Source organism: Saccopteryx bilineata, chromosome 5, assembly GCF_036850765.1.
Source record: "Saccopteryx bilineata isolate mSacBil1 chromosome 5, mSacBil1_pri_phased_curated, whole genome shotgun sequence".
In the NCBI taxonomy this organism is placed as follows: Eukaryota; Metazoa; Chordata; class Mammalia; order Chiroptera; family Emballonuridae; genus Saccopteryx; species Saccopteryx bilineata.
The window spans coordinates 186022172-186094260 of NC_089494.1; the positions used below are offsets into that span (position 1 = coordinate 186022172).

The 72089-nt window shown below is 34.7% G+C and overlaps 1 protein-coding gene across 1 annotated transcript; it reads right to left on the minus strand.

Annotated features, from left to right (window-relative positions):
- Positions 1-36086: 36086 nt before the first annotated feature.
- On the minus strand, positions 36087-37253 carry PDHA2 (pyruvate dehydrogenase E1 subunit alpha 2). Its single transcript, XM_066280751.1, has one exon. It carries the CDS (start codon positions 37251-37253, stop codon positions 36087-36089), a length of 1167 nt encoding a protein of 388 aa, XP_066136848.1.
- Between the last annotated feature and the right edge of the window lie 34836 nt (positions 37254-72089).

The window sequence follows — 72089 nt, forward strand, 5'->3', positions numbered from 1 at the left end:
GAAAGTGAAAATAACACACAAATATCTGTTTTTTAAAACATTTTAGAGAAAACACAATATAATGGTTATGGCAAAATATTTCTGCATAGGCTGAACTGGTTCAGACTACTTAAAATAATAGTTCGTTGAAGTTTTTAGCGATGACACAGTCCTTCTGATACCTCTTATTGGAAGTGTAAGTCTCTATTTCACTAAGTGTCAGCAAACCTTGCTTAAAATCAACATAATCAGTTCAAATTTCTTTTGTTTCTGATTCAGGAGATATCAATATATATTTTTCTGAAAGTCTTTGAATAATGAATATTACGATAGAAGTTATTTCTGTGAAGCCATACTGAATGATTTCTTCGGTAACAGCTGATTATCCACTGACTTAGACAAGCGTCTCCTTGTTACCATACCACTTAGTTCACTTCACTAATCAATTATTCATTCTACAAATATATACTTATTGAACATTTACTTGATTCCAAATGTTATTTTGATGCTGGAAATATAAAAAGTACAAGTTCCATCCTTTATATAATTATTGTATTGGTCATCATCAGAGGTTTGTAAATATGAGTTTGGTAATTAGTCTGAGGAGTTTTTAGCAAGTGAACTTGACTCGAAGGAACCGCTGAGCTAATGCCAGCCTGGAGGAGTTTTTAAAAGTTACTATTTCAAGGCTTTCTCTTCCTTCTTTGTCAAATGCCAAAGTTATTTTTGCTCATTTATAGAGGCACATTTCTTAACAACTCCTCTATTTAAAGTAACCAAAAGCTGCCTGACCAGGCAGTGGTGCAGTGGATAGAGCATGAGACTGGGATGCGTAGGACCCAGGTCTGAGACCCCGAGGTGATCAGATTGAGTGCTGGCTCATCTGGTTTGAGCAATAAAGCTCACCAGGTTGGACCCAAGGTCACTGGCTTGAGCAAGGGGTTACTCAGTCTGCTGAAGGCCCACGATCAAGGCACATATGTGAAAGCAATCAATGAACAACTAAGGTGTCGCAACGAAGAACTAATGATTGATGCTTCTCATCTCTCTCTGTGTTCCTGTCTGTTTGTCCCTATCTACCCCTCTCTCTGACTCTCTCTCTCTCTGTCTCTGTAAAGAAAATAAAAAATAAAAATAAATAAGTAAATAAAGTAACCAAAAGCTTTTGAACAGTGATATATAAAATGCAAAGAAACAAATCTGGGGGTTAGAAGAATGAGAAAACCTTAATATATTTTTTTAAAAACCACTATATTATATACTTTTTGACAGCTCAACAGCTTAATGAAAATGTACCTATGCTCAGAGACAATCTTACATATCAAATTACTTAACTCTGTTTTAGACAATTTGTAAATTAATAATAACATGTTACGTCTTTATGTCATTACAAAAAGTAAGAAGAATAAGATATGTATATTTATCAGCAATAATTATTAGAGCAAAGATTAACTGTTATAAATAATAATTAGTCAAGTTGATAATTAATAAATACATTATACCTACCACACCATTAAAAGACAATTACATTACTCATTGCTACCTCTCATCTGAATCATCTAGGAAATTACAATTGTAAATGATAATATATATTGAGGACTTTGCCTAATTAGTTGAAGATATCTTCTCAGGCCATGATTAATCTATTGATTTTATAAAAAAAATTGTAGTGTAAATAAAGAATGTAATGTATATTTATTGCAGTGAATTTGCTACAGTAAAATTGAACCACTTTATCTTATGTTAGGAAATGTATATTAATATACATTTTTAAGTTTAAAGACATAGCTCCTATTCTATGTGGAGCTCATAATTGCAAAGACTGGAAAGAAAATATTTCTATAGAACTCAATTCTTTTTCCACAAAATCAAATATACAAATAACATTTGAAAGATAAGGACATTGAAAAAATCAATATTAATTAAATATAAATATAAATCATATAACTCAAATAATAAAATTTTATAAAATATGTGAAAATAAATCATAAAAATAATAAATTATGTAATAATACTTATATCTTTTACATCTTCACAAAATACATATTTTACTAGCAAAAGGGAGAGACAAATCTTAATAAAATTAAAAATGAAAAGAGCACAATAAATATAAATTCTATTTGAAAATACAGATATCAAGAATATAAGCAATGAACAGCAAAAGAAAAGCTAACAGAGATGAGAAAATAAATGAGATTAGAGGGTACCTTTTAATATATATATAATATAACTTTTGCTGGGTAGCTCAGTTGGTTAGAGGATTGACCCGATACGCCAAGGTTGCAGGTTTGATTCCTCATCAGGGCATGTACAACAATCAAACAATGAATGCATAAATAAGTGGAACAACAAAGCAATCTCTCTCTATTTTTCTCTCTCTTTTACCTTTCCTCTCTCTCTAAAGTCAATAACTAACAGTTAAATAAATTAAAATCAATAAAAATTTTAAAATATGTTCAATAAAAAATTTAAAATGTAATTTTTTTATTATTGTTCAGTGAGAGGAGGAGAATAAGAGACAGACTCCCGCATGCACCCCAACTGGAATACCAGGAAAGCCCACTGGGCCAATGCTCTGCCCATCTGAGGTGTTGCTGCGTTACTCAGCAAATGAGCTCTTCTTATCACCTGAGGTAGAAGTCATGGAGCCACCCTCATTGTCCATGGCCAACTCGCCCCAATCGAGCTATGGCTGCAGGAGGAGAAGAGAGAGAGAGAGAGAGAGACACAGACAGACAGACAGAACAGTGAGAGGGGGAGGGGTGGAGAAGCAGATGGACATTTTTCCTGTGTGCCCTGACCAGGAATCGAACTGGGGACATCCACATGTCAAACCAATGCTCTACCCTGAGTCAACCTGCCAGGGCCAAAATATGTAATATAAATAGACTCCTGGAATATTGGAATGAAGATTTCTGTGACCTAGCTTTCACACAGAAATTATGAAAATATGGGCAAATAAATAAAATCAACCATTTCAGAACTGTGGAAATGAACCAAAACAACAGAACAAGCTGAATGTTTATCCAAGGGAAGCTGCTAAACCTCTTTAAGGCAGCATAGTCTGTGACATTCTTTACTTGGGACTAATCCTAACTATGTTGCCTCCCCAGAGCAGTAATGTAGAAACCAAAAGCCTGCAGCTTTGCAGTCACTATTGAGGGATGAGTTTGGACCTCTTTTGAAGGGTCCTTAGAAGCACAATTCCCACAGCACAAACAATATTTTGTCTGAAATTACAGCTCTCTGGAAAATCTCTATCCCCAATGTGCTATGGCTATTGATTTGAGTGGGAATTCAGATTGTTGAAAAGAGAAGCCCTAGTGCATTATCAAAACAATAGCAATGTGCTGGCAACATCACAGATTCCTGAGGCTGAGTTTCAGTCGGAACAAACAAGAGCCTACAGAGGAGTGGAGGGGGAAAGATAACACTGGGGAACAATTTTTTTTTTCATTTTCTATTGCATGAGGTTTTAGAACTGTTCCTGTATATTTCTGCATCACTGATTCCAAATCAGAAATCCATTTTTTGGTGTATGCTCTAGTTTTTATGCAATTTTAATTTCTTTTTGTTACAGTTAATGTCATGCATTGGTTTTTAAATTGGAGTTAAAGGGCAACTACTCTTTTTTTTTTTTTTTTTTTTTTTTTTACAGAGGCAGAGATAGACAGGGACAGACAGACAGGAATGGAGAGAGATGAGAAGCATCAATCATCAGTTTCTCGTTGCGCATTGCGACTTCTTAGTTGTTCATTGATTGCTTTCTCACATGTGCCTTGACCGCGGGTCTTCAGCAGACCGAGTAACCCCCTGCTGGAGCCAGGGACCTTGGGTCTAAGCTGGTGAACTCTTTGCTCAAGCCAGATGAGCCCGCACTCAAACTGGCGACCTCGGGGTCTCGAACCTGGGTCCTTCCGCATCCCAGTCCGACGCTCTATCCACTGCGCCACCGCCTGGTCAGGCAGGGCAACTACTCTTGGATTGAACATAACCACAAGGCAATTAGTGTTTACAAATATAACTTTTACACAATTGTAGTTGTTTTTAAATGTAAAATATTATTATCTGATAAAAACACCCTCTTATTTTGTTTAAAGATTGAATCATGGCTTCTTCGAGTAGGCATAAATGTAAGAATAGTCCTGACACCTTTTGTTATATATGTGGCTGTTACACATTTCAACGTCAAAGGCGCAATATTTCATCATTTGTGACATGTGCATATATTGCCTATTTTCAAGTTACCCTAGGCATTCAAGACAAAAATTGGGCTCTTCATATAGTGTCATAATTGTGAGGAAATGCTTCATGACTGGACAAAAGGAAAATGCAAAGGAATGCTTTTTGGTATTTCCATGGTTTGGCGTGAACAAAAGGACCACAGCAGGTACTATTATTTCTGTTTGATCCATACAAAGGGCATCAGCAAGAAAAAACAGCATATGATTTCATATCCTAATATTCCCTCAGCAATACAACCTATCCCACACTCTGAGACACTCCCGGTTCCAGTTTTCAATGTTTTATTTCTTCTAAGGACAAAGAAAGTAACATGGTGATCAAGTGTATTTTGATAAGATGCATGAGGAAATGGTTGTAGAATCTGAAGGGTCTTCTTCTGATGCCAAGCAGTCATTAACCCCTCAGCAGTTTAGCCAACCTAAATTGAATGACTTAGCAAGAGATTTGGGCCTATCAAAGAAAGCAGCTGAGTTATTAGCCTCCAGGCTTCAAGAAAAGAATGTACTTCCCCGGTCAGCTAAAGTATTCCATTTCAGGAAGCGTGAACAAATTTTTGTGGACGTTTTTTTCAAAAGACAAACACTTTGTTTACTGTCATGATATCAGTAGACTTCTCAGCCAGCTAGGTGTTACCACTTACAGTCCAACAGAATGGCAACTATTTCTTGACAGCTCTAAACAGAGTCTGAAATGTGTTCTCCTACACAACAGTAATGTTTATGCAGCAGTCCCAATTGGTTATTCAACTCATCTACGAGAAGATTATAATGACATAAAAATTGTCCTTGACTTTCTGAAGTATGAGGAGCATAACTGGATCATTTGTGTGGATCTTAAAATGGTAAATTTCCTGGTAGGACAACAGAAAGATTTCAAGAATCCTTGTTTTCTGTATTTGTGGGACAGCTGAGCTTGGGAGAAACACTGGACACAGAAGGAGTGGCCTAAACATGAAGCTCTGGAAATAGGGATGCAAAATATTGTGAATGAACCTGTAGTTAATTGAGACAGAATCATTCCCGCCCCCCTCCCACTTCACATCAAACTTGGCTTAATGAAGCAATTTGTTCAAGCTTTGAATAGAAAACATGAATGCTTTCAACATATTATTACTGCTTTTCCTGCCTTGCCTTTAGTGAAGATAAAAGCAGGTTTATTCAATGGACCTCAAATTTGAACCCTCTTACATGACAAAGTATTTGCCAGGAAGATGAATAAAGAGGAGAAAGCAGCACGGCAGTCTTTGTGGCAGTTACAAAGAACTTCCTTGGCAACAAAAAAGCAGAAAACTATGAACTTCTGGTTCAAAGGATGCTGTTGGCTTTCCATGACATTGGATGTAACATGAGCTTTAAGATTCATTTCCTGAACAGTCACCTTGAAAAGTTTCCCAAAAAATCTTGGAGCTGTTAGTGATGAGCAGACTACTGCTGCAGCATCAGACAAGATTGTCCTCAACAAGTACACAAACGCAAGAGCTACACATGCAAATTTTTGCCTGAATAGAATTTAAATAAGTTTTGTGCAAATTTTATGATTAAAATAAGTGTTTTAATATGTTCTATTTTGAAATTGTAGACAAATTCTGATGCAATCATATCATTTAGTGTATTAGTGTATTTAATGTGTTATATAAATTATTATATTTTCACAAAGATGATGCTCAAGAGGACATTTTACTTCATTATGTTAAACTAAATGTTGAAAATTTTACAATAACATGAAAACCTAAAATCTTGAATTGCAAAAAAAACTGTAGCTTTCAGAGAAAAACTTATGTCAGATTTGAAATCAGCACACTCAAATTAGGTAAGAACAAGTGTTTTTATTGATGCAACAAAAATTTTGTTCCCCAGTGTAATTTAAAAAAATATTTTGGAGGAAGAGATGACCACAGAGCACTTTAAAATGTTCTACCATATTCTTGGGAACCTGAAAAGCTGTGCCCCAGCCAAGGAAAGACCCAAGAAAGGAAAAGGAAGGAGTCATTCACATCTGACTATTAAAACTCCGTAGAAGCAAGTGAAAGCTAAAAATGTCTTATAAACTGCTTGAAGTTTGGATGTACTTTCTCACACACACAGATCCCTTTGTAAAAAGTGGAAAGTATACAAGAATTTTATTTAAGAAAATTTTCTGATGAACCATTGCTGACCAAAAATTATACTGATCTAGAGGTGACCTCCTAGGAAGTCAAACTTAAAAATAAAAGCTAGGATATGTATATATTCTCAGTAAATATTCAGGTATTATATTTAAAAAAAAATTCTGATAGACTATTGCTGACCAAAATTTATTCTGAGCTAAGGGTGACCTTCTAGACAGCCAAACATAAAAATAAAGGCTAGAATATATATGTATATATAATATATATTATATATATATTCTCAGAATATGTATATCTTCTTACAGCACTAGGTACAACAAATCTTGTATGTGGCAGGGTGGGTAAGTGGGGGATCTGATACCAGATTGATCATATGTCTAAAGCACTCAATAAATGTAAAGAGAATGATATCTCAAAGTACAAAAAATTTCAAAAAGGATATAAAAATTATTGTTAAAAAGACATCTTGGATTTGAAAAAACCAACTGAAACAAAAATTTCACAGGTGTCTCAATAAGAGATTCAAGTGAACAAAATAAAAAACCAATAAACCTGAAGAGAGGTCAATAAAGATAATCCAGTTTCAGGAGAAAAATAGAACTTAGAATAAAGAAAATGAACAAAGCTTTAGAGACTTGTGGGATACAATCAAGTGTACCAAAATATACAAAATCAAAGCTCCAGAGGAGAGCAAAGAAAGGAATAAAAAAAAATATTTGAAAAAAGGCTGAAAACTTCTAAATTTTATGGTAACAATTTATATGTCCAAGAAGATAAAGTCAGAGAACTACGTTAGACAAAGCATAGTCAAATGATGAACGTCAAATACACACACAAAAAAAATTGAAAACAGCAAGAGGAAAACAACTTTCTGAATAAGATTCTCATTAAGAATAATAAATGGCTTCGCATGAGAAGTTATGAAGGCAAAATCAGCAGGATAATATCTACAGTGTTGAAAATTGACCAAGAATTCTTTATCTAGTTAAACTCTCCACATTCCAAGATTCTGTTAATATGCCTGTAATATATAAATATCTGATGTGTATAAATAACAATGCAAAGAAAGGAATAAACAAAAGTATATTGAAACAAAGATTGGTATACTTTTGAAATTAAGTTAGTGTTAATTAACTTAACCCAAACCAAAGTTTTAAATTAAGATGTTAATTGTGAACCCCTTAAGGAAAGCACTGAGAAAAACAACTATAAATATATAGTAAAATGAACAATAAAGAATAGAAATGTTATACTAGGAAATATCTGCTTAATACAAGGAAGACATTATTGAGGAAAAGAGGTATTTAAAAAAGACATAAGACATGTAAAATACAAATAGCAAAATCTCAGACATAAATGTTACTTTATCAATAATTTCATTAAATATAAATTGCTCAAGTACTCCCTCCCCTCAAAAGACATAGATTGGCAGAATAAAAAAAAAAAAATACATGATCCAAATAAAGCAGCCTTGAAAAGACATACTTTAGATTCAGACACACAAATAGATTGAAACTAAAAGAGTTAAAAAATATATGACATACATAGAGTAAACTAAACCTGGACTAGATATACTATTATATAAGCTACAAATGAACCTTAAGATAAAAATTCCTATTACACATAATGAATGACATTTTATAACAGTAACAATGATCAAATCATCAGGAAGATATTATAGTTGTAAGTACATATGCACCTAACAACAGAGTCCCAAAATATATGAAGCAAAAAATTGTCAAATTGACGGAGGTGGTAAATATTAAACACTATAGTCGGGTACCATATAATGACATTTTAGTCAATAACAGACCACATATACAATAGTGGTCTCATAAGATTCTAAAGAAGCTGTATTTGTAAGAAACTTCTTATAAAAATTCAGAATGATTTTGTTTGTTTCCGACAAGCAATAAATACCCTCTCACAACACCTCAAGTTTGGTTGCACAGACTGATTACAATCAGTCATCCACTGCCTTATTTCAATCCAGAAGGGCCTGTTCACCTAATGCTATGTAATCAAAGGGTGCTACAGTCCTCCCAAATCTAGATAATGGTCTTCAGAGCACATTATTGTTGTGATTTCTTTGTTGAGGACCTAAGATTCTATACAAGAACACAGTTCTACAGGAACTACTTTAACAAGAATTAAATTCCACTGCCACTTTAGTTAAAAGTTTTCTCTGCCAGTGTGGAGCTAGCCTGTCCCTGTACTTTGGAATATTTTCAGGTTCTAATGATGTAAAACATAAGCAAATATTATTTCTTTCATCAACTCAATGCAAGAGTGAACCATTTGTTTCAGATAGGGTCAATGGAATCAAAACCAAATATCCAAAATCAGACTATTGAGTCCTCAGTCTTATATCCTCTCCTGGTTAAACACCATCTTTGTTTATCAATACTACAAAATTCCTTAGTTCTTTAATATGATGAATGCTTCAACATGTAAAAGACCAAATCACATTGCCATGACAACTCTCAATGTTCCTATTTTGATTTTTATTCCTACTGATCCTCAGGCCACCCTTCACTCTTTCTTGATGTTTCCTGTTGTGGTGATGTACCCATTACCCATCCAGTCTCTCCTCAATATTTTCTTTTATTCCTGCCCACAACCCTGTTCATGGAGCAGTACTGACAGTTCAAATGTTTGTTTCTGATTCTGTTGAAAGAAGCAGGGGTAGGGCTTTTGGGACAGTGTTATAAAGTTATAGTAGTATACACTAATGTCTTAGGCCTTAGCATTTACTTACCACTGGTTTACCAGAATAAGTCCTGTTCTTGCGTGCTCCATTCTTGTTAAGTGTCCTATATAGATGTTCTATTTTTATCTCTTATACTGTGTTTTACTGTAACTCTGTAACTTTTTTAATGTTTATATGTTTGGAGTCACAAATATTTGTTATTATGGAACAATTGCCTACATAGTAAGTACAGTAACATGCTATGCAGGTTTGTAGCCTAGGAGCAATAGGCTTTACCATATAACCTAAGTGTGTAGTAAGCTAAATTATCTGGGTTTGTGTAAGTGCACTTAATGATGTTTGCACAATGAAATTGCCCACTGATGCATTTTTTTAGAATGTATCCTAGTCATTAAGCTATGCAGAGTTAGAGACCAATAACTTACTTTCAAGCATGGATAGAACTGGCCAGAAGGTAAACAAAAAAATATGAAACTGGACAACACTATAAGCAAACAAAGCCTAAAATACATCTATCTATAGAACAGTTTATCTAACAATTATATAATGCACATTTTTCTCAACCACTCATAGAACGTTCTCCAGAATAGATCAAATGCTAGGTCATAAAACCAATCTCAATAATTTAAAAGTTTGAAATCATACTAAGAATGTTCTGTAACCAAACTGGAAAAAAATTAGATATTCAAATTAAAAAATGAGAAAGATTAACCAACATGTGAAGATCAAATAATATAACATGAAAAAAAGGAAAAGTAACAGTGAGTCAAAGAAAAAAATCACAAGAAAAATTAGAAAATACTTTGAGATGAATGTAAACAAAAACAAAACTAACCAAAATGTATGGAATGCAATTAATTGAGGAAATTGTTAGCTATAGATGTTAATTATATAAAAGAAAAAAGATCTTAGATCAATTTTCTAACCTTCCCCTTCAAGGAAATAGAACATATGTGTAAACTGAGCCAAAAACAAACACAGAGTGAGAAATAACAAAGATTAGAGCAGAAATTAATGAACATCAACAGAAAAAATCAATTAAACTAATATTTAATTCTAGAAAAGATCCACAAAATTTATAAATATTTAGTTATTTTTTAACAAAAAAAAGGAGAGAAAACTGAAATTGCTGATAATTAGAAATGGAATAAAGAACATGGTTATCAGCCTTGCCGAGATTGCTAGAGGAGGGAATGTAGGGAGTAAAGGAGGGTAAAGGGGGTAAATGGTGATGGAAGAAGACTTGACTTGGGGTGGGGAACACACAGTACAGTGTACAGATGATGTGCTGTGGAACTGTGCACCTGAAACCTGTACAATTTTGTTAACCAGTGTCACTCCAATAAATTAAATAAAAAATCCCAGCACTGATTGAAAAAACATGTGTGCACACATATACACACTTTTGTAAATGATAAGTTTTCCTGATAGTCAATATATGTATTAATAAAGATCATTTTGGCCCTGGCCGGTTGGCTCAGTGATAGAGTGTCAGCCTGGTGTGCAGAAGTCCCAGGTTCGATTCCCGGCCAGGGCACACAGGAGAGGTGCCCATCTGCTTCTCCACCCCTCCCCCTCTCCTTCCTCTCTGTCTCTCACTTCCCCTCCCACAGCCGAGGCTCCATTGGAGCAAAAGATGGCCCGGGCACTGGGGATGGCTCCTTGGCCTCTGCCCCAGGCGCTAGAGTGGCTCTGGTCACGACAGAGCGACGCCCGGGATGGGCAGAGCATCACCCCCTGGTCGACGTACCGGGTGGATCCGGGTCGGGCGCATGCGAGAGTCTGTCTGACTGCCTCCCCGTTTCCAGCTTCAGAAAAATAAAAAAATAAAAATAAATAAAAATAAAAAGATCATTTTGATGAAAAATAGTATTATAAATAAATACTATACATAATTGTATGTTAAAAAATTAGATAACTTTGATGAAGTGGACAAGTTCTCAGGAAGACACAAATTGATGAAACTGACTCAAGAATCTAAATAGATAAATTTAAAAAGAGATTAAATTAGAAACTTTTGAAATCCACTAAGAAAAGCTCTGACTCATCAGTGCTTCCTTAATGATTTCTACCAAATGTTTAAAAAGGTAGTATAAATCATTCACAAACTTGTCCAAAAAAAAAATAGATAAGGGAATACTTCTTCATGTGATCAGTACTGCTCCAATACAAAAGCAAAGACAATATAAGAAATAAAAACATATATCCACATAAAAACAAGTACATGAATGGTCCAAACAACATTATTCAAAATGGTAAAAATAGGAACAACATATCAATTGAGGAATGAATAAAATTATGGTATATCCACATGATAGAATACTGCTCAGGGGCCTGGCCAGTTGGCTCAGTGGTAGAGCATCTGCCCAGAGTGTGGATGTCCTGGGTTTGATTCCAGTCAGGGCACACAGGAGAAGCGACCATCTGTGTGGTGGTCTCCAACGCTCCCCTCCTCCTTCTTTTTTCTCTCCCTCTTCCCTTCTCACAGCCATGGCTCAATTGCTTCTAGGGCATCAGCCCAGGGCTCTGAGGATGGCTCTGTGGAGCCTCTGCCTCAGGCATTAAAAATAACCCAGCTGGGAGCAAGGCTCCAGATGAACAAATCATCAGCCCTTGAAGGGGGTTGTTGGGTGGATCCCAGTCAAGGAGCATATGGGAGTCTGTCTCTCTATTTCTCCTCCTCTCAATTTGAACAGAAAAACAAGAAGAAAAAGAATATTATTCAGCAATAAAAAGAAATAAATTACTGCCTTAGGCTATTCACGAATATACCTTGAAAATATTATCCTATTTTTTTTTAAATTCAGTAAAAAAAGATAACATACATATTATATGATTAAATGTATATAAAATACCCAAAAATAGGCAAAGCTACAGATAGAGATTGAAGTACAATACTTGTGGTCTGGAGTTGGGTGTTGGAGGAGAGGATGAAAATGGGAATGACAGTAATAAGTGGAGTTTTCATCTTTTTATTTTGTATAAAGAAAATGTACTACAATTAAATTATACTGTTTGCACAACTCTGTGAATATACAGAAAATCAGTGAACCATACACTTTAAATTGTTTACTTTTATGGAATATAAGTAATATTTCAGTAATACTGTCTAAAGAAATCAACAATCAATCTTCTAAAACAAGAAGAAAAATGTTATATGAAATCTCAGAGGAATAATTTTAATATTGATTGTGCTTTTTAATTGAATAAATAAGTAATGAATAGTGTGCTATAAATACTGTTTCAGCATGAAAATTCATATGGTTTTCCATTAGTTCAATTCATCAAATTTTGTCACGTAAAGTATTTAAAAGGACATACAAAAATTCAGAAAGTATGCCATTAAGAGAGAGATGATGACAATAACAACCAGACATAAGAAAAAAATGTATTTGGTGTTTGATATTCAGTATTTTTTGAGAAGAATTTCATGCAAGAAACCTGATTGGTTTTGTGTATTGCTTGTTGCCAAAATGCTGAGTGGTGAGGTTTTTCATAATTATGGCTTTTTCTTTTTAGAAATAAATAGATCAAAATTCCATTTTTCATCATCCTTGTCATGGGAGGTAGCCCTCTGACAATTTGATTGAGTTCAAAACCATAAAGGACAAAGTGGAAAAAATCTGAAAAATAAAGCCTTTTTTTTTTTTTTTAGCTCCTGAGAATCATTTTCTATCTAGTTCAGTACTGGGTCTCTATGAAATTGTGATAAGCCACCAGTGATTCGTTCAGAATGGGCAGGCATTGGCCATAGTATGCATAGATGTTTTCAGTTCAATTTCATTTCCTTTGTTGCATTAGAATACTGCATATACAGCCTTATGATAAATCCCTTTAGCTTTTTTAAAATTTCCAGAAGAGTTTTCAAAGAACAAAGAACAACAAGGTCAAACCTCACAATGAGAGACATATGTAGGACAAATAGGAGGACAGGTAGATATCTGAATTTGAAATCAGCTGATTTGTATCCCATTTGCATCATTTACTCTTTTTCCTCACTCTTGCATCAACTTTAGAACTAGGCTCTGTAAGTTTTTCTTCATATAAAAGATTAAAATAACAAATTTATTTAATTTTTTTGTCTTAAATTACCCTAAATCCTTTTTCCAACCTCTTACTGTCAATGAACACCTAGGATTCATTCATCATGTTATTTAATACATTATGAAAATAACTGGGTTACAGAAATCAATTCTCTGTGTAGATCATTTTAGTGATAGTAACAGAGCAAGATAAAACATGCTTCTAATCCACAGTGCAACCACACACAAAAGAGAAATTTGTTAATGGTCACCAAAAGTGCCCTGACCTATAAATGATGATGAAAATGATAATAGCTAACATTTATGGGGCATTTCTGTACATCCTGTCTTACCATAAGCTCTTTATAAGTATGAGTTAATCTTTTAGTAACTTTTGAATATAGAATGACACATAAATCAAGTCCTGAGGCATACAGGGTTTCAATAAATTGTTCAGGTTGCTCAGTATGTTACAAAGCCAGGATTCTCATTGGAGCAGCTGGACTCAAGAGCATAAGTTCTTTACCACTCATTCTATCTAGTTCTGCATAATCACATCAGATGTGTCTATTTTTTAAAAGATATCAGTTGCAAATAGCTAAAGATCATTTTATGCCATTTGCATTTGCATGGAATAGTTACAAAATGTCATATATATACTTTCAATATTGATAGTAAGTTACATTCTTAAATAAATGTAAGTCATTTTATATATATGAAGTAGTTCCAGAGTGACATATATTTAAAGTTATTTGCAATTAAAAACAAATCAGATTTGGGTAACTTAGTTACTTAGTAGAAACAAATGAATAAATAAACTATTGTTGTTAAATCACTTAAAAGAGAATAAGAAATTTGATTTTTATCTATGCCTCTCTAGACTTCAGTCTCCTCATCTATAATGAAAGAGCTGGAAATACTCTTTGGAGTATTGATTCTAGTATTTACTTCTGTATTTTGTTTGCTTTTAGGATTTATTTCAATATCTTATATTCATATCCTCTGCCTATTTGTCTAAGAGGTTGTTTTTTTCTTAACACATTTACCAGAACACTTAATATATTAAAAATAGAATTAATTACCTGTGGTATGTGTTGAATATATTTATTTCTCATATTACTATTTTTTATGATTTATATTTTTTTGTTTTCTCTTTTATTTCTTATTAAATTTATTGGGGTGACATTGATTACCAGGTTTACATAGGTTTCAATTGTATACCTCCATTATACATAATCTGCATACTGCATTGTGTGCCCACCACACCAAGTCAAATTATCTTCCATCACCATATATTTGGCCCCCTTTAGCCTTTATTCCCCCCATGCCTTTCCTCTGGTAACCACCATACTTTTGTCTGTGTGTATGAGTTTTAGTTACACACCAGTATACCATATATGAGCAAAATCATATGGTTCTTAGCTTTTTCTGACATTTTACTTAGCACAATATTCTCAAGGTTCACCCATGCTATCTCAAATGGCAGTATTTTATCTTTTGATGAGTAGTATTCTATAGTATATATGTACCACATTTTCTTTATTTTGTGTATGAGAGGTTGCCATTTAGAAAATTAAATAATTTCATATAGTCATACATGATTTATTTTCTTTAACTCTTCTGATTTTTGACAAATGTTTCAAACAAAATATAAAAATAACTTACTCAGGCCTGATGAGGCGGTGGCTTAGTGGATAGAGCATTGGACTGGGACACAGAGGACCCAGGTTCAAAAACCTGAGGTCACTGGTTTGAGCGCAGGCTCATTCAGCTGAGCACAGGCTCGCTAGCTTGAGTGTGGGGTCACTGGCTTGAGCATGGGATCATAGACATGATCCTGTGGTCCCTGGCTTGAGCCCAAAGGTCGCTGGCTTGAAACCCAAGGTCACTGGCTTGAGCAAGGAGTCATTCACTTTGCTATAACCCCCTGGTCAAGGCATATATGAGAAGCAATCAATGAACAACTAAGACACCTCAACAAAGAATTGACGCTTCTCATCTCTCTCCCTTTTTTTTTTTTTTCCTGAAGCTGGAAACGGGGAGAGACAGTCAGACAGACTCCCGCATGCGCCCGACCAGGATCCACCCGGCACACCCACCAGCGGGCGATGCTCTGCCCACCAGGGGGCGATGCTCTGCCCCTCCGGGGTGTCGCTCTGTTGCGACCAGAGCCACTCTAGCGCCTGAGGCAGAGGCCAAGGAGCCATCCCCAGAGCCCGGGCCATCTTTGCTCCAATGGAGCCTCGGCTGCGGGAGGGGAAGAGAGAGATGGAGGGGAAGAGAGAAACAGAGAGGAAGGAGAGGGGGAGGGGCAGAGAAGCAGATGGGTGCTTCTCCTGTGTGCCCTGGCCGGGAATCGAACCCGGGACTTCTGCACGCCAGGCCAACGCTCTACCACTGAGCCAACTGGCCAGGGCCTCTCCCTTCCTGTCTCTCCATCCCTATCTCTCTGTCTCTGACTCTCTCTATGTCTCTGTCAAAAAAAACCTAGTCTTTTCTTCTACTTTATGAGTTGGAATTTTTTTAAAATTGATTTTTTTCCACTAAGGATTTTTGATACAAAATATAAATTAATTATAAATCGACCTTTCCTTCAAAGAGCTAGTCCATTATCCCAATATCTCTTAATAAAGTTTCTACTTCTCTCCTGATTACCTATTAAGAAAATTCAATATTAATTGTAAGTTACATTCTTAAATAAATGTAAGTCATTTTATAAACTCTTCATTTTATCTTATGGAACTGTCCATCTGTATCTGCACCAGTATCAGATTGACCAATAAATGTTATGTAAAGATCCTGAAATTCATTTATAGTAAAAGGAAGATAGAAATAAGATGAAAATGAGTTTTTCTTTATCTATAAGATAGACAAACATTCATACTTTTAATAATATTAATATTGGTCAAAATGTCAAAAGTAATCATACCAAAGATTTTGATGAAAATAAACATTGGATAATCAGGCAGCATTTATAGTTTATGTGTATGTATATACTCTTTAACCTTAAACATTAATTCTCAATGTGTAATTGGGGGTCTCCAAGATCTTTCAGAGGACTTGTAATGCCAAAGTGCTTTCATCATAATACTTAGACACCGTGTTAACATTTGCATTGATGATTTAAAAGCAATGATGGGTAAAACTGCTGTCACTTTAGTGGAAATAAAGGCACTCACAACAAATTATACCAGTAGTCATTTCTCTTCATTATGCACACATAGTTTTACATACGCAGAGACACACACACACATTTTCACTCATAATATCCTGATGAAACACTAAAAATTATTTTACTCTTGTATAAGTGACAATATTTTGTATAATGAAATGTGTAGCACACATTAAGCATGTCTATTGCCTACTGAAATATGATGGTTCTTTTGAAGGAAAAGCTCTTGTATTAATCAACCTACCCCTTATTTCATGAAATTATTTTTACTAGAGACAATAATGAGAGGCAAAAACAATGGTTATTCAGACCTGAATACTGGGGGTAGGATGCTTTTTAAAAAATGAACAAAGTGAGTCTGCCATGTCAAAAAAAAAAACAAAAACTGACACTACTTGTTGCCAATGATAAAATATGAGCTTCAAGCAAAAATTAGAATTTTGGAAAATTATGTCCAGCACCAAGAAATTGACAGCTTTCCAAAATTTGAAGACCTTTTTATAATGATATTAACAAGTGTGATTTTAAGTTCATAGTCTATAATAAAATATGTCAGATTTGGAAAACCTTAAGCAAGCTGATATTTTCAAATGATCCATGCATGGGTAAAAGGGCTATTCAAAATTCAAGCACATCATAGATTTTAATGTAACAACATAAATACTTAATTTAGTTTCAAATTCCACATTGAATGTTTAAAAACTTTTGGGTGTAAAAAGTGAAGGGATTAAGCAAAAAGAAGAAGAAGAAAAAAGAATGAGAAACAGCAGCGAAGAGTATTGGTAGTATTTTTTTTAGTGATTAAATTTCACTGCTTAATGTCTTGTTTTGATATAGCATCAAAAAATATTTACAGTTTCTTGTAAAGGCTACTAAAATATCTTTTCCAACTTCTTCTCTGTGTGAAGTCAAATTACTTTCATCCACTTCATCAACATTACCATACATTGAGTGATGAAGCAGAGGTCAGAATTCATCTGTCTTCATTAAATCAGATATTGAATAGACTTATCATCTGTAAAATCTGAAATCCTCGTACTTACACTGCAAGTTTGTGATTAAGTAAAATAAAATATATAATATATATATATACATATTAGAATATATAAATATATATTGTACTTGGCAAATGACTGGCACCCAGTAAATACAGGCTTGCCTTTCAGTTTCATGCCTAAAATGTAATCTAGTGGATTGACTAAAGTATATTTCATCCAATACTGGAAATAGTAAAGCATTAAGGTTAAGTGTATGGATGCTGGTGTTGTGAAAGCTATATTCTACATTTTCCCATCCATGTGGCCTTAAGCACATTATTAATATAAGACCCATTTTTTCCACTTGTAAAATATGCAGAGTAGTTATGTATACCTCACAGAGATTTGAAGAAATGAAATACTATAATAATTTATCTTCTTTGTACATTGCATAGCTTAAAGTGAATGCTCAATAAATGTTGGTTATTACCAAAAAAATATTAAAATAATGCCACTTTTCTCAGTATTTTTTTCTTAGTATATTTATTTCTCAGTTCTAGGAGATAGTTATTTTAATAAAAATGTTATGGTATTAGATTTGGTATTATTTAAATAAATTAATCAATAAATATCTTGAAATTTTCTCAGCTTTAATTTTTAAAGCGGGAAATCTTGATAGACATACCTTACATTTTAAAAAGCTCTTTGCTCTCAGTAAGTTTAAAAAAGCAAAGGAGTCTTAAGACTAAAAGCTCTGAGAATCTGACTTTGAAAACCCACTAATAGGAAATCATTTTGGATAATTTTACAAAATGACTAGTGAACAAGTAACCACTAGATATTTCACATTCTTTCCATTTCTCAATTAAAGTTTTTATTGAGGTTACTGTAATTTTACTCTGCAGTTCTACATTAATTCTGGGGAAAGATATCTTGTCTTTTGTTTCATAGCTCCTTACAATTAGAAGACGGTTTAACAGGGGTAGTGAGAATATTATACTTGCATTTTACCAAAGGAGAAACAAGGGGCAGAAGCTTCCACTTATCTCCCAGAATCTGTTCTCACCTTCTCAATAATTAACCCCATGAATTTAAGGTGGACAAATGGGCTATCAAAAAAAAAAAGTAGCATTTTCTGAGTTGTTTGTTTGTTTGCAGCAAGATCTGACCAGTGATATATAAGCAAGATGGTAACACAAAATTTTGTGGCAACTGGAATGTGGATGTGATATCTAGAACTGGAACAAAGGAACAGATGTCTTGCAAAACAAGATGGAAACCACATGTTAAAGATGATAGAGCACAGGAGCTTGGGTTCCTACAGATAAGAGTCACCATATTAGTCATAGCGAATAGTTCTGTGAGAGTAAAACAAATTTCTATCTTAAGTAAGCTACCATAAGTTGAAGTTTTACATTACTCATAATAGAACCTAATTTTAAATGAAAAGTGAAAGTACTGTTACCGAAATAGAACTCTATTTTATCTGTTTATCTCTGTCAATCATTCTCCGTTAGCATCACCAATGGGGTTTTTCAAGATAGTGGATTACTACTGAAGATGAGGATGGCAACTCAACTTTTCTCGGGATATTTGGTAATCTTATTTCTAAAACACATGTTCCTACAAAGCTCCTGATATTTTTTTAAGTGATTGGAAGATTTTAGAACTGATTCAAACTATAATTCACACATACCTACACACAAACCAAACATCTTATTGTGCTTGATTCAATGAAGAAAAATAACTTTTATTTATAAGTTAATAATTACTGCATCAATAACTAAACTAAGATTACTAATAAGATATCATCTCTCCACCACAGAACTATAAAATGTTTGAATTAGAAGATATCTTCCTAAACTTCTAACACAATTTGTTTTCTTTACAGAAGAAGATGGTTAGAACCAAAAGGAGAACACAAGATCAAAAAAATGATTTATAAAGCTGTGACACGTAAAAATGTCAATTGTTATTGTTCTAACATATTCACTGTAACCAGCAAGATCCACTTTACCAGCTTGGGATACAAAATGAAAAGCATTTCCGTTCCTTCTTTGTTTAATTGCTGAATACCTTATTGCCTTTATTAGCAGGAAGGCTATCACCTTTACTTCCAGACAGTTGTTGAATTCTATGATCATAGTTAGTTCAGAGTGGTAGTGAGATTAGAGGACCTTATCAACTCACCCAACAGTGTCATTGTTTTTCTCTTCTTACTTTGACATATAAAATCTTTCTGTGACACATAGCTTTCATATTATGTCATAGGATTTTAATGGTATTAATTTATCTAAAAACAATGGAAAAATTAGTGGTAAATCATATTTGAAAATGCAAAATTTTTATCACACTTAGTAAATTTTAATAAAGAATTCCGTTTATTTTTATATGATGCAAATATAATTCTTTGATTCCTTTTTAAAATAAGGTAAAAAAAATAATTTAGACACTGTCCTAAGGCTGAATTTAAGACTCTTTGGAACCTTCTTGGATATAGCTTATCTAACTTTCCTAAGTGATGTCTTTCTAAAAGATTGCTTTACAAAAAAAAAAAAAAAAAAAAAAAAAAAACCCCTACTTATGCACAAAAGTTCTTTCAGTAGATGGCAATTATACTTTAATTTAATTCCTTGTATCTCTGCCTACTGCATTGATCTTTGGTCTGTTTCTGTGCAAGTTAACTTATTTTGATATTTTATGTCATGAATCACTATAAGAATTTAATTAAATTGATATATTAAATGTGCTGTAATTGCCACTGAAGTATTATAGATGTCAGGCGTCTCTGCTTTCATCCCAGATCATGACTGACAATAAGATGCTGCAATTCAGACTCTTTTCTTTAGGAAGAGATGTATACAGAAATTAATAGCCCAGAGATATCCATTTTGACCCAGGATCTGTAATTAGACATTTACTTTTTATGTAGAAATGATAAATGTTTCAGATGAATATTTGATTACTTGCAATTATTTGTTTCAAATTTTTATGATGTTTCCATTTTTAATGCTCTATGTTCATAATCTGATCATTGATAAAATGCCTCTCAATATTAATGTTACTCACTTTTTTAGAGTCTAGTATGTTTAACTTTTTTAAAAAACATAAGTTATTTCTATTTTAATTGTCACTGAGATTATTTTCAAATCTCTCATGATAATTTACTTTAAAAAGTTCCATACAACATGTTATTAATATATAATTCTTATAAAAATATATTAACCAATTTAGCAAATTTATTATCTAAACACATAGGAGATTATGCACCATGAGATATTTTTCAATGTGGCAGCATAGATACTCATAATGAAACTAGCTGGGCCAAGGTATTTAAGATAATTAAACTTTGATTTAATAAGGGAGAACACTTTGCACACTGTTGATACTTAGACTTAAGCAGTAACACTTTATTTTGTATAATAAATGTAAGTTAAAATATCTTGAACATTTAATGTTTTTGTTTATTCAAAATGTTTACTATTGCATGCAATCAGATAGCAAAGTAAAATTAAATTTGGTTATAAATCAAATTAATTTTTATTTTACTTAACATTATATCCAAAATTAACAATTCTTTCCTAAAATAGATGAATTATAGACAAGTAATTTAGGTATTAATAAGCATTAATTTATATAGTGTTTGAATCAACTTTTATTATTTTAAAAACTTTTACTATCCTAAAATTCTAGTTGGATGGAATTTTTCTCTTTACCCTTATAACTGGCCTTATAAATGTGATGATATTTCCTTAACAAGCAACACAATATAATATATAGTATCATAAATAAATATTTGGGAGCAAATTAATTAAATACTGGGTTAATAACTAACTACTAAAATATATTTTTAGACTTGAAATTTATGAGAATGTAACAATCTACTAGTAATCTAAATTACTAAATTTAAAAAATTATTATTTTTAAATAATGATAATAATTTTTATTAAACTTTATAATTTAGAATAATTTTAGATTTACAGAGAAATTGCAAATGGTATATGACTTCCATATAACTCAAACTCAATTTCCCTTATTGTTAATATATATCTTCATTTATTATGTCACACATTTGAATCAATATTGATGTATTATATTACATTATTATGTTCACAATTAATTAATCAATACTGAAACATTCTTATTCATTCATGTTCATACTTGATACCAATTTCCTTAGTTTTTACCTAATGTCATTTTTCTGTTCCAGGATCCCATTCAGGATACTATATTACTAGTCCTCCACTCTCTGTAATGTCCTCTTGTCATTTACTAAGATATTCTTTGTTTTGAATTACCTTAACAGTTTTGGAGTATGCTAATCAGGCATTTGATAATGTCATTCAGTAGATATTGAATGCTTTTCTCATGATTAAACTAGGGTTACATACCTTGAGAAAACGACCTTGGAGTTAATGTGTCATTTCCATCACATCATATCAAAGGTACATATATTATCAACATGATTTATCATTGTTGATGTTGAACTTGATCACCTCACTAAAGATAGTGTTTGTCAGTTTTTTTCATGTCAAGTTGCTAAACTTTCTATTTTGAATCTATACTCTTTGGGAGGAAGTCACTATGCAAAGCCTACATTTAAGGAGTTATGATCTACCTACTTGAGAGTAGAATATGTACAGAAATATTTTGAAATTTTTCTACATGGGAGATTTGTTCATTTTTTATGTTTTCTTATTTATTTAAAACAATAAAATCTAGTATCAGAGTCTATTAAAATGGAGGAAGAGTTAAAAATCCTTATGTCTGAAAAGGCAGTATGTCTTTCCATACATGATTTACTAACATATGGCTTGCCAAGATGCCTCTCTGTGCTAGTATATACTAATAATGGTTAAAATAAAATAGTTTCAGATAACCATTTCTTTGATTCTCTTTTTTATCTTTTAGAAATATGCATTTTTACCATCAAAAAATGGGGGGGAATATCTATTCTCAGTTCCTCTTGAGAACTGTTTAGGAAAAGCCAAATGGAGAAAGCTGCTTTTACTAAAGAGTAACTTTTTTATTTTCTCTTTTTCTAACCTACATATTTAGTTTTTCTATTTTAGTAAAACTATAAATTTTCTTTATTTACTCTTTATTTATGGAACATTTACCACGTGTTCTGTGCTGAGGATAATGAGCAAGTTTGCTATGTTTGGTTTTCCCATAACATTTATTATAATTAAATGTGGTCCATTAGTAGTTATATTGAGGAAAGCAGAAATTTGATATAGTCAAACCCACTGCATTTTTTATTCATGTGTCCATTAGGCAGTACATCACTTTCCTCATTTCTTTTTACAATTACCTCAAATACTGTGTTTCAAATACTACATATCTTCCAGGAGATCATAGAAATGCTCAGTTAAAAACCCTAGTGAATCACAGAAATCATAACTGGCTAGTCAAAGGACAAAAATCAAGGAAATTTTCCTGGTGAGGCACAGATATACCAATACCTCTCAAACATGATTGAGTGGTTTTGACCCCAATTTTTGTATTATTTGCAAATATAAAAGACAGAAATAATGTAAAGATAATGCTATATAGTGATTGCTTGCATCTTGTATATGTTGGGCCCCTTCAAACAAAATAAAAATCTCAAAATTTATTGCATGTGTTTACTATCTTTTAAGATAACAGTTCAAGTCCAATTTATAGACCTTAAAAAAATTATTTCTTCTAAAAAACTAATAAAGCAGATTCTGAGTCCTGGCCAAAGAAACTAGTCCTCTATTAAGAATTTATATTCACTATTATTTAATTATATTTACAAAACTATGCTATGACATATGATCTTTGATGTTAACTGAAACTTCCAAAAATCCTCATCCAAAACTGTTATAAAGATAAACAAATGTAGTGAATTTTGTTTGCACTTTACTGTTCAAAAACTAATCATTGACTTTTGGATGAACCAATCTACGGCAAATAGAGCACATTTTGAAAGAACAGAGAAAAATTTTAATGTAATAAATCTCCAGAATGATCCCATTTGTGCTAATATTTGGAAACCTAACTTTACATGTTGCATGTACATGTTATTGAAGCCCATATATTTTGCTCCCAAAATGTTATTGTAGATGAATATCCTGGTCAGAAGTGCTTTTTCACTCAATTCTGCGATTGCTATACAACATCATTATATTTATTATCTTTGAAACCCTGTTTATTCAAAAATATGCTTCTCTCACTTATAGTACTGTAGCCTTATGTATCATTTTCTTCTGAAAAATACCTTCTTACTGACTTAAGTAAAGAAAATGCTGAAACAATTATACTAAAAACATTTGGTATTTGTAGAATTAAACTGAATTGCATAAAATATTGATTGGAAAAGAAAAAAAATCTTCACCTAAATATTCATGTAATCATTGAGAAGCTATAGTGAAATAAAATAAAACTATAATTTCTAATTTTTATTACCAAGCTCTGATAACTAAATAACATTACATTTCCATTTACAGCACACTATTGTGAAAAAATGGTATGTAAAAAATCAAGTGGCAATAACAGCTATTTACATATCCTTAAGCCATCCTATATTTAAATAAAGATTTTCTTAATACACATACTGTTTTGCAAGCATACTTATAAGTTAATTTATAGAAGAAAAACCAATCTTAAAACAGGACATGCTTAACTAAAAAATGTAATGTCTATTTATCTATTTATCTATCCAAGTGCTGATAGTTGTTACATCTTACAACTTTTACACAATATATCCTTAATTATAGCTGCAAAGAGGGAATAATTTATTCAACAAACAAAGACTATCATTCTATGGGATAAAATAGAAGCAGTAGGTTGACATCTGTGAATTATGCAAAGAGAGGAGTAGAAAATAACTATGTTCTAATAAGAAACTTCTATTCATTTGGAAAAGGGGAGTGGGAGAAAAACTGTTATCAGATAATTATTAAAATAGGGAGGGCACTGATTCCCAGGATGCATCTCAGGGAGGACTAGTTTGTTTTGGCTTGCCTCCTCAAGTGGAAATTTAAGTGTGAATTAAAAAATGGCATGCTGAGTTTGAGAAGCGAATTCTTTTCTTTTGCCAAAGAGCAGCACTGGATGGAGGGCAACATGTCACTGATATTGAAGCTTCAAGGCGTTCTTTATACCCTCATGGTGAATAGTAAGTAGTTTAATGCTGTTTATGATGGAATCTTGATGAATAACATTAATAAATAGAGTTTTTACACTGTTGCTCATTTTACTTGACAGAACGTTGCCACCTGGTCCTTAACATTTTTGAAAAACACTAAAATAAAGTCCTTATTAAAGAATAAAAAGGGCAAATTTATTTTCAGAGAAAACATTTACATACATGTAATGCTTATTGTGTATATGACAAATTTCTTTCTAAATTAGCTAATTTTCTGCAAGGTTCATAGCATTTTAGAGATTTGAAATGTTTCATACTAATAAAATCTTTATCACAAGTGCTATGTTTCAGACTAAAATATGACAAAATAGAATGTGATAGGGTTATTGGAAAAAATGGAGCAGTACAAAGTAAATATTTAGTCTGGATAATAAGGGTAGGGCAAGCCATAGTCTTAGCAACCCATGACTACACTACATATGCAGTGAACTCAATTTATAGGCCAGGTGACATTAAATTTTCCATTGATAACCTGTATAATGCAATAAAAGTGATGTTTAGTGCGTTTCAGGAATCACTGAATATAAAGCATGACTAAGCTTTTGGAATGACAGTTTCAAATTTTAATTGACTTTTGTGAAAGGTAAGGAAGTGGAATGTTTTTCTATAGAAATACATGAGAATAATCAAGCCTTTAGTAAAACAAAGGATGAAGAAGAGAAGGAGAAGAGAAAATATAACTTCTGTTTGAAGCAATTAATATGTGCCAAGTACTAAGGAGTTTTTATGCATGTTACCTCTAATTTTCTCAACAACACTAGCAGGGAAGCTTGATATCTCTCCTGTTTAAAGAGTAGTAGATAGTGACTCAAAATGTTAATTTACCCAAGATCACACAGCCAGAAAGGAAAACAGTTAACCTTTGTTGGGTCTGACCTTGGGTATAGTTGAGTCCAGTTCACTCTAATCTAATAAGAACTCAGGTCTTTTTCCTCAGCACAATTCAGTAAATAAATAAGGAACCATTCAATGTTCAGATAGTGTAACTATTTCTAATACCTTCTGACCTGTCAGAGTTTTATTTTTGTAAAGGTCTTAGTTCTGATTTCAACAATTCAGAAAAATATAAGAAAACATAAAGGATTACAAAGAATATCAAAATGCAATGAGAAAACTGACAAAGAATTGTTGAAGGTAATTTTGAATTACAAGAAATACGTCACCTGCAGAAAATCTGACTTCATAATATACTTTCACACTGAGAGTAAAACTGTAGTGCTTATTTCCAAAATATTATGTGATATTTCATGACTTCTATAGCCTTTTGTTTAAGAGAAGCATTGAATTTTACAAAACATCAGTGAAGGAAATAAGCTCTCCAATTCTTGGAACCTGGATATACCCTAAAGAAGTGACGAGTTGCTCACCCTGCAACACTGCAGACCATATGGATGCTGGTGGAGAAATTCTCTGGGTGCTGTTGTCTCTAATGAAAGCAAATTATACAGTACTTTCTAAAGTGACAGTATCACTCTAGTAATGTGCAGATAAAGTGTTCTACTGAAATCTAATAGCTCAAACTCACCAGAAACATAATTAAAATAATTGCTTCCTCCTACTTTTTTCTTTTTTTTTTTTTTTTTTATCAAAGTGCTACTCCATGTGGCAGCAAGTTTTTAAAAAGAAGGTAACATAAACTATAGCAGGACACAGAAATTACAAAGGCAGTGTTCTCTCTCTTTAATAATTCTAACATATGACTGCTGAAATTACACGGTGGCCTGGAAAGCTGCCTTCTAATAGAATATTTGTGGATAATTGTACTCCTGTTCATTGTTTGAAAGGTCATGAGGTTTGAGTGGGCTCTTTTTCTTTTGGTAAATTATTCAGCTTGAGTATTTATTGGCCTGTCAAAAGGAAAGTATTGTATGAACTGTCTTTGTTGCTCTTCAGCATTTCCTAATTTGATTGTGTTCTCTTCTGTGCATAACCTCGGCTGAAAATTTCCATCTCTCTTTCTCAAATTCCAGCAGAGAGACTTCTTATCTTTGCTCTTTGCCATATAGATCAACCTCATGAATCAAATAGACATGACTTAAGTCAATAAGACAGGATTATAATACTGATTGAATAGAGAGTTTGAGTTTGAATTTTTGTTTCAGGCTTGATCATATCAGTGTTTTATTTAATATTTGGGACCATTTCTTAAAAAGAAATCTACCATAGAAGGAGTAGGGCTAATTTTGAAGGAATTGTTAGAATTAGATGATCTATAATCATTGATATTACAATAGAATGGCAAAATCTGTATTTCCCAGCCCTGTCTCTACCACAGTACTAGCCGCACAATTTCTACATACTTTACTGCAGTTAATGGACCAATAGATTTCAAATCTGAATAAAATCTGTGTTCAACCTCGGAGGAGTTTCATGACTCTTATGTTGTTTAACTGTCCTAACTCACTAGCCCGTCATAGCACTTTTTTGTGTCTAATGCTGGCTGAAGGAGAAATACTTAAGTCAAGAGTGAGGGGATCATGAGAAGACAAAGGATGGCTAAATTTGTGAAAATATATTTCACATACAGCCCTTTTTCTTCTGACCTTGCAATCTTTGCACCTAGCTACCAACATAACATTGAAGTGTTTGTTTGTTATTTACTGTATTCAGATGAGATAAAGAAGTTTCTTCAAAAGTTTGGTTTTTTTCTCAGTGAACAACTTTTTCTTCCTACAGACCAGAATTTTTTATTGATTGATCATCTTGGGTGTACCAAGAACTAGGTTAGAATTATGTCTTCATTTAACTTTTACAACAGTTATTTGCATCAACCTGTTACAGATGGAGATGGAGAGATTTCAGTCACTTTCTCAAGGTACCGTTTCTCATAGATGACCAATCCAATATTTAGACCCAGACTGAAATGACACCAAAGACCAGACTCTAATTTATTTCCATGTCACATAAATGCTGGATTGCTTTAAAATGCTACTGAACCAGGAAGTATTAGGTTCTAAAAGGTCTGTCAATACATGAGATGCTACTGATTAAATTCATCCAATAGATACTGACTTCTTTGATAACATAAAGGTCACTAATATACCAACTTACTACTTCTAGTTCCTTTGCCCTTATTTACAATAGATTTCCACCACATTCTCCCAGTCTCTGGTTCAGTCTTCTGTTTCTGTACTATCTACATCCACCAATTAGACTCAATCCTGACTTCATCCAGCTTTGCCACTGAAGTTTTGTTAATCCCGAGTCTTTGGGTGCCCAGATTCTACTCTACTAGTTGGGCAGACTGGTCATAGATACCTGTAAATGTCCAACAACCAGCTCACATACTACCCACAGCATTTTATTCTTTCTTTTCTTTTTTAAATTTTTATTGAATTTATTGGTTAATAAAATCATCCAGGTTTTGGGTATACAATTCTATAATATATAATACATCATCTGTGTATTGTATTGTGTGTTCACCCAAAGTCTCTCCATCACCATCTATTACCCTTTTACCCTCTTCTATCTCCCCCATTCCTTTTCCTCCTGCAATTTCCTCCTTGTTATTTGTATCTATAAGTTCTTTTCTTCATTTAATCTTTTTACCTTTTTTACCCAGCCCTCCAACCCCCATTCCTTCTGACAACTGTCAGTCTGTTCTCTGTATCTATGAGTCTGTGTGGTTTGTTAGTATATATATTCCGTTTATATGAATACTTGTCTTTCTCTGACCGGCTTCTTTCACTCAGCACAATAGTCTCATGCTGGCTTTGATTCATAAAGACCTGACACTCAGCAACCAACAGAAAAATTCCAAGTGGACTACAAGAAGCCTCAGTCAGTGAAATCCCTGATATGATATGCAATGTGTTTCTTGACCTCTAGTTGGCAACATTTTGCAATCAAATGCTGAAAACCTAACCTTTAAGGTATTTTAGTTCATCTGAAAACCAGCCTCAGATAATCGGAGTATCTGTGCACAACAATTGTAGTTTTAAGCTTTCTTATTTTAATTGTAGTCTCATTTCTTCTGCCTTAAGATTTCTAGATTGTGAATCTCTGCACTGATACAAGCTTTCTGCTTCTGACTTGGTTTACTAGCCTTTGCCTATTCTCCTGATATTCCTTGCTCAGAATGCAATTTTCATGATTTGTTGAGTTCAACCTCACTTTCTATTGTTATGTAGTAAAGTACCTCAACAATTAGACTCTTAAATACAACCATTTTGTTTTCTTGTGATTTGTACATTGAGAATCTCAGCAGTTTAGACCAAGGCATCACAGTCCTGTTGGTGGCTGTCAGTGAGCAAATGGATATTCTGGAGGGTCCAAGGTGGCCTTCACTCACATATCTATTGTTTTTTCAGGTTTGGCCAGAAGGCTGAACTCAGCTAGAACTGGTGACCAGAAAACCTTCCCATATACTCTTTAGCAGGGGGTTCTTGATGTATTTGAACTTCTTAAAGCAAAACCTGTATGTCTCTTAAGGCTTGGGCCCTGAAAATACACAGCATCATTTCTATTGCCTTCTAATGGTCAGAACAGACATAGGCTCATCAGAGTCAAAAAGAAGGAATATCAATCCCACTTCTCAGTGGGAGGAATATCACAAACTTTTGACTACTTTTATTTGCTTTACTTCCTATACCCTATATCTGTTTCTCTTTCAATTTGAGCCTTTGTGTTTTGACTCTAATCCTAAAACTATATAACTACAGTTTATAGTAAAGTAATTGTTAAAATATTTTGGTTCTAGTTTAATTTTATTCATTCATTTATTCACATACATTCCCCACCACCACCACCACCAATTATATGGTTGAGTGTTTTAAGAAGCAATGATTAGAAAGCACTCAAAAAAGTCATTTTCAAAGTATGGGCTTTGTTGTCTGTTTCTTTTTCTTGTTTTTTGTTTGTTTGTTTTAGTGAGAGAAAGCTAGAGAGAAGAACAGATAGGAACAAACAATAAGGGAAGAGATGAGAAACATATATTCTTTCTTGTGGCACCATAATTGTTCATTGATTGCTTTCTCATATGTACCTTGACTGGGAGGCTCCAGCAGAGTGAGTGACCCCTTGCTCAAGACAGCAACCTTGGGCTCAAGCCAATAGCCTTGGGCTTAAGCTAACGACTTTTGGGCTCAAGTTAGCAACCATGGGGTCAGGTTTATGATCTCACACTCAAGCCGTGGACCACATGCTCAAGCTGGTTAGACCATGCTCAAGTCGGCTACCTCAGGGTTTGCAACCTGGGTCCTCTGCCTCCCAGAGGCATTCACTGCACCACTGTCTGACCAGATTTTTGTCTGGTTTTGAAACTTACCTCTACTGTTTATAAATTATGAAATTTTGAGCAACTTACTTGAGCTTCAGTTTCATCTTTTGTAAAGTAATGACTAAAATGCTTATATTGTGTGGATATTTCCAATACTACATAAAATGATGTATATCAAATACTAAGCATACTGTCTTACACTTTAAGGCACACTAGCAAAAAAGAACAGTAGCTATAATAAATAGCTATCACTATTATTAACTGTATGAGTCTGAATTAGCCATTTAATGTTTCTAGTACTCTTTTTTTTTTTTAACAGAGACAAAGAGAGAGGGACAGATAGGGACAGACAGACAGGAAGGAGAGAGACGAGAAGCATCAATTCTTTGTTGCAGCTCCTTAGTTGTTCATTGATTACTTTCTCATATGTGCCTTGATCGAGGAGCTACAGCAGAGTGAGTGACCCCTTGCTCAAGCCAGCAACTTTGGGCTCAAGCCAGGGACCATTAGGTCATGTCTATGATACCACACTCAGGCCAGCAACCACTAGCTCAAGCCGGTGAGCCTGCGCTCAAGCCCGATGAGCCTGCACTCAAGCCGGTGACCTCAAGCTTTCAAACCTGGCTCCTCCATGTCCCAGTCCAAAGCTCTATCCACTGAGCTACCACCTAGTCAGGCTAAGACTCTTCTTTTTATATCAGTTTTTGTTCTATATAATTAAGAAACTCGACTTTTTTGCTATGCTTGTGCTTATGGTTCATTACAATAAAAAGATGTAGATCAAAAGCAGTAAGGGGTACAGACACATGAAAAGAAGTTCAAAAGAAACCAGGCATAAGCTTCTAGGTGTCTTCTCTCAGAGTAACATGAGAACACAATAAGAGAAACTTATTTGGACAAATTAGTGCAGCATGGTTCAAGGCCTTAGGCATACACTAATATTCTAATCAGGCTGAATATTTCAATGGTTCAGAAATTATCTCCCAGGAGTGTGAAGACAAGCTTTTCTTTGGGAAGTGCAGGGTTTGAGCAACCTAGGCCAGCTAAGATTACTACCTCCTTCCCACATACTATCCTAAGATGTTAATAATAAGAGAATCTTGGTGTAGGGCATATGGGAACTCTTCATTGTTCTCATTTTTTTCTGTAAAAATAAAATTATTCTAAAAATTACAATCTATTAAATATCCATTTGGAACAATAGATCAGATAATCTGATAAATAGGCTGATAATATTTTAACACTTGTCTTCAAGTTATTTTGTCTAATTAAGATAGTTTCATAAGAACTTCAATTGCATTGTCTTGGCCTAGTATCTTCAAAAAGTTCTTGTTCATAAAGAAAGGACTGAACTTTTTTTTATCAAACTAGTATTTATTATTCTCAGTAGCTAAAAAGTAGAAAAGATCCAAATGTCTATCAACTGATAAATGGATAAATAAAACTGAATATTCTTCAGCCATAAAAAAGACTATAGTGCTGATATATCCTACAGCAAAACTTGAAAATGTTATAAGTGAAAGGAGACAAAGATCATATATATGATTCAAATGAAATTTTTAGAATAGGCAAATTCAAATTCAGAGACAGAAAATTGATTCATATCTTCCAGAGGATGAAGAAATGGAGAAATGCGACTTCACTGATAATGGGTATGGGTTTTCTCTTTTGAGATAATAAAAATGGTCTGGAATTAGCAGAAATGGTTACACAACTTTGTGAACACTAATAACTACTGCACTATATACTTTAAAAGAACTAATTTAATGGTATGTGACATATTTCAATTTTTAAAACTAGCTTTTTCTACAAATAAAATAGGTTTAATTTCATTATTATCTGATCTGATATTTGTATACTAGATTGGCTAATCTATCCATTTTAAGAAATAATCATAATTCTAATGTATCTTAGTATTCCTTTTATAAAACTTTTTTGTGACAGAGAGACAGAGAGAGATATTATAAAACTGTCTTTTGTGTGTGTGTGACAGAGACAAAGACAGAGAGAGGGACAGACAGGAAGGAATATAGATAAGAAGCATCAGTTCTTCGTTGGTGCACCTTTGTTGTTCATTGATTGCTTTCTCATATGTGCCTTGACTGGAGGGGGAGGCTACAGCAGACCGAGTGACCCCATGCTTAAACCAGCGACCTCGGGATTTCAAACCTGGGTCTTCTGCATCCCAGTCCAACTCTCTATCCACTGTGCCACTGCCTGGTCAAGCTGTGAAACTATCTTAACTTCCTTCTTTTCTGATTTCATAACACAGGTATGCATATAACCCTTTAAGTTTATACAGTGTTATAGTGATGGGATTCAAATAATTTAACAACCAGTTCTCTGCCCTAATGATTGTTTTAAGTATAAATATATATATACATATATGTATATAATATATATATACTAAAAGGTAGCTTATTACTTCATGAATTTAATATTTAAATAATAAAAGAGGTACACAAAGATATATTATGTTATAAGGTTTAAAATATTAGTAAAAAATTAAGTAATACCTGAAAAAACAATAAAATTGTTATTTAAGATATTGCCAATGATACTCCCTTGTTGTTTGACACTTTTTCTCTTTATATTTTTGTTTACTGAAGTAACAAATGCAAGGGTATTAAAATGTAGTATTTCATCAAAGATATAATGAGTTTTATGAAATGAATAAATAAATATTACAAGCATAGTTCCATCAAATGTTTTTTTTTTTCTTGTTTTTTTTTTTCATTTTTCTGAAGCTGGAAGCAGGGAGAGACAGTCAGACAGACTCCCGCATGCGCCTGACCGGGATCCACCCGGCACGCCCACCAGGGGCGACGCTCTGCCCACCAGGGGGCGATGCTCTGCCCATCCTGGGCGTCGCCATGTTGCCACCAGAGCCACTCTAGCGTCTGGGGCAGAGGCCAAGGAGCCATCCCCAGCGCCCGGGCCATCCTTGCTCCAATGGAGCCTTGGCTGCGGGAGGGGAAGAGAGAGACAGAGAGGAAAGCGCGGCGGAGGGGTGGAGAAGCAAATGGGCGCTTCTCCTGTGTGCTCTGGCCGGGAATCGAACCCGGGTCCTCCGCACGCTAGGCCGACGCTCTACCGCTGAGCCAACCGGCCAGGGCCCATCAAATGTTTTTCACCTATGTAGAGAATGAACATCACTACAGACACTTAGAATATACTGTTGCACAGATGAACGTTAAAAAAAAGTAAGGAATATAAATTTGTGATTTCTACATGGACAGCTGTCCAGATACCGACCTTGGAGAGAACCCTGATTACAAGTGCCATTTTAACAACCAGTTCACCTAACTCAACAAAAAATTAGGTATCAGTTCTGCCATAATGGTGTTAACCAGCTGAATTCCACCACTGGTTATAAAGATTAAAATAATAAGAACTCTTCTTTCTCTTAGATCTTTTAGCATTGTTGCAATAGTAAAATTCTTATGACCATCATGGCTATTAAGTCTACTAATACATGGATAAAATGCAATGAGTAACATAGTAATATAGAAGAAAATAGAATTCAATTGCTGCATTTCTATGCCTGTCTAAATTACACGTTGAGAAATTATTAATTTATTGTTTGATCTAATTAAAAATAATAAAAGAGTTTTGCATTTATTTCCTGCTTATTTTTGGATTTTGTTCGTTTTAGTTTGCATGATTACAGAATTGTGGGCAACCAGTGCTGTGGTTGTAGTTTCTGAATGTACACACAAAATCCTGGACATAATTTAACATAAAGAACATTAAAGACTCTGTGCTTTAATGAAATTTTATAATGTATATTGTGACAAGTAAACTTTATTTCTTTAATATAGTAAAATTAGATTTTTTTCCTGAAATGTGTTATCTGTGTATCTTGGTTTAGTAATGGTTACATTACTAATCAATTATTTGTATCTTAAATTTTACTGATATTAAAATAATCCATAATATAAACAAGGTTTTAAAGTAATTTCTGCATATTGTATACAGAAGAGCTTTAACTGAGCAGCTTCCAATTGTAATTTTATGAAAATATAATACTTCCAAATAAAAATTAGAAGAATCTTCTGTCATTCAAATAATGTGATTATTTTGACTATTATAAAATGCTTTTTATTTTTATTGAAAACAGGAAAACCCAGGTACCTCTGAATTTAATCTAATCAAAGCAAATTAGCTAGTAGCATCACTGATTTATAAACAAACCAATAATTATTTATGCTTTCTGAATTTAAAATGTTAAGGTTATCTTACTTTTTTAAACCTATTTGGTAAAAGGTATGGAGACAAAGCTTGTACATACATGTACATACATTTTCATGCAGCCACAGGCCTTTAAACTTGTGGTTTCCTGTTAGTATCTAGATTTCATTTGTAAAAGTAGATGCTACACAATAAGGAAAGCTTTTAACTTTGTAAAATAATATGTGTGTGTGTGTGTGTGTGTGTGTGTGTGTATGGCATATTATATAATATCGGTTAAAGATGGATGTAGTGATTCTTTGTATGTACATATTACAAAATGATCACCAAAAAAGCTTAGCTAACATTCATCACCATGCATAGTTACAATTTTTTTCTAGCAATGGATTTTAACCTTTAAAAAACTGATTTTTTTTTTCTACAGACTATTTCTTACAACACAGGCAAATTTTGATTTCTTATTTTAGTAAGTCTATCTTAGAGGAGTAAGAAATGCCAAACATCATTCTCAGTGAGAATTTAGGTCATTAGCCAAATATAGCCACAAAAAAAAAAAAATGTTTTCACAAAGTCGTGACTTGCTAATTGATATGATATTGGTCTATAGAAAAGAGTAAGCCTATTTAATCCAAGAGAGATTTTCTTTGGAAAAAAGTTATCTCTGAATGTTCAATTCTAGTCAAAGCAGATATTTCCAACCTTTTATCAATATCACTTCCTGTTTAACTTCTCTGATGTCATCATATTCATTCATTCATTTTTCAGCCTGAAATTTATCACAATAGTTCTTTATGCAAACAATAATAGCACAAATGTGTAGTAAAATAAGAGTTTCTTTAACTTGAAGGTTAAATCAAAATGCAGTTTTCCCCCTCGATTTTATTTCATATTTTCCTTTTAAATTGGTATACTAAAAATATTGCAATAAAGTATGCCACGAAAACATGTCCATCTCCTATATCCCTCTGCCCTCATATGTGTATCATGTTTTATTGGGAAAAAATGGTCAGTTAACTGGCTGCAACACCAATATTAAATATGCATTTATATGTGTGCACAGACACGTTTTAGTAATTTGTATTGCTGATTAACTCAAGTAAACTATTGTAATTTGCAGAGCAGTAGGTTGCCCTGAAAGCATGGTGTGGCTTGAAATTACCTATCTCAGGATAGTGACTTTACACACAAACCCCTGGCAAGTTGGAAATCCATTACTTCTTTACTAAGATAACATAAAGCTAAATCAAATCAAATTCTTACAGCAAATAACTTGGGAAGTTAAGTAATTATTTTTCTTTTTCTTACTATAAACTTCTATAAATTTAAAATACTCTTTAAGATATTTACACTGCTTAAGTAATTAAATAAAGTGGCCATCAAACTAAGGTGACTCTAGTGTCTTGGTAGCTTATGTAACTAAAACCTAAGCCAGAGTCACTGCTCTCAAATCTGAGAAAATGAAATTCAGGAATAACCAATCACAAATCCCGCCAACTAATCTTTCCCAAATAAGGCAACCACTTAACTATAGCCTAACGATTTGTTTTGCTTCTCTGTGAAAACCTCGACCCTAGTTCCTGTTGGAGGATGGCTCCTAACTGCCTTTTGTTTGGCACTGCCTGATAAACTCAATGCTGATAAACTCAATGTATGTTTAAATAAACTGTTGAAAATTTTAATGTGTCCTGGCTGGTTGGTTCAGTGGATAGAGCATTTGCCTGGTGTACAGGCATCCTGGCTTCCATTCCCAGACAGGTCACACATGAGAGGCTACCATCTGCTTCTCTCTTCCTCCTTCTCCCTTTTCTCTCTCTTTTCCTGTCTTTCAGCCAGTGACTCAGTTGGCCCAAGTGCTGTTCCCGGGGCCTGAAGGATAGCTCTGTTGATTCCAGCATAAGCGTCAGACAGGGGTTCCAAGTGGATCCAGTCCGGGCACATGCTGGAGTCTGTCTATCTCCCTTCCTCTCAAAAATAAAAAAGAAAAAGAAAAAATAAATTATAATGTGCTTCAATTTATCTTCTAAATTAATAAATGAGTAACTGTATAGTGTCTTTTAATGCAACAATGTACAATTGAGTGTAATATCCTTTTTAATTGAATGTGCATTTTTCACTGACCTCTTAATATCTTTTAATAGATGCTTAATGATCTTAATTTTTTAAAATAAAATTTACAAGACTTTGTTTTCTGGGTTTTATTTATTCTTCCTTAATAAAATTGAGCACACATTTTTTTAAAGTTGGCCATAAATGTTCCTTTGAAATACTAAAAAAAAACACCGAGTCTCCCTTTAACTGATGGACTTATATTTGATCCACTGACTTGTACCACGAACTTCAAATGGTGAATTATTGCTGTAGATATGATGGCCTATTTCTTCCAAAGGTGGTTCAGGATCAGTCATAGCAAACTGGGTCGCATCTTCAATTTCCTTCTTCACTTCCACATCAATTTCCTTAAATTCTTCAACACTGGCAAGCTTGCTGTTTACCATTCTATTTCTGAGAAGCATAATCGGATCATTCTTGCTTCTTACATTCTGAATTTCTTCTCGTGAACGGTAAGTGACTCCAGGATCACTCATACTGTGTCCGTGATAACGGTAGGTCTGCAGCTCCATTACTATGGGCCCCTTTCCAGATCTGCAATAGTCAGCTGCAAACTTCGTTGCCTCACGAACACAGAGCACATCCATTCCATCTACTCTTAGTCCAGGGATGAAATGGCCTCTCTTGTAGTAATCAGTGCTGGCTGCTGCTCTCTCAACAGCTGTTCCCATTCCATAAAGATTATTCTCACAGATGAAAATACATGGTAATTTCCACAAAGCTGCCATATTGAAAGCTTCAGATATCTGACCCTGATTAGCAGCGCCATCCCCATAGAGAGTCAAGCAGACCTCCTTGTTTTCCTTATATTTACAGGCCAGAGCAATCCCAGCTCCCAGGGGTCCTTGAGCACCCACAATGCCGTTGCCCCCGTAGAAGTACTTGGAATACATATGCATGGATCCTCCTTTCCCTTTTGCACAACCTCCTCTTCGTCCCATCAGCTCTGCAAGAATTGCTCGGACAGGGATTCCGCGAGTATAGCACAAGCCGTGAGCCCGGTAGGATGTGATAACGTGATCCGTGGGATTTATCCCGGCCTCCAGGCCCACACAGCAAGCTTCCTGACCGTCGCACAAGTGACAGAAACCACGAATAAATTTCTGTTTGTATAGCTGGTCTGCCTTCAATTCCATTCGGCGAACGGTCTGCATCATCTTGTAGTATTTGAGCCCATCGTCCCGGGTAAGCACTGTTGTGACAGGGGGACCTTCTTCCAACCGATAAAGATCACATTTCTTAATTTCCAATGTAGTATCATTTGAATAGTTACAGGATGCCACCAGCACTCTGCTAGCGGGCTTCTGGGTGACACTGGCCACAACACGGGACACAGCAGCAGCAAGCATCTTCCTTGTGGCGGTCAGTGAACCAAGGCTGTGCCAACTGTCAACCGTTTAGAGCCGCGCTGCGCCCCACGTGTCCTTCCGCGCCTCTTTTCGCGCCTCCTTCCGCGCCCGACGCACGCGGCGCCACAAAGGTCACAGCGGCACGTCACCGCGCTGGGTGTGTCGCCGGCGCCAGCCTGGAGTGACGGATGTTTACAGGGCCTTCCAACTGTGAAATTAAGAATAAAGGTTTTGGAAGCTTTAGCTGAATTACACACCTAACCAAATTAACGCCATTGTCTTTGCCGCAAATCGGAGTCTCTTTTCCCTGCGAAATAGTAGGTAGCAGTGCTTCTCCATCGTATCAATGGGAGAGGACCCAACGCAATCACTAAAGCATACAAAAGTTCTGGGCGTTTCAACTAAAGATATTCTCACCAATATTTCAACATCTTTTTTGAAAACCCTCAACATATGTATGAATGTATTATCCTATTCCAAAATATACGATATTTGTTTTAATGTAAAAAAGAAAACAACTGTAAATTACTTGCCGTAAATATATACAAATAATTTTTAGAACAACACTGATGCTCCAGAAGGATACAACACTTTTATCCTTTTGGCTTCTAGCACCTGTGTCACCTGGGAAGGTAGGCAATCAGGCACAAAAACCCCCGCTGAGCATAACTAACAGTCTAAACCCAATAATCAGCTTTGCTGTGTGTGGGAAAATTGAAAGCAGGGTTGAGATGCAGATTGTAGCGCTAACAATAAATTTTTGAGATGGCACTTTTCTTCTAATCCTGAATCCTGTCGAGGCAACTTGACTTTTAATTTCTGACCAATATACTTTTTTAAAAAAGACTTTTTCTATATGTCTTCAACAGGTTTCCATAGAAAACAAAAACATCAAGAGTCAGGCAGTTTTGTTTTTTGCTTTTATATCAATCTAAACAATACCAGTCTTAACCTGGGAAATTGGGGTGTATATTCTTATAAATATCTCTTTCTATAGTAAACATTGGAAGAGGTAATTTCTTATAAAATGACCCACTCAACAGTATACAGTTGGGCTATAAGAGAGCAATAATTTATTTAAGCAACTGGTAACAGTTTAATTATAAGATAAAAGAATTCTTGTGCCTAGGGTTACAAAGATCACATATAATTTTCCTATTTTGTGCTTTTACTAGGATGGTGATTTTGAATGAAACAATCAAATTCTGTTCTATTTAGACTTTTAAGCAATTCACTTTAATGCATGCTGTTTTATATTCACTTCCTATTTGTAAATAAACATACAAATAAAATACACAATTCTTGCTTGTGAAAAAATTATTACACATATTTCCTTAAGACATGTTTAAAGCAGCTACTTTATATCTAGTTAATAGTATTATTTTGGATACTTCTTTTAATAGGCAGGAAGGAGAAAGTAGTTGGTTAAAAAGTTATGATCTCTCTTAAAACTTGATCCTCCCCCCACCTTCTCAAACCAGCCATTATAATGGGCTTCATTTTTTCACTCAATTTAAAAGTCTGCTGTTGGAATTTGTCCTCTTGCTGTGTTGTTTGCTCCCTCTTTGATAGTTAGCCTGTCTCTGCTGTTCTCTTTCATTCCTGCAGGTATTGAAGATCTCCAGGGAGCGTTATCTCCATGAGAATGAGAAAAATGACACTGCAGGATAGAACAGTAGTGTTAATGGGTCACTAAGTGACAGCTGAGCCTTCTCTCAGAAGTATCAGCCAGCCTAGCACTGCCAGGAACACAACAGCTCTACGGTAAAGTGTGCCAATTTAATCCTGTCACATGTAGCCTGGGCAGTAAAGATAGCTCCCATTAAAAGCCCAGTATGACAGGCTAAACTCGACTCATACCACAGAAGAAACATGCAAAGATGCTAACTGGAAAATATTTGTGCTACAGGTTGCCACAGAAAATGACTGATTTTTTTTTTTCCTTTTTGCTACAGGCTCTTGTTAAGATATAAGTAACAAAAGGTGCAACTATAAATTTTCAATTGATATTAAACATCACTCTAATATTTAAAATTAAAGGAAAATAGATGAGCACTTTTATTGGCTAATGGTAAACTTTACATTTAATTAATAAAAAAACTAATAAGAGAAGCTAGTGATAATAGTAACAGTCATTCATGTCAGTGTGACAGATTTCACATCTCGTGTCTAATGGTTGATCCTAAAAGAAGTATTACTGAATGTATCTTAAAAGTGTTCCTCACATTGCATCAACAGAATGTAAAATATTGTAAAATAGTGACAAGGAGATGTTGGGGGGGAAAAAGAGAGACTGTTTAAAGATATTTAAATTCCTCCAGTAATAATTGCACTTTTCACCAAATGTTAAGCAAAAACAGCTGTTAAAAAGTGAGTATATTCTAGATAAATGATATCAGATTTCATTATATGATTAATGGCAATGTATTTTTTTCATAGCACTAAGATTTGACAATTAAAAATCATGAGTAAGAACTTAGCAAGAAAGAAAACAGAGTTATATATAACTCAGAGAAGAGTTTTCCCCATTTGGTCTATTACTTTATCTCCCTTGGAAAAATGGAAAATGTCAGAACCATATATTCTGCAAAATAATGACAATCCATCAAATTTTCTTTATATAATGTTATAAGTGAGGTTAATCCAGAAATGTTTAGAACCCTTGGCAAACAATGTTTTTTCTTCTACTCACCCCTATCATAACTTTGAAGTATTATTTTATAAAAAATTGAGGACAAATTACCACAAAGAGAAGATTTGATTGAAAAGAGGTAAAGTGACTGCTCCTCATTTTACCCAGATAATGATGCTATAAGAAAAGAAAGGATGTTAAGAGTTAATTTTTAGTAACAACTGATCTTTCTCCTCTTGGATAACTATAGTCATCTGAGTCATCACTGCGACAGTGTTTGCCTCCTGTCCCTAGAGTTTGTGAACAAGGTGTAAGATATAATGATAAATGGAATGATAACACAAAACTGCATTTTTTTAAATCTTTCTAAACACTTTTATAAGGTCCTTATAATTGTAGCTATAACTGAATGTGGCCAGTTGAAAGAAGAAATAAACAGTCATGTATAATCTGGTGTCAAGATTTACTAATGCCTAGTAGAGGTCTAGTATGGGATTCAAGGGTTGTGCCCTGATTTCTGTTCAGTACTTTGAATTGTTTTGTAAAATCATAATCTCATTCAAAATGAATATCATCAATTCAATACATATTTCTAAAAAAAGAAAAAGCAAATTAAATATAACCAAAGGAATAGGTAAATCTATTTGCATTTCCTCCAAAAATTATTTACACTTCTTGGGAAAGTGTTTTGTTCAACAGATTTTAATTCTCATATACTTGAAAACCCATGTCTCATATTTTGTTCTTTAAATAAACATACATTTATTTCTAGTAACCTTGATTTTAATGAGAATAGAGTATATATTAAGTGTGATAGTAAAAATAAACTGTGTATGTTCAGTAGTGAAATAAGGACTTCTTGCTTCTGCACAGTCTTTTGTAATGCTTTAGTTTCTCTAATCATACATTTATACCATTTATGAAGTTTTCTTTATAAATGGTCTTCAATTACCTTTTCATTATAATAACTTTGATTACACTATTATCTTTTTCTAGTATCAGTATGCAATAACATAATTATCACTTTTATTTCCTTCATTTTGCTTCTTTGAAGAAGACCTGAGTTACTGAACTAGTTTTCAAGACAGACAAAGGAACGTTGGCAAAAGTCCAAGGCACTGCTGCCCCCTAGAAGGATGTTTGAGCATCACATTTGACCATTAAAGTCAATTCTTGGGAAAAAAGGACTAAGTAAGAAGGCATCTCTTGTGCCTCACTTTAGCACCATACCGTTGGCCACAATGAGGTTTGTTTTTTTTTGGTTTGTTTGTTTTGTTCTATTGTGTGTCTAAGCTTGGGCACAGTCTTAGCTATCACATCCTAAACTGAAGTCCTAATAGAACACATGACTCTCTCAGGAAAACCCTGAAAACATGTAGAGACAAACAAGGAACATTTTTTTACAAAATAATATTGTTTTAAATGATGAAGATGAAATTTCAAGCCATGATATGCATTAATTTGAATTTGAAGGCATTGTTGTAAATATTGCCCATGTATGTAATAACTTTGCATCTCTTTGCTGGAGATACAAAGTTAATAAAGTTTGCTCATTTGATCCTCCTGGGGGTAGGTAAAGCAGTTGCTATCACCTCAATTTTTACATGAGAAAACTGAGGTCAAAAGAATTTAGGTAAAAGGCAAAATGTACACAACTAGTAAAAATTTTAAAAATATAATATTTACTCTTCACTTATTCTGCACATATAATGAAGTGCCTTCCTTCTGTATGTCCCCTTTTTTAACTAAGTAGTAAAAACACAATAAATGACATATAATTAAATTTTCCTCTACTTAATCCAGTTCACAGGGAGGTGTGCTGTGAGCTTTCCCAGTTTTTCTGGCACTGCATGAAAAAAAGAACACATCATTATTGAATGACAAAGGAAGCAACACATGAACAGCTGTTGCAAAGGCAATAAAACTAATGTATTGCATTCCAGGCAATGGTTACAATGACAGTTTGTCTTTATTAGGATCAATGATGAACAAATTAAAAATAGAGTACTGCCAAACTACAACATACAAAACAGAGCATTCTAATTTTGTAAAGTTGTGTTGTCTCCTTTAATTTGGTAATACAACAGAGCTGAAAAAGCACACTGGGAAATATGAAAATCAGGATCTCATAATTATGCAGTACATTATGAATATGAATGCATTTTCTTCTAGCAACCTAAGACAATGCCATTGATGTTTTATGAAGCTTTTTGTGCATGAGAATATTTCTGTTCCCACGGACACACTGTGCATCTAGATTGTAAGATATTTCCATAGTACCCAACACTGTAAATCTGAAAGGCCACCATGGGAGAAAGCTCAAGAGGTTTTAAAATAAGAGGACCCATAAATGTCATCCCCATTGGTCAATGAAGATAGTGTACACAAAGAGTTTCTAAGCACAAATACAAGAGGCACTCATCAATAGCATCATATTCAGAAAGCAAGGTTATTTGGCGACTGTTGGAAGAATTTAACAAGCTCCTGTCAGGGCCACCTGCTGGCTAAGCTGTTTCCATTCTGTTAGGCCAAGATCAGCACTGCATTGAAATTTATGATAAAGTTTTCCAAAAACGCTTAACCTTTATCTGTCCTTATCTAGCCCTTTTCCCACCACATTTCATGCTAAAAAATTACCATCAACTTATAAGAAAATATTACAACTTTTAAAGGGATTTTCTGAATCTAATGAATTTTGCTATATTATTTAGAAAATTGTGTGGAATGTATCATATCCCAAATGATTTAAGGAGAAACAGACCCAGCGAGGTTAATAAGCCCAGTAAAACACTGGTCATGTCCTCAAGTCATGCATCTAATTCATGGAGAGCCATTCTCATCTTCTGACCCGGTGCTCTTTGCTCACACATATTACATTGCTCCCCCACCCCAGCTGCCTGTCTGTTGATGATTTTTTACATCTACAGAGCTTCCTTCCCACTAATCTCAGCGGAAGATGAGTTCTCTTCTTATCTGAAATCTAACCCCTCAATCTTGCTGCAGAACCTGCTATTCACTCATAATGAGACACTACTCTCAGTCATATACTCCCCATCCTCACCCCCTCACCAGAGAATCATCAATTTTGTCTTCTCCTCTGGGTTTTCCTGTTCATATTTCCTCAGCTCTGAAAAAAGACACCAAAGTCCCATTGCATCCTTTAGATCTCATCCTACATTATTCCTTTTATCTAGTCAAGCTCCACAAACATGCAGCCTGTACCCTCAGTCTCCATTTACTTTCCTCTAATTGCTTCCATATGCTTCTGCAATCTGTGTCATCAACAGTGAACTGAAATTTCTTACATCAAGGACTTGGCTAAATTTAATGACAACTTCAGCATCCTAAGTCTCTGGAACCTTCTACCACATAACATGTTTCTCCATGGATATTTCCTTACACTGACTTCAAAAAATATATCATGTTCTTATGTTGCTTATACTCCCAAACTTCATTTCCTGATATGTCAACCTTAACCCAAAAAGTAGATGTGGGTCTAAAGTTTAATATAATATGCTCGATTCTTGCCAGCTTCAGTGATTACCCACGGAGTCTCATGTGATTTATTGGTTTAATTCTCAATGGTAGGAAACTACGTGCTTTATTTTTAACAGTAATTTCCCTTTACTCTCTCTATCTTTCAGGAAAAATAAAAGTGCATTTGAAAGCCCTATAGTTAATTAAGCCTGAAATTTAAAAAAAAATGATTTCCTACCTTCTACCCATTTGAATAATGATATCTTCTCTTCCCAATTTTCTTGGCATCATTAGAGACCTATATTGCTGATATATAAACTTAAAATATACCTTGGCTATAGTGACATTCTAAACATTTTATACTCTGCATAAAAGCAAAACAAAAAAATATTTAAATCACTCAAAAATAATTTGTTAAATTTTTTATCTTTCCTTTACTTTTAAATTTCCTGATAAAATTAGGATTGTATTAAGCATTTTTAATCTCTTCAGTTTTTTTGTATCATACTATAATTATTTTCAAAATAACCAAAAGCCATTTAAAAGATTACTTCAATGGGTGCAAAAAAAAAAAAAATCTCCATTATATGGATGTACTGTAACTAACTAAAATGTTACCCAAAGACTGAACATTTGAATTTTTACTGAGCTCACACTATATTCCAGGCACTAAGCATTAGTAAGAGTATTAATTTTTTTTTCTTCAAGTGAGAGGAAGGGAGATAATGAGACAGACTCTTGCATGCACCCCTACAGAGATCCACCTGGCAACCCCTATCTAAGGCTATTGCTCTAATCAATCAAGCTATTTTTAGCACCTAAGGCCAATGTACTCGGACCAACCAAACAACTGACTGGGAGGGGAAGAGAGAGGAAAGAGAGACAGAGGGAACAAGAAATAGATGGTTGCTTCTCTGTGTGCCCTGACCCAGCATCAAACCTGGAACATTCATACACAAAGCCAATGCTCTATCCACTGAGACAATGGACCAGGGCCAAGAGTACTAATTTTTAAAGTTTAGTTTACAATTTTAACACAAAAATTTAATGAATTCAATGTATTATTTTCTTTTGTTCCCACTCCTCTTGGCACATAATTGTATGCTAATATATTCTAAGTAATTATTTATATTTTAATGGTTTTGTTCTTTTACATTATTATTTAGTCTTTGAGACATCCAGAAGTTACTGAATAACACTAAGAGGTAATATAATTTAATTTGAACATTTAATTCTTCCACATCATGTATTGAGTAGTTTATATATTTATTATTTTGGGATGTTAACTTCATATCTATATCTATATATCTATATGTACAACAGCATCTACATGAACTAAAAATGTGTTTCTAAGCTCTTTAGTTTCAGCATCAGTTGATTTTTATACAAACATTTTCCCATTTTTTATTATTAAAGCATTACATAATTACATATTTGATAAACCAAGATTTTTTTCATTGTTTCTTTTTAAGATTTTTAAAAGATTTTATAGCCCATATCTATTTCATATGAAGATCAGATTAATTTTATTAAATTAAAACATAACTTGTAATTTTGACTAGAATTTCATTAAACGGATAAAATAAAATGGAGAGAACTGTCTTTGTAATATTAATTTAATTTTGGCATCCAAGAATATGCATCTCTCAACTTATTCACAACTTTATATACTAACATCATGTGTTCTCTTTATGAATATCCTGTTGATTGTTTTATATAATTTTTTTCTCATATTGGGTGTTGATACTGTTAATAGATAATTCAAATAAGTTTGTAAATATGATATATATGTTTGCTCGCTTATAGTTTGTATTGGGTGTGGGGACAGGCTGTAAGCAGGCGGGTCATAATAGCCTAAGGCTTAGTTTTAATACTAAGCTTTTCCCCACATGATTGCATGATGTGGGGTGGTGCACTCTTATGAGGAATCCCATTATGCCTCAGATAAGTGACTTTGTATCAGAGACTTCCTTGTTTGTATACTAGATTAAAGGTTTTGATTTCTACACTATAAAATGGGGCAGCCTGGGAGCTTGCTCTCTCTCAGTTTCTGAGATTAGCATTAGAGAGGAGAGCAGAGAAAGGCCATGTGGAAGACAGTAGAAACAGCCAAGATGGTAGAGTGCTGAAAAAGAAGCCCGTTTGTGCAGAAAGGAGGAGATGGGGAACAGAGGTGAATAAGGCTGGTGAGGTAGAAATCTTTGATTCCAGGAAAACTCGAATAAGTCAGTGGCTTTGGGAGCCCTGAATGGAAAGGGAAGTGTTTTTCCACTGTGTGTATTTTCTTGCCCTCTGGCTATGAGCTAGGATTAAAAAGGTAATGGCCCACCGATTCTTGGCTTCGTTGTTTCAATACTGTCTGTCTGAATCAAATGCAAACCTGCATGGCCAGGCGGCTGTGATGGTGGCCGCAGCTACTGGCTTTATAATAGCCCAGGGAAAGACATTGTGGAGGATGGCCAACAGAACTCCTGTGCTGAGTCATTCTCCAATACTGCAGTCACCATTTTTCTTAAACAGGGCAATCCCTTTGAGCAGCATCAGCCTAGGGAAAAGCAACTGCCCCACACTCAGGAGTCTCCCGTCCCACCCATGGAGACTGGGCCATTCAGAGAAGTCAGCAAGGAAGCAGGGGGCATGTCAGTGACTCAGTTTTCTGGCATTGAAGCTAGAGATTCTCCTCCCCTATGCTCCCAAGACTATGACGGAAGACTCAGTAGAAACTGTCTAGACTGTGGACAAACCACACTTCTGGTTCTCAGAGACTACACCCACTGGATCCCTGGGGGCCACACCCTACTGAAGGCTGTGAAAAAAGTCTGGACAGACTGATACCTGGTGCCAAGGGGCAGGAGCCACACCCACCACCCTGCCTAATCCCTGATTTGCCACAGGCTCTAACTCTAGCAGAAGTTTTTTCACTGCCCAAACCAAACAAGAGGCCAGAAGACAGAGGCTACAGGAGGTGGGCTCAGGGAACCATGACCTTTTGCAGAACTTCCCCCAGGCCTAGTGTGGGTAAAAGCCAGCCTATGTGTGCAGCTGGTCTGTCCATATGCACCTGGGCTAGGCAGAGGCAGCCATAAACTCTCAATTGCTTGTAGCTCCAAGAAGGTTGCTGAGGGCCAGTCATGGGCAGTGTCCCCTGCTGGTCTGCACTGGGTTCCCTACAAGGAGACCCAGGGCCAGCATATTCGGTGGCCAACTGCGGAAAGCATCGGTTTAGGACCTAACAACCCTTGCGGTCAGTGTGTCCTAGGGGAGGGCACATCAGACCAGGTTCAGCTGAGGCGAGTTTTGTTTTTTTAATCAGCACCAGTACAGTGGGTTGTGCATATAAGACAGAGTGGAGCTTCACAGTCAGCCAGTCCCCATGCTGGATATCTTGCACTGCTGGGCTAAGTTCCACAGAGGGAAAGGTAAGAGGTTTAGAGCATTGGCATTCAAAATGTGGGTCCCTGCAAGCTTATTGTTTGGTCCAGTCAAGGGTCTTAGCCACTTTCTGGGGGTCACATTCAGACACAGGGGAAGGCTCTCCCAGTTTTCCTCCCTGAGACCAGGGGCTCACTAGTTGGAAAAACTTCTGTAGAGGGTACTGTCAGCCACACCCAATCTGAACCTGCTGCTCACCTCACTAGAGAGAAATAGAATTGGAGTATCCAGCAGAAGCTGAAGGATTATGCTCTGGAGTAGGAACCACTTTTCCCATACTGAGCTCTTGACCAAGGACCCCTGAAGTAGAGGGGGTCTCATTAACATTGTACTTCCTATCTCTGCTGCCCTAACACATCAAACTTGCAACCAATAGGGAAATTGATGATGTGAGGCCCATCTGAGCCACATTACATTATTTCAACAAAATACTCTGTGGGAAAACAAAACAGCTGCAAGAGGAGGTGAAGCAGCTGAAAAGTGGAAGCAAATATTATAGAACTTGGGGCTTTTAAGGAGTTGCTATCATCTCTAAGCAGGAGAAAGCTAATCTTTATACACAGGTTGGCCCCACCTTCACCATCCAGCCACAGACAATGAACAGAGCTGTAGCTCCAGACAGGTAGCCTGTGGCAGGTTACAATGGCTGACACCAACACAAAAAGACCCAGAACCAACACAACCAGTAGTGGTTGGCAGACAGCATCAACACTAGACTCAACTAAGTACACAAGTAGCACACTCAAAGGAGGAGTCCAACAGGCACCAGACTCTGCAAAGAATAAGTACGAACAATAGGACAGACACTGCAGAGCATCTAATACACATGATCTATGTGGACCCTTAGAGCCAGCTAGCCTGAAGGGATAACCACACCCATGAAAGAACCAACTGCATTCAATACTCATGTACAACAGGAAGGTAAACACTACCTTCATGAAGCATTACTAGAGCGAGGAACTCAGGTGGTCTCGAGGTCAGTACCATGGAGCCATCTTCCTCATAAAGACACCTCAACAAATTTCAAAGTCAGATAGTACTACCTAATACACAGACAAAATGGACAGACAAAGAAATATGACCCAAATGAATCAAAAAGAGAAAACTTCAAAAAAAGAACTAAATGAAATGGAAGTCACCAAACTACCAAACATATTTAAAATAATGATGTTTAGAATGTTCAAGAATCTTAGAGCAACAATAGATGATCATAATGAGAACTTAAAGAAGTAGCAAGCATCAAAAGGACATTTAAATCATAAAAAAGAACCAGTCAGAAATGACAAATACAATATCATAAATGAAGACTGCATTTGAAGGAATCAACAGCAGACTGGATGAAGCAAAGGATCAAATCACAATTTAGAAGATAAGATCAACATAAGCACAGAAGCAGGGCAGCAAAAATAAGAGTCTCAGAAAGACTGAGAAAATTTTAAGAGACGTCTGTGACAACATGAAGAGAAACAACATCCACATAAAAGAGGTTCCTGAAGGAGAAGATAACAAAGGGTAGACAATCTGTTAGAAAAAATCATAGCTGAAAACTTCCCTTAATTGAGGAAGAAAATAGTCACACAAGTTGAAGAAGCACAGAGATTCCTATTAAAGATGAACCCAAGGTGGCCTACAACAAGACACATCATAATTAAAATGCCAAAGTTAAGAGACAAGAAAGAATACTAAAAGGTGCAACAGAAAAGCAGTTAATTACTTACAGAGGAGCCCCCAGAAGGATGACATCTGACTTTTCAACAGAAACATTTGAAGTCTGAAGGAATTGGTAAGAAATATTCAAAGAGATGCAAAACAAGAACCTTCAACCAAGACTACTTTATCCAGCAAGGCTCTCATTTAAAATTGAAGGATAAATAAAAAGCTTCTCAGACAAAAAAGACTCAAGTAATTTATTACAACCAAATCAGTACTGCAAAAAATGTTAAGGAGCTGGCTACAAAAAGATCAAGGAAAAAGAAGAAGAAATTAAGTAAAAGAGGATTATAGGTTTGAAGAATAAAGTGGCAATAAATAAGTACATATCAATAATAACCTTCAATGTAAATGGATTAAATGCTCCAAGCAAGAGACATAGGACAAGATAACAGGACCCATACATTTGCTGTCTACAAAAGACCCACCACAGAACAGAAGATACAAATAGAATGAAAATGAAGGGATAGAAGAAAGTATCTCACACAAATGAAAATAGAAAGAAGCTGGGATAGCAATATTCATATCTGATAAAAAAGGCTTTTAAAACAGGCTACAGTAAGAGATAAAGAAGGTCACTTCCTTTATATATGATAAAGGAAGCAATTCAACAGGAGGAAATAACCATTGAAAAACAAGAAAACTAGAAAAAGAACAACATATAAATTACAGAAGAAGTAGAAAGAAAAAAATAAAAATGACCAGAGTAGAAATAAATGACATAAAGGCTAAAAAACAAAAATACAAAAGATAGTGAGGCCCTGGTCAGTTGGCTTGGCGGTAGACTATTGGCCCAGTGTGTGGAAGTCTTGGGTTTGATTTCCAGTAAGGGCACAAAGAAGAAGTGACCCTTTGCTTCTTCTCCCCTTCACCTTTCTCTCTCCCTCCACCTCTCACCACCAGGGCTTGAATGGTTCAAGCAAGTTGGCCCTGGCCTCCCTTCAAGAGCTAAAATAGCTCAGTTGCTGAGCAATGGAACAGTGACTGCAAATGTGCAGAACACTTCCCCTATAGGGAGTTTATCAGGTTGGTCATGATCAGGGTGCCTTCAGGAGGGTGTCTCTGCCTCCCACCTTCCACCTCTAACTTAATAAATAAATAAATAAATAAATAAATAAATAAATAAATAAATAAATAAATATCAATGGAACCAAGAGCTGGTTATTTGAAAAGGTAAGCTAGATTGACAAACCTTTAACTAGACTCATCAAGAAAAATTAGAGAAAACCCAAATAAATAAAATTAGAAATAAAACTGGAAAAGTAACAACTGACACTGCAAAAATACAAAGGATTGTAAAAAAAAATACTATGAAGATTTATATGGCAAAAATTGAACAGCCTAGTCAAAATGGATAAATTCCTAGAAACATACAGTCTTCCAAAACACAATTTGGAAGAATCAGAAAACCTAAACAGACTAATTACAATAAATGAAATTGAAACAGTTATCAAAAAACTCACTTCAAACAAAAGTCATGAACTAGAGGGCTTTACAGGTGAATTTTGTCAAAACATTCATAAAAGAACTAGCACCTGTCCTTCCCAAGCTGCACCAAAAAATTCAAGAGGAGAAAATATTTTCATGTTCCTATTGTGAGGCAAGCATTATCCTCATTCCAAAACCAGGTAAAGACACTACAAAGAAAGAAAACTATAGACCAATATCCCTGATGAACATAGATGCTAAAATTCTCAACAAAATATTATCAAACTGGATCCAGCAATATATTAAAATGATCATACATCATGATCAAGTGGGACTTATTTGGGGGAAGTAGGTTGGTACAATATTGGCAAATCAATAAATGTGACTCATCACATAAAGTGAAGGATACAAGCCACATGATTATATTTAATAATGAAGAAAAAACATTTGATAAAATTCAGCACACATTTATGAACAAAACATGAGGCACAGTGGAAATACAGGAGTTATACCTCAACATAATAAAGGCCACTTATGATGAACCAACAACCAACATCATACACAATGGGCAAAAATTAAAGGCAATCCCCTTGAGATCAAGAACAAGGCATGTGCCCTCTTTCACTATTCTTTTTCAGTATAGTTCTGGAAGTCCTAGCCACAGCAATCAGAGAAGAAGAAGAAATAAAAGATATCCAAATTGGATAGGAAAAAGTAAAACTATCATTATTTGCTGATGACATAATACTGTACATAGAAAATCCGAAAGTCTCAGTTGAAATACTACTAGACCTGATAAATGAATTCAGGAAGGTTGCAGGATATAAAATTACTATTCAGATATCAGTGGCATCTTTATACACCAACAATAAACTGTCTGAAAGAGAAATTAAAGAAAGAATTTCTTTCACTATTGCAAAAAATAATAATAAATTACCTAGGAATAAATTTAACCAAGGAGGTAAAAGACTTATACTTAGAAAATTATAAGACATTGAAAAAAGAAATTAAAAAAGATACAAACAAGTGGAAGCATATACTGTGTTCATGGATAAGAAGAATAAACATCATTAAAATGTCTATACAACCCTAAGTAATCTATAGATTCAATGCAACTCCTATTAAAATACCAGTAGCATATATCACAGATCTATATCACAGCATATCCAAAAAATGTACATGGAACCAAAATAGAACCTGATGGCCTTAGTGATCTTGAAAATGAAGAACTAAGTGGGAAGTATCACACTTCTGATAACAAGTTATACTACAAGGCCATTGTACTCAAAACAGCTTGGTATTGACATAAGAACAAGCACACAGATCAATGAAAAAGAACAGAGAACCAGAAATGAACCCACACTTATATGATCAAATGATATTTGACAAAGTAGGCAAGAGTATACAATGGAGTAAAGACAATCTCATTAATAAATGGTGCTAAGAAAATGGGACAGGTACATGCAAAAAATAAAATAAAACTATACCACCAACTTACACCATTCATAAAAACAAACTCAAAATGGATAGAAGACTTAAAAGTGAGTCACAAAACCGTAAAAATCTTGGAAGAAAACATAGGCAGCAAACTCTTTGATTCCTTTGTAACAATATTTTTGTTGATATATCTCCACAAGGAAATAAAATAAAGGACAAAATAAAATAAATTTAAAAGTTTTTACACCACAAAAGACACCATTTACAAAATAAAAAGAACAACCCACACAATGGAAGAATATATTCACCAATACGTCTGATAAGAGGTTAATAACCAAAATTGATAAAGAACTTCTAAAACTCAACACCAGGAAGATAAACAATTCAACTAAAAAATGGGCAAAGTAACTGTATTGACCCTTCTCCAAAGAGTACTTACAGATTGCCAACAAGCATATAAATAATGTTCACTATCACTAATTGTCAGAGAAATGCAAATTAAAACTACAATGAGATATCACCTCGCACCTGTCAGAATGGATTAACAAATCAACGTACAACAAGTGCTGGTGAGGATGTGGAGAAAAGGGAACCCTTCTGCACTGCGGGTGGGAATGCAGACTTGTGCATCCACTGTGGAAAACAATATGGTATTTTCTCAAAAAATAAAAAATGGAACTGTCATTTGACCCAGCTATCCCACTTTTAGAAATATATCCTTAAGAGTCCCCAAACACTGATTCTAAAGAAGATATGCACTCCCATGTTTATTGCAGCATTGTTTACAATAACCAAGATCTGGAAACAGTCCAAGTGTCTGTCATTGGACAAATAGATTAAAAAGCCATGGTACATATACACAATGGAATACGATGTGGCAGTGACAAAGAAGAAAATCTTACCTTTTGCGATGGCATAGACTTGGAGATTATTATGCTAAGTGAAATAAGCCAGGCAGAGAAAGACAAATATATAATCTCACTTATATGTGGAATTTAATGAACACGGTGAAATGAGGAACAATAGAGGCAGAGATGGGGTCATGGGCATCAGAGGGACAGCTGTCAGAGGGAAGGGGGATGAGGGGACAGAATCAGAGAAGGTGAAGGGATTAGTAAAAGTATATATACATAACACAGAGATACAGCTAACAGGACAGCAAATTCCAGAGGGTAGAAAGAGAAATAGGAGGAGAGGGGCAAAAGGGGTGTAATGGGGGGGTTACATTGTTGGGGGTGAGGGTGTTGTATTGAGTGTGACACTTAAATCCATGTTAATACAGTAAGTTAAAAAGTTTAATAAAAGAAAGAAAATAGAAAAGGCAAGAAAAAATAATAAAATGAAATATTTGTAATAAACAGAAAAAAAAAAGAGAGAAAACCAAGGTTTTAATAGCAACTATTTCCAGGAGCCAAAAGCCAGTAAGTGATTTAGAAAGTGGATTTAAATCTTTTGTCTAACTGCAAAGCTTCTAATGTTTCATCAATAATTATGAAGTTAGAGATGTGATTAAAACATGTTTTATTAAGAAAATATTCTCAATTTAATTTTTACTACATTTTTAACAAATATGTTAAAATTTTCACACACCCCTATGGTGTGTGAAATCCCAGGCAAACAATCTTTTCAGAGCTTCAAAATGCATTACAAAATTTATGGGTTCTTACAGGGTATAGTGATTTATCGATGATGATTCAGAATAACGGGTAACGAAGAGGTGATTACACATTTACTATTCAATCAGAGCTTGTGAAGTTCCTTGATAGTATTCAAAAGGAGCAGTCTATTCATGTTAAGAATAGACTACATGTTAAATTATTCATGTTAAGAGTCATCTCTTTCTATTCTTTATTGCCAAATGTATCATTTCTAGCTAATTTCATATCTGTTTTCTCAAGAACAAGGTAATACCTTTTATTAGTTAACAAAGCAATGGTTCTCTACAATCTGTTTGTTTTAAAACAATATATATCTTTTTGACTCTGTAATTCCCTAATACCATTTATTTGATTTTTGTTAAGTTTTTACTCATCCTGCTACAACATACTTCCTGCCACCTATGAAGGCTATCTTCTACCTTCTTAAAGGTTGCTACTATGTTTTATTGATGATTACCACAGATACAAGTCTTACCCTGACAATGCAGTTAAAAATAAAGGATCATTCTATTACCAATCATGGTCAATTAACCTTTAAGATATGAATGACATAAATGTAGAACAACACATGTTCTAACCATGTCCTCCCTTGAGCAGTTTAAACTGTAATTACTGTATTTCTAGAATATGATTTTTTCCATATGGACTGCTTTGCTGTCTTCCACACAACACCAACAAGATGTTCCATGGAAAGAATGAGATGTCCAGTTCTTTCATTAAAGAAATGGCTCTCCCACCTGTGGCACAGCTTAAGACCATCTAAGGAAATACGATGTCACAACATCAATTAGAAGCAAAGGAGGAAATTTGTAAGAAGGGCTTATTAGCATTCTGGAATAATTGTTTAAAACCCTGGAAAGAGATATGTATTAATTGCCAATTATAGATTATTTTTGGTAACTACTCTTCTTCCTTCTGTACCCTGAAGCTTTAGTTTATTTACTTTCCTCTTATTTTTCCAGTGGCTTTTTTTTTTGCTTGTTTGTTTTTTGTTGTTATTTAAAAATAAATAAATAAATAAACTTCAGGAGTGGTGCCTACACAGAGAAAAGAGAAAGTGATGCAGCTTCTGCCTACTACATGCATTAGAATGAACTGGTCAATTAGTAGAAGAGTAAATGGGCATGGTTGGTGCACACATGGCTGGAGGACATAGGTATGACACTGGAGTGATTGAAAGTGTGGCATTCGCCCATCACTGGACTCCGGTATCTGGCTATATAATGGTTGGACACCGGATGTAAAAAACATGGTTGTTATTTTCTGAAGCAAATTCTCTCAATTGCAAGTCTCTTAATAGAAAATTCACAAATGTTGTATTGGCATTCTGCAAACCACTTCACACTGAGCAGCAAGATCTTTGAGAATTTCTTTATACACCATTTTCTGCCTTGTCAGCAATAGCACGTTGGCTTTTCTCAGCCATCAGGCACATCCTCTTTCATGTAGGTCCGCAGGCAGTCCATTAAAGGTTACATCAAGAGGGCTGCCTGACAGGTGCAGTGGAGTTTGCAGAGTAGTGGAATGATCACTGTAGGTACAGGTGATGATTAGTGCACAGGGCAAAGGATGCCTACTGCCATCTCTACCACTCTTGGATGCTGTGGACTGGAGGCAGTACCATGGTCATAATACAGATGTGCAAGAGCCAGTACTTACTCAATGCTCAAACCCAATGATTAGTGCTGAACTACAGGTAACCAAAGCTCTAAATTTGTCCTATGTACCATGTAAGTGAAAATCATGCCAAATCAGTGGGTCAGTAAAATTTTGGCTGCACAGTCTTGCTTGACCTCACCATGCTAGTCAGTAGGAGTGGTTCACATACCAGGCTGCTCACATAGAACTGAGGCCCAGGCATGGGAATCTCGGAGAATTTCATGGGCTGATGTCCTGGAGCCTCTCAGGGACATAAATGAGATGGAAAGTCAGAATGTACCCCAGGAGAAGAAATATATATAGCTATATAGGCTATATAGATATAGATATACAGATACATGCACATATGTATATATAGCATATCTTGTTTAATTTATATAATCTAAATAAAACATACTCTTAAGTATATCATATTTATACATTTCTTCATAATCAACTGTCCTAGAATTTATAGAATAAGTTCAGTTTGTCAGTTTATTTACTTCACTCATTAATGAATTGTGTAACTTGATTTTCACAAAAAATCTCTTTTCTGACTGTTATAAAAATTAATTTCTTGGAGGATTTTGTTTGTGCTTGCACTAGTCTTGAATCCGGAGTTCAGTTTTTCTAATATACTGCTCACAATAGTTAGGGGATGTTTTAAAATGAATATGAAGTGATAAAAAAGGAAGCATTTAAATTTTTTTATTAAACAAGAACATCAGAAAAGTAAATGACAAGTCAAAAAAAGTTGTTTGATTATGCAAATGAGATGCAAACCCAACTTCTATTTCATTGGTGAAAAAATGCACTATACAAAAGGCTGAAAGTACTAAAGTATCTGCATATTCTCTGATCCCCTAATTTTTCTGAGCAGTGTAGCTAGTCCACTCCTGTTTTCAAAAGATTATATTCAAGCTATATTTATTTTTTACCTTCTGTGTGTCATAATAATAACTGCCAAGTGTTATTGAGGGCTTAGTGTATAATGCTCACTGTCTAAACTTTATCATAGGTTATCTAGTTTATTTCTCACAGGCACAATTTTATGTAGATACTACTGTTATGTGTATTTTCTTACAGTTAAAATGGGCTTTATTGAAGATGCTTACCTTATCTCACATGATGCAGCTTGTAAGTGAAATGAGATTGTGAAACCAATCTGAGTCCGGAGTCTTCACTCTTAACCATTGTGTACTGGAGAGAGATCACAGAAAAGAGTCATTATCTACCACCAGGAACCTTATGTTCTCATGCAGATCTTTGAGAAGTCCAATCAAACTCCACTTTGTTTCAGTGTGGGCTTTAAATGCATTGGTGTATAAGACAAAGAATTCATAAATGGAGGCCAACCTGTCTTCATTAACTTGGTAAAGTTTCCATTGGAAGGTATCTTAAGTGTCAAAGCAAATGCAATCTCTAAACCTAGAATTAGGCAGACTCACCTTCTTGGTCACAGGCAAGGCTGCACTGGAAGTTAGGGTATTGGAATGAGAAGAGCAGAGAAGAAGACTTGTTACCTATGGGATGCTCCTTCCCAAGAAGAGAGAAGGGCTGAGTCTGTCTAGCATGTCCAATTTTCATTTCTCAAATTCATCATTTACGTAGATAAGTCACCCCACTTCTTCTAGGTGGAGAAAACCTAGATGTGCTCCAGCCAATACTGAGAGTATCTTCTCCTTTCTTTTTCATCTTTATATCCAACCTCTCTTGTTCCCCTACAAGGCTGCTTCTTAGACAGCCTACTATTGATTTTTTTTTTTTTTTTTGGAACTGGAGTCTGTGCATCCTGCTCTTCTGTTTTCTTACTTCTGGTCCTTGTTTTGTTTTCTCACTGGATAACTCAATTTTTTCAGTGTGGGCAAGTGCTGGTGGTACGTTCTGTGGATTTTGTGGGTTTGGAATAAGAATAAATGTATTTACACTTGGAAATATTATCTTCCAAAATTTTATACCCAGAAAACACAAGAGGGTCAATCAATTATTGAGAAGATAATAAAATGAATTCTAATATTAGTCATAAAATTAACATATAGAACATATGAAAATGGATATACACATCTGGTTTATAAGAAAACCTTATTTTAATTAAATCGGTTCTTCTAAAACTAATCAATGTAGCTAAAACAAAATAACATGATTTTCTTGAGCATGGAAAGAGGAGGTAAAGAAATAGGAGTAAGTTTATCTGAAAAATAAACAGAGTAAAACAGACATTCTCATCTGTGGGGACTTGGTACATGAAAAACTATAGTGCCAAGTCAATAAAGAAATATAGATGCTGGTCTCTAGCCAGTTGGCTCAGTTGGTTAAAGCATCACCCCGATAAGCCAAGGTTGTAAATTTGATCCCCACACATACAAGAAATAACTAATGAATGTATAAATGAATGAAAGAACAAATCAATGTTTCTCTCTCTCTCTTTTTACCTCCCTCTTTCTAAAATCAATAAATAAAGTGTAAAAAAAAAGTGGATGCTGAACATGATATCGGAGCAAATTATTAGACACTTCAGTAAATTTTTTTAAAAGAGAAAAAAAAATAAAGTTGACAATTATTATACCAAACCAACTACAGAATAATACAAATATTAATTAAAGAAATAATAATATAAAGATGCTAGATGAAATAATGAGAAATGTGATAAAAAGTTTGATATAACACCTAGAAACTAAGAAGAAAAGTAATACATTTGACCAAATAATTTTTTGAATTATATGAAAACTATGACAAAATTAAAAAAGTATAACTAAGAAATTATATGTAAAACATGTGATTTGGAACTGATTACCTATTATACAAAATACAAGTTTAAAAAAGAAAAATAAATAAAGGAATGAGGCAAAGGAATTATATTTATATATAAGCAGTTCAGATAAAAAGTGCAAATAAAAATTAAGAAACAATTTAAGTTCTCATTACTAAAGATATGACAAAGATAAACAGATAACAATTTAACTTCTAGGCTTTTAAAAAATTAAATTAAATACTGAAAAATATTGAAAGTATGTGAAACAAGCTTCTCATAACTGTTGATGAAGGAATAAAGTCCTTAATAATGTTGGTATTTATTATCTGATCTATTATATGTATTTTCTCTTATCTTATTTATAATCTTTCTCACTCACTAGAATAGAAAAATCTAGTGCAAAAATATAGGACTCATTCTGTTTAGTTTACTGTTGTAGATTGTGAACCTAAAACAGTACATCATAAACAGTGGACACTTTACAAAAATTTATTTTATAAAATATTATATATACTAATCTGTGAACCACTATTTCAACTTAAAAAACAATTAGGCCTTGGCTGGTTGGCTCAGTGGTAGAGCATATGCTCAATGTGTAGATGTCCCTGGTTTAAGTCCTGGTCAAAAAGTGACCGCTTCTCTACCCCTCCACCTCCTCTCTCTCTCTCTCTCTTTCTCTCTCTCTCTCTCTCTTTTCCTCTTCAGCAGCCATGGCTCACTTAGTTCAAGAGCATTGGGCCCAGGCTGCTGAGGATTGTTCCATGGAACCTCTGCCTCAGGTGCTAAAATTAGCTCAGTTGTGAGCATGGCCCCAGATGGTCAGAGCATCAGCCCCGGACAGAAGTTTCTGGTACTTTCTGGTCAGGGAGCATGTGGAAGTCTGTCTCTCTATCTCCTCTCCTCTCACTTAGAAAAAGAAGAAAAAAATTAAGCAAGACCAAAAAATTGGTGAGGAAGCATTAAAATAATTGCATGATCTATTGAGAACAAACTGTCCTAAAATTATAAAAAAAAAAATTATATGTTAAAAATAATCTCAATTGGGTGAAAATAATTAAATCCAGATATTTAACAGCTTAAAAAAGTAATGTGTTGAGAAAAAGAATACTTGTTTTATTTATCTCATAAAATCACACTTTATGTTAAGATAATAAAAATGAAACAGATAATAATTAGGAAGGAACATACAGTATTCAAAACAATAATCACTATAAATAGGTAATACTTTTCATTAAATTTAATTTCCTATTGGCCCCAATTTTATCTGATCCTGAAAGTTCACCCCATATATTTGCTGTTCTTAAAAATTATTCAAAGAACACAAGATAACATGTAGTCTATTACAAATGAAGAGAAAGCATACATGACAAATTTTTAAGGGAAACTATGGATAGATTTATTTTAGTAATTCAATGTTATTATTAATAATTTGTTTCTGAACCATAACACACACATACCTCAAATCCTAAATAATGAAAGATTTGAGACCTAACATGCAAATATGTATAGCCGGTGGTGAGATTTAAATAATTTAACAACCAGTCCTCTGCCCTAATGACTGTTTTAAGTGTAAAAAAAATATACTGGAAAGTAGTTTATAATTTCACATATTTAATACTGAAATAAGAACAATAAAAGAGTTACACAAAAATAGATTATGTTTTAAGAAAGAGTTTTAAAATATTAATTTAAAATATTAAATAATACCTAAAAAAACAATAAAGATATTTCTATATTGCTTAGTGATCGGCATCTTCACTTGTGATTTTTTTTACCTGTGGATGGAATGAACATTACTATGAGTACTTAGAATACACTGCTGCACTGATGAACATTAAAAAAGAGTAAGGAATGTAAATTTGTGATTTCCACATTGAGCTGCCCAGTCACCCACCTTAGAGAGAACCTTGATTACAAGTGCCATTTTAATAGCCGGTTCACCAAATTCGACAGAAAATTAGGTATCAGTTCTGCTGAACCGGTACAAACCGGCTGAATCCCATCACTGTATATAGCTTTCTAGCACTGACAATAAATGAAAACAAGATGATACTAAACTAAGAATAATTTGTAAATAAAGGAAAAGAATATTAAATATTGAACATCATGTGCACAACAGACAAAATCAGTATGCTAAATCAGACTCTTCAGTAAGCTATGAGCTAAGTTGGGATATGAATATATGAATATGAAATTTTAGTAATCACAAATATCTTAATTAGGACCTTAGTAGTAAATATTCCTTAGTTGTATCTAAAAATGGATTTCTGAAACTTTATTCATCTTGTCCTTATAGTTGTTTCAGCTTTTCTTTCTCAGAGTTTCTCATTGTCTTCTTCCAATCTCTTTGCAAAACTTCTGATATGGTTTATTAGAAAGGTAACATATAATTATGGATGTGTGAATTTTTAAACCTGGTAACAAGAGTGTCCTTAAGTGTTCATTTATTCAGTGACAAACTGATTGTTACTATACCAAAATTCATCTTTTTTTCTTTAATAACCCTATTTTATTTGCCTACTGGAAAGACTGTATGTTCCAGCTTCCCTACCATTCATTAAGTTTGCTTTTGTCAGTAGTTAATGGACAATGAAGTATAAGCAGAAAAATGTGTGATTTCAAGGGAAATTCCTTTGAAAATGTCTGACATGTATTCTTTTTCTAGTGTTTGTCCTTTCTTGTTCTCTCTTCATATTGTTCACTGAAAAGCAGATGTGAAGGCTGGAGATCTAGAGGTCATACAGAAGTTTGAAAGCAAGGGCTACATGCTAGGGACTAGGAACGGGGAAGCAAATGCCTGGAAGGAGCCTGGGTTCTTGTCCACTCTTCTACTTGAGAGAATGAAAGTCTGTATATACGAGAGTATTATTGGTCAGAGCCACAGAAGCTCTAAGGAACAGAACCAATAAGATAGATAATATAGATATGGGTGATATGATATGTAGATATAGATATAAATAATTAGATATAGCTGGATGGTAGATTTATAGAGAGAAATACAAAGTGATCTATTACAAAAACTGTCGCATGCAGTTATGAAGGCTAAATTTCACAACTGCTCTCTGTAAGCTGGAGAACCAGAAAAGCTGATGGTATATATAATTCAGTCTGTGTTCGAAGAGCCAGGGAGAGAAAGGTATGGGTCCTGGTCTGTGTCTGAGAAGCCGAAGCACTGACATCCAAGGACAGAAGATGGATGTTTCAGTTCAAGGAGAGGAGAGAGAGAGGGAGAGAGAGAATTTGCCCTTCCTTCATTTGTTGTTCTTGCTCTTTTCATGTCCTCATTGGATTGAATGATAACCACCCACGTTGGTGAGAAGAACTTTTTTACTCTACTGATTCAAATGTTCATCTCTTCAAGAGACAGCCTCCCAGACACACTCAGAAATAATGTTTTACCAGCTGTGGGGACATTTCTTAGCCCAGTCAAGTGACACATAAAATTAACCATCACAACCATTAACGTGGATTTTCTAAAATGTGTAGCAAACTTAATGCTAACTCCTACATTTCTAAGTCATTTCAGATTTGAGGAAAAATCTGAGAAAGATTACACCCAGGATCCCTGGGTTGTATTTTCCAAATTTAAAAGTTTAATAAACCCCTCCCATCTCATAAGGCAGAATAGGTAAACGAGTATTTTGAATGCTGAATGAGAGAGGTTAGGAAAGTTACACTTTTTTCATTCGCTCTACATACAAAAACATATCAGGGATAAAGCTCCTTGCTCTTTACCCGGTAATTTTATTGGGCCTAATATGAAAATACCAATAAAATTATTTATTTAAAATCGCAATAAATATGGTGATCAGAGAGCTAATAGAAATTTTAATGCAAGACTTGATTTATTTTCTCAAGCAGTATCTCTCGATGGGAACACTATTTGCATTTGGAAAGGGACTATATTTCAGTGTGCAATATTACCTCACATGTGGATAATCTAGCATCCTGGCCTCTGAGCACTAAATGGCAGCAACATAACCCTCATCAACCCCCTACTCTCTATTCCTATAGCAATAAAATACTCCTACGTGTTCTTAAATATTTTCAAAGTGATGACATCTCTCCCATTTGCTAATTACTACTTCAGGTGATCTGGAAGAATTCTCAGAGGAGAAGACTTCATTCTGAATTCTGAAAGATGCATAAAAATTGAATTAGTAAAAGGGGAAGATATTGTGTTTCAAGTAAAGATTATGTTGGTTAGCCCCGTGTCCAGGAGGAGCGTGACATATTAAAAAAACTTGAAGAGCACCTTTGAGCTTGGAGCCCAGACTGCCGGAGACGTGCTGGCGGGCCATGCGTGCGGGCTCCCGGTGTTATTAATGTTAACCACTGAAGTGGTTTAATAAGGGAATGGCATGTTGAGACTTTTATTTTAAAGTTAACCACTTTGTTGCATAGTTCTCATTCACAATAAGCTTGTTTTGAATTAATATTTATTGTTTGTACTAACTTAAACACCTTTCTAATTCTTGTGACTTTGTTTTATGTGTATATGCATGGCTTTTTGCTTGTGTGAGATTTTTTTTTTCCAAATAGATTAAAGGCACTTTATATAAAATAGAAACAAAGCATCTTTTAATTACACATGCCTTCACTCATTTATTTTCACACCATGTTACTGCATATAACATGAAATACTGCATATAAGATGAAATAAATCCAATTGCTCCATACCACACAAACTGCAAAAAAGCCTCCTTCTCACACTGCTTAGTCTTTAAAACTTCAGGACAGCAAGCTAACTGATCTGCTGATAAAGGTGTTCAGTCAACTAACAAACAGTAAAGTAATAAACTTATTTCAAGTATGCATTTTCACACTCCCATCCTGAGAACAGGTCTTTTTTATGAAAAAGTATAGATGCTGACAAAGAGGAAAGAAAAGAAATATAAAAGGTAAAATTGTTCCAATAATCTGTACAAATAGACTGGACATTTCACATGCCTCCATTTAAACATTTAATGATGGAAACCCCGTATTATATTTTTAAGGCCAGAGATGGTGATTCACCAAATAAAAATAAACACTTTTATACAATATGTATAAAAAAGTCTAAGTTAAATGCTGCTTGTAGGATGAAATCATTATGTGCAATGGAGGGGCTATAATTTCAGTAGAACTTGTATAATACAATGGCAAGCTCAAGGTTAATTTTTTTCTCTCCATTTAACTAAATTCAGTCTAATCGCCTGTAATATTCCTCTTGGAGTTTCAAGAATTTATTCTTTCACTTCTAAGCAATTAGGTAAAATAAAAAACTTTTCAAAATGTACAAATCTTTTCAGATAAGCACCTGAAATAGCCTTCACTATTCATTATATCACTTTTGGGGAAAGCAAACTCATAATTTTGCAGCAAAGTTAGGGTTTAAACTTAACTTAAAATATTTTCATTCTCAACATATGCTTTCTCATAGTAATTATATAGCACATAGAAAGCTTACAAGACATGTATTTTGGAATTGTTATTTCGAGATGGTTTATCTATTGCAAAAGAAGTACTTAAGACAGCATCGTACTAAATAGATGTTTGAACCAGAAGCAAATGAGACTCATAGGCCCTGGCCGGTTGGCTCAGTGGTAGAGCGTCGGCCTGGCGTGCAGAAGTCCCGGGTTCAATTTCCGGCCAGGGCACATAAGAGAAGCGCCCATCTACTTCTCCACCCCTCCCCCTCTCCTTCCTCTCTGTCTCTCTCTTCCCTTCCTGCAGTGAGGCTCCATTGGAGCAAAGATGGCCCGGGCGCTGGGGATGGCTCCTTGGCCTCTGCCCCAGGCACTAGAGTGGCTCTGGTCATGACAGAGCGATGCCTCGGAGGGGCAGAGCATCGCCCCCTGGTGGGCGTGCTGGGTGGGTCCTGGTCCAGCGCATGCGGGAGTCTGTCTGATTGTCTCTCCCCGTTTCCAGCTTCAGAAAAATACCAAAAAAAAAAAAAAAAATGAGACTCATAGAGAATATAAGCAATTCTCATTTTGGGGAGGAATGCTTCAATACTATTCCATACATTGCCTTCCTGAGAATACTGAAGATATATTCAACAGTTATTTTATTTACTAATATTTATTGAGAGGATATTATATGAAAGGAGATACAGGCAGAGAAGGAAGAACAAGTTGAATCCTGGTGTTATTGTAGACAACAAAGAATTTTGATTCTATTTTTAAATAAGCTGAAGTCACTAGAAAGTTTGAAGAGGAAAGTGACAAATTGAAAATTCATTCTAAAAACTATATTTACATTATTGCTTATAATGAGCCTTAAGTTCAAGGGTGAATTAAAATTAATTGAAAAGAATTGTAATACAGATTTGTGCTGAAAATATGCTGAGAGCTATCATTTGTTGCTCTTCAAAATTAGAGGAAAATAAAATAATTTCTTAAATTATTTTTTTTCAACAGGAATAAGAACACCATAACCGTGACCTCTGCCAACTACATTTTAACTAGAACTATATTTTCCTACAAGTTCTTCCCACATTACTTATAATTAGAGCTACCAGTTTAAACCTTCTTTATGCGCCAAGGACTATTCTAAGAAAGACTTTGCAGTTTAGAGAGAGAGTGTTTTTAAAAATATTTTGTAAGATGCAGTGTGTAAATGATTTTAAAGAAGGTTTTTGCTGAACATGTAAGGATTTAATATACTGTCCAGACATGAGTGGTTTTGTCATAGGATAATCTTCTCCAAGCCTTTGAGCTGATTTTGGAAAAACAATTGTATTTATCCAAATAAAGTATGTGTATGCATGTTTGTGTGTGATTAATAAGTATAGATAAGAAAGAATATTAATGGAGGTGAGAACAAATGTGAGTATTACTGGTATACTAGACAAAGTGAGTATTGTACAGAATGGTATGGAGAACACTCTATATAGATTGCAATACTATATTTATAGAAGTAGAGTTTGAAGTACTAGTGGTCAGAGATTAAATGAGTTGCAAATTGACTATGAGAAGCTTCTATTACACATGAGTACTTGGAACTTATTCTAAAATATTTGATCAACTATATAGCATTAAAAACAAACAAACTAAGGTATGATCATTGGTGTCATAGAGACAAGATCACTAATTCAACATGTTTACCATAAAAAATAGAACAAAATTGTGACTAGAAACACGAGATAGCTAGAAAAATGCTCAGAAAAAAAGGGAGGAATTCAGAAAAGACAGAAAAATCCCCCAAAACAAAAATGAAATCGAAAAAATCATAAGGGAAAAAAATGGCGGAATATATTGCTTTACAAACTAAAGAAAAGGGTAACAGGGAATAAAAGAATGAATTCAATCCCATGCCATAAGGACAGTCAGGACAGGCTCAATTTTTCTTTACGGAGAATTTTGTTTTTCCAACGCATGTCTATCATTCTGGAGGCCAGCAATCTTGTTTTTACAGTATTGTTTTTTGTTACAGAATGCCTAGTACATTATGTATGCAGTTAAGTGTTTACCATACTGATAACTGTAATTACCATAATGATAACTGTAATATAATCTGCATTTTTAATGCAAACATTTCTAAATACTATAAGGATATGCATTTTATATATGGGTATATAAAGAATAAATATATTAAACTTTTTCTGACTCTTAAAATATTTTTACATTTATTTTATAATATATGTTAATATATTATATAATATATATTTATATTTTTCTGATGTTTAAATATGAAAATATTTGTATATATATTTATGATAGGAAAAACTAATTACATTTATCTCAATAATAATAAGCTATACTTGTTTCTGTTTCTCATACTATGATTTGTCATACCTTTTATTTTCATATATATATATACATAGGTTCTTTATTTTATAGTACTAATATGGTATATTTAGAAAATGAATGTATTCTATTTACTTACTAAATAAGCATTTTCTTTAAATTGCCAATAGATAGGTCAGACGTCCCTGTAGATAATCAGAAAGTCATGGCTCATCAAACTCACTTGTAATAATAACTAAATATTAAATGGAACATCAGCTAATAAGCCTAGCAAAAATTCAACTAGCATTTTTAAACTAAGTGCTTTTGTGTCATCATTTATTTAATATTTAACTTGCAAGGCTTATTGCTGGAAGTATTGAAAGTGTCTGTTTCCCATTGAGACTTATTTGGTTCTCAGTATTGCTGCTCTTGGTCTGAGTAAAGGAGGTACAAAAAACATTTGAAGATGGGGTTGCAGTGGGGTTTGTAATCTCAGATACTCAAAGGGGTTAGTTATAAGAGCTAAGCTGGCTGGTATAGTACAACAAGCCATGGATCAGACCACTGTGCCAAGGAGCTTGTGTCCAGTTGGAGAAGGAGCTGGTCAGCTGCAGGCATATCTGTTTTCCCCATGCTATGTTTTTAAAATGATATATATGGAATACAGTCACTAATGGCTACTACAGAGAATAAAACTACTCATATTTATACATAATGTCAAGCATTAGACATGTTTTTTATCCTTAATATCACCTTCTGTTCTTCTATACCTTATGGCATGCTTAATTTTCCTTATGGATTTTGGCATTTGGTATTTCAATTAAATAATGCTTTCTTCATTCTGTTCTAACGTGGAAATGTTGACAATGTATTCGCAGGGCTCCATTTTATTTTCATTGTTTAGATTACCACTTTATTTTAATTGTATATCTTGCAGAAAAAATTTTAAGGATAAGTTTGAGATAGTTATAATTATAGTGGCATTCAGGTTAAATAAAGGAGAACATAATTTTCAAGTTTAAAAACACATTCGAAGAATTGGAGGTTCAGGGTTTTGAACTGAAATAGATATAGTGTTGTTTGATTTGTTGCTATATTTTTGCTCAAACTTTAAGAGCTGAAAAACTGTATTGTTAAAATAAAAATAGTGAAAACATAAGTTTAAAATATTTTTATTATGTAAACCAGGATTTAGAATATAGGTAGCTGCTGAAACACTTGTATCGCACTTTAAAATGCCCAGGACTCATCATGAGTTTATTTGCGTAAAGGGTCCCTTGACCCCTTGGTAAAGGATAAAGAAGCAAAAAATACTGGTCTATTTTAGTCAATCTGGTGCTGAGTCTCATCGTGAAGTAATGGGGAGAAGTTTTGCTTCTTAGTTCCAAAGATGGGATATAGAACTGTCTACTGAGAGTATTAAATAACACTAGAAGGAGTCTTGCCCAGGTCCTTTTCTTAGACTGCATTTAAGACTGAGAAGCTGTACTTCATTAGATAGGAGGTAGTTAGGGATTTTAAAGCACAGAGCATTTCAAAGGTCAATGGTTAATGATTTGGTTGAGGATTTGTGAGAATTGGGTTCTTTTTTCTATCTTCCAGGATGAGATATAGGAAACATGTCCTTGGATCCTTCCTCTTCTTTTTGACTCTACCCTTGAAATGCACTGTATCTTTCTAGTTTTCCTATTCCTGCTTAACTCTAGGTATTAAAATTTATCTTTTTTTTTCCTTAAGTGAGAATAGGGGAGGGCGAGAGACAGACTCCCACATGCACCCTAACCAGGATCCACCTGTTAAGCACCCTACTGGGCAATGGTATGCTCATCTAGGGCTGTTGCTCCGTTGGTTGGTGTTGGACAAATAAGTTTGTAAAATTTGTGCTATTTGAGTTTGCTCACTTTTATTGTTAAAAATGGTGCTGGGCAATGCCAGGTATGTGATCTGTGAAATTGCAAATTACTTTCCTACTTGGGAAGGGTCATTGTTATGCTAATGTGTGCTGGAGGAGAGGTTTTGGGACCAGAAAAGTTTTAAAAGGACAGGAGAAGAAGAAGGAAGCCATGTTTGCAGAGTGAGAGCAGAGAGGATGCAGAGTGCTGAAGAAGAATCCAGTTTTGCAGAGAAGGAAGCCATGTTGGCAGAGGTGAGGGGGTTTTGTGAGCTCCACTGAAACTGGTGGGGGTCTTTGATTCTGGGGAAAACCGAAGAAGATTCTCCTGGTTGTGAAACGGGAGAATGTGTTCGTGGCTTTGTGAGCCTTGTGTGTTTGTTTGCTCGTCGGCTGGTGCGAGCCTTGAATAAAAGAATGTCCCACCATTTTTTTGGCTCCACTGTTTCTTTACTGTCTGTCTGAATCCAGTGAGGAACTGCATGTGAATGGCCACAATGGCAGCCCCTGGCCTTACACTTGGCAACCAAGCTATTTTAGTGCCTGAGGTGTGGCTATGGAGTCATCGTTAGTACCCAAAGCCAACTTGCTCCAACCAAGCCATGGTTGCAGGAGGGGAAGAGAGAGATCAAGAGAGAAAAGGAGGAAGGAGGGGGGTAGAGAAGTAGATGGTTGCTTCTCCTGTTTGTCCTGACCGTAATCAAACCCAGGACATCCACATGCCAGGCCGAAACTTTAATGGCCAACTGGCCAGGGCCAGAAATTTTCATTCACCTGTCCTAAACTGTGTAATATCTGTGTCTGTCCTCAGTTTTCAGAAGTAACCATGTTTATGCTTGAGGCATTAATGAGTGGATGGAATTGACAATTAACCTTACAAGCCCAGGCTATTCCAAACTCAACAAGCTGCAGCAATTTTCTTATCCTCCATCCTTTCTCTAATCTTAGTCATTAGAACTTAGTCAGAGGAGTGGGTTTCTCCCAGTCACTGATTTGTATTTCAATTCTCCTTCTGGGACAAAAAAAAACAAAAAAACAAAACAAAAAAACAACCTTGCCATGAAGCTTAAACTTTTTGACTATGGTTTGTATAACCTAACCTCTATCCCAAGTTTTTTATAGAGATAATTTACTGTACCCATAGTCAATGGCTCTGGATCTACTTTGAATAGAAGTAGAGTTTCTCACATAAACATCAGGATTTATTGTCTGACATTTAAGTAGGAGATACTGTTGTAAAGAGAGTCCTATCACAAAGTCCCACTCTCCACCTCCTCAGATTGATGCCATGGCTAATGACATAAGGCTGGGTAGTTTCCAGTTCACTGTGCCTTATCAGCCATCATTTGGACTGGGAGTACCCTCACCCTTATGCCAATACTGTAACTGAGAGAGACCTTCCACCACGGGCCCATGTGCATTCCTAGCTAATCTAGCATGTCCTCTGCTACCAGGATACTGGACTATTGGCTAAAGCTTCACTGGCTATGCCTTTGTTCACCATTTGAGTTTTTTAAATTTACTTTTTTATTGATTTTAGAGAGAGAAGAAAGAAAGAGAGAGACAGACAGAAACATTGATTGCTGTTCCACTTATTTATGTACTTATTGGTTGATTCCTCTTTGTGTCCTGACCTAGAATGGCAACCCACAACATTAGTGTATTAGGGTGACTCTCTAACTAACTGAGCTATCAGGACAGGCAAGCATCTGAGTTTTAATAAGATATGAACAATAAATTAAAAGAACAAACTAACAGAACACATGAATGCAGATACTTCAGCAATAGGCAGAGGCAAACAACCTGAAATATACATAACAAGATTCCAGAGCTCTTTAATTTAACATTTAAGTAATATCCTTCTTTCCAAATTTATCACCATCTTTCCCCCTTCCAGCTTTCAGAGGATTTCTCATTATCTTCTTCCATCACAAAACTGAAAATTTTTCACTTCTTCACATGCCTAGCACATATTACTATTGTTTACCTCTAACCACAAAATTGTATTCCAAAAATATTGAATATGATAAAACCCAGAGTTTTTTTGAGTGGTTGCCTTTTAGAAATAGGTATGGGTCTAGAAAAACTGATTAGCTAACTTAGATGATGGCTATTTAAGCTGCTAAATTACATTCATGTTTGTTAATTTTTCATATAGCAGAATGTTTATAAACAATGCTGAACAACACTTCAGAGAACATTCTTTTATATAAGAAAGAAAATGTAAATTAAAAAATATTAATAAGTACCTTAAAATATCTATATGCATATCTCTAGCTATATATATGTATGTATGTATTTGCCCATCTATTGGACTATACATATATAGATTTTAGAAACTTCTGGAGTAATATGTAGTTACTGCCCATGATCAGAAATAATAGTCTCTGCAGTCAATGATCACAGCCTAACTCAGAACCCAGAAGATGGTGCAAAGTAATTAGTTACTTGGTCCCAATTGATTTTTAAAATTTGGATTGCTTTCAACTTGAGTGGGTTCCTAGAAGCAATTTCTCCCTTAGTCTTCCTTCTGCTTTTTTTGGCTGCTCCTCTGTTCTGGCCTGTGTGTCATAATTCTATCATGCTGCGTTCCCTTGAAATCAAGGGTAGAATGATAATTTTATTGTTCTGTCTTCATATAGTGGATTTCTACATTCTTTAGACTGAAGTAAATACAAAAAAAAAAAAAACTAGGATACCAAAAAGTCACAAAGAAAACAAAACCAACACAACAACAATAAAAACAGCACCAAACAACAACAAAGCTACTTCTTTGTACATATTGATCACCTGCCTCTTATAGCAGAAGATTAACTTGATAACTTATTGTTCTGAAAAGCCCCTTTAGTGAAAAGAGGGGAGATGTGGGAAAAGAGAGTAGATAGGACAGAATATTCTGTGCTGTTTAGTTATATATATTCTCTCTCTCTCATCACTCTATCTCCATATCTTTCTTTTGTTGTGTGTTTACATGTAAACAATGCTTTGAGCAATACAGATTCTAATAAAGTTGCATTTCACTTTTGTCTTACACTCTCCTTTTATATTTAGTAATTGTAATCTTCTTTTTCTTTCTGATAACAACTCTAGCATATCAAATTACCATTTTTTCTCATTTATAGACCATGCCAGTCATGTTAAGTCAAAACCAATGTCTCAGTTTGGAAAGTAAAATGTCCATTTCATAGATGGATTAAACATTTGACCTTAGTTTGTAGTAATATATTATGAAAATATACAGACTTAGGATTACAATTAGAGACAGTGAGGTGCGCTAGACTGAAAGCCCTGAGTGTACAAGAGTCCAGGGGCCTCTCTGACCCCATACTGGAAACAGTGCATGCTAGAAACAGCATAACAGCAAGATAATATTCAGCAACACAAAAATATTTAGGCTTTCAGAACAGAGATCAGAAGTCAGCAGGTTCCTTGTTCTTTACTTCACCCCCTGAAAACTTCTTTATCTGCTTCCTTGAGTTATTTGTATCGACTAATAAATATTTGAGTAAGGCTGGGGATGAGGCTTCAGTCCTTCATCTGCTGATCAAGGCTGTTGCCTACCCACGGTTCTTCGGAGCATCTGGTCTCTGAGTGGTTCATTGTCACTGCAACATTAGTTTACCATTAATCTTCTTTTCTTCAAATTCTCTGTTAGCCAATATGGTGTCTCTGTAAAAATTTTAAAATGTGCTCCTTTTTTTTGAGCACACTAGAATCCTCTGAAGGGGAGAGGGATTGGCCAATGCTAACTAGCTCAGCTTTAGTCTCATCTCATTCACTCAGAAGACTCAGAGGACAGACACCATGATGAATGTTGAAGGCATGCTCTACACAATTACATAGCCACATACCTCTTCCCCGCTCCCTTCGCAGAGTAGAAAAGCAGTGGCATGATACCTGTGTTATATACTCTATTCTTCATAACCTCTCCCTTAAACAAACTAACAGCTATTTAACCTGAGATCAAAATGTGGAGGAAGGAAAACAGAACAGGATAAAACAGTAATTATTTAGTTGAGCAACTCTACATTCTGACCATGCTAATGGTAAAAAAAAATGACTCTAGGTTTTGTGAGGTGCTTTTAGGGATCTTAATAGACCCTCTATTGGGTCAGTTTTCCCTGAAGTTCCTTTCATCTTAGCAGATGTTCTTTAGTCTTTGCAGTCATTTGAATGCCAGGACATCCCAGGCTGCAGCTTCTTTCTGCTGAGGTCCCCTTGCCCCTCCAAGAGGTTGTGTTAGGTAGGACACACAATGTCCTCCCAGCACTTCTTTCTTCCTGGTGCCTCACTCTTGGGTCCCAGAAATACAAATGCATCTTTTCCCCAAACAATCTCTAGAACTTCAGACCAGTATCCCAATAAAATAAAACCCTCCTCACTTAGCCATCACTCTTTTACTGCTTTTCTTGTCTTTAAATTTTCTAGAGAAAAGTTAGGCCACAATCCACAGTCCATTCATTCCACCTTTCTTGAGCAGAATTAAGGCCTCAAACCTCTGTGTCTCTCAACTTCAAAAAATACGTTTTGAATCAATCCATGTGTCCCTTTTTGAAGTTTTCTAACTAGAGTTAGCATTAACAGGTAGTTACACCCCATCTCTCCCTATTCCTGTGTGAGATGGAGTAGGAAAGTACAGAAAAGCAATTGCTGTCTCTGCTTTATAATGAAGTAAATCTCTTCATTGATCACAAAATTGTTGTAGAAAAAATATCTTTTAGATTCTCCAAGTGGATATATGCCTTTGAAATTCTGTACACTTTACTGTACTCTTTCCTTGATCTCTCATATTGCTATTTGGTTAAAAATGAGGCCCAAAAAGTCTCATTCTTAAATAGCAATAAACAAACTTGGCACATATATCAGTCAGAAAAGATTTTTTTTAAATCCTCAAAATCTCAGTGACTTAAGACACAAAGATTCATACCTTGCCTTTGTTTTATGATCACTGGGAAGGGCTCTGCTCTGCATGGTCATTCACAGTGCAAACACTTTCTGCAATACTTATAACTTCAGTGTCAGAGAGAACAAGGAGCATGGCACAGGACACACTGAGTCTAATTTAGCTG

Excerpts from the sequence above, each read along its gene's own strand:
- PDHA2 (XM_066280751.1), bottom strand. The coding sequence starts at position 37,253 with ATGCTTGCTGCTGCTGTGTCCCGTGTTGTGGCCAGTGTCACCCAGAAG.